The sequence below is a fragment of the Silurus aristotelis genome, assembly GCF_946808225.1.
Source record: "Silurus aristotelis genome assembly, chromosome: 27".
Taxonomy (NCBI): Eukaryota; Metazoa; Chordata; class Actinopteri; order Siluriformes; family Siluridae; genus Silurus; species Silurus aristotelis.
The window spans coordinates 12714437-12786525 of NC_139600.1; the positions used below are offsets into that span (position 1 = coordinate 12714437).

General features: G+C 39.6%; 3 protein-coding genes across 9 annotated transcripts in view; 2 read left to right on the forward strand and 1 right to left on the reverse strand.

Annotated features, from left to right (window-relative positions):
- Positions 1-8089: 8089 nt before the first annotated feature.
- Positions 8090-34105, reverse strand: tp53bp2a (tumor protein p53 binding protein, 2a). 6 transcript variants are annotated; one of them, XM_083532791.1, is made up of 20 exons: positions 33452-33954; positions 25819-25966; positions 24129-24242; positions 22593-22663; positions 22396-22497; positions 22101-22275; positions 21843-22024; positions 21073-21237; positions 19057-19104; positions 17552-17753; positions 16083-16133; positions 15587-15706; positions 15275-15411; positions 14042-14411; positions 13202-13953; positions 11433-11570; positions 11084-11217; positions 10815-10981; positions 10042-10241; positions 8090-9025 (listed from the first exon to the last, which is right to left on the reverse strand). In XM_083532791.1, the coding sequence occupies exons 1-20, from the start codon at positions 33476-33478 to the stop codon at positions 8984-8986; spliced, it is 3345 nt and encodes a 1114-aa protein (XP_083388917.1). In that variant the 5' UTR covers positions 33479-33954; the 3' UTR covers positions 8090-8983. The 6 variants fall into 6 exon arrangements, with proteins under 6 accessions (XP_083388917.1, XP_083388916.1, XP_083388920.1 ...); XM_083532790.1 differs by having other exon boundaries at positions 14042-14414; XM_083532794.1 differs by lacking the exon at positions 16083-16133 and having other exon boundaries at positions 33452-34105.
- A 4051-nt stretch (positions 34106-38156) lies between these two features.
- Positions 38157-60461, forward strand: xpo5 (exportin 5). 2 transcript variants are annotated; one of them, XR_014531975.1, is made up of 33 exons: positions 38157-38430; positions 39151-39272; positions 39358-39430; positions 39684-39821; positions 39956-40138; positions 41603-41629; positions 41715-41900; positions 42442-42518; positions 43447-43543; positions 43626-43709; positions 43784-43909; positions 44000-44090; positions 44766-44894; positions 45361-45476; positions 46092-46247; positions 46407-46448; positions 47795-47884; positions 48048-48247; positions 49136-49235; positions 49484-49665; positions 50768-50868; positions 50957-51053; positions 51951-52086; positions 52483-52581; positions 53664-53710; positions 54462-54565; positions 54644-54703; positions 56308-56405; positions 56986-57093; positions 57190-57327; positions 58315-58479; positions 58609-59621; positions 59852-60461. XR_014531975.1 is itself a non-coding variant. In XM_083532727.1 (33 exons), the coding sequence occupies exons 1-33, from the start codon at positions 38329-38331 to the stop codon at positions 60234-60236; spliced, it is 3561 nt and encodes a 1186-aa protein (XP_083388853.1). In that variant the 5' UTR covers positions 38157-38328; the 3' UTR covers positions 60237-60461. The 2 variants fall into 2 exon arrangements, 1 of the variants encoding a protein (XP_083388853.1); XM_083532727.1 differs by having other exon boundaries at positions 58609-58674; positions 60216-60461.
- Positions 60462-67082: 6621 nt separating this feature from the next.
- efemp1 (EGF containing fibulin extracellular matrix protein 1) overlaps positions 67083-72089 on the forward strand; it is a 59045-nt gene continuing 54038 nt past the window's right edge. The window contains exon 1 of the mRNA XM_083532920.1: positions 67083-67160. The gene's annotated coding sequence lies outside the window, so the exon portion shown is untranslated. The remainder of the gene's footprint in view (positions 67161-72089) is intronic.

Sequence of the window (72089 nt, forward strand, 5' to 3'; positions counted from 1 at the left end):
CAGTGCTGGGAACTTCTTGTTACATTTACAATGACATTTATGGCATGCAGCAGAAGCCCTTGTCCAGAGCGACGTACATAAGCCAGAGTACTTTGAGTCTCAATCAATGAATAAATCTACACTGGTACGCTAGATCACAACTTAAGATAAATCAATTTACAACTCTGTTGAGAGGATTATTATTATTATTGTTATTATTTTATATAATAGCCAGGGACTCTGCAGTTCGGACATCTTGGGGAAGTTCATTTCACCACCTTAGTACCAGAACAGAGAAGAGCCTTAAGGCATACTTACCTCTTACCCTGAGAGAAGGTGGTACCAGTTGAGCAGTGCTAGAAATCGAATCCAAGATTAATTGCGTGCTTGTAAGTTTCTGATCTGATATATTGTTCATGCCTTGGATATTCACTGGTTTTAAAGAAGAGGAAGAAAAGAAGAAGAAAAATATTACCGGACTCCTGGTTATATGTTGTGTCTCTTTAACTCTTGTCACTGTGAAAAACCTCGGGTGCAGTCAGCATTCCAATTCATCCCAAAGGTGTTCAGTAAGGTTGAGGTCAGAGCTCAATAGCAGGAGATCTTGCACTCAAACCAATGTAAAGCAGGTCTTAATGGAGCTGACTTTGTGTATAGAGCGAATTGATGGAACAGGTTTGCGCCTCCTAGTTCAAGTAAAGGGAAAATTCTATGCTTCTACATCCATCAGTTTGGGGAAGAGCCATAAATGTCTGAAAAAGTCAGGTATCCCAATACTTTTGTCCATATAGTGTATCTGGGGGAATTATGTTGTGCAATCATATTCATGATATTCATCATTTTTTCTTTGGCTCCTCTGAGTGGAGGTAGATGAATGGAGAAATTTCCTCCATGTTTATTTGCTCACTTCTACACCAGTGCATTTTTGCCATGGTGCCAAAAAACATGTACAGTGTTCCAATTCATCTTAAAGGTGCTCAATAAAGTTGAGTTCAGAGCTCTATAGCAGGTCATTCTAGATCTTTCACTTCAACCAATGTAAATCTTTTGTTCATGGAGTTTGCTTTTTTACAGGAACAGTCATGCTGCAACAGGTTGAGGTCTCCAAGTACAGGTGAAGGGAAAAATTAATGTTTATTGTGTATATATATTTCTGTGGTTTTGGGAATATGCCTGGAAAAGTCAGGTGTCTCAATAGTTTAGACCAGAAAGTGTACAACGTTTTTTCCCTTAAATAAACTGCTATTGGACTTATTGTAGGCTTGTTGAGGAAAAAGAATGAAATATTATTTGGACATTAAAACATGTTTGAATATTATCACTTTATTATTAAATAACATTCTGTCCACATGATCAAAGTAAAGAATTAGGCAATGTTTTCTGATCGTCCAATGACAGATGCGGCTTAACGGTCAGAACAAAGAAGTCTTTAAACACTAACAGACCTGATTCCTAAATTCTGTATCTTATCCCTCAATCAATAAAGTTCAGGAACCTGTCTGAGGATTAAACCCTGCTCTGAGTGTTGGCCTGACATCAAAAAGTACAAACCGCACCACTGTGGATCTTAATTCTGCAAAGACGATCAGCATTTTCAGCTTCTTTCACTTTTTATTTCATTGAATTCATGTGCTACAGAATTCTTATGTTGCACTCATTATTTTGCTATTGGCTTCCATTTGTTGCACTATTTATACTTTAGATCTTACACGTTATTCATTGTACAGATCTCTTTACTTTGGATTGTATGACAACGCAAACTTAAATGTACTTAAATGGCCTGCTCAGGAATATATAGAAACCTGGACTGATTTATTTATTTATTTATTTATTTATATATTTTATATACAATCAGAGACTCCTCACTAATAACAGTTACTGTCAGACTAAGACAAAAAGCTTGGCATAACATGGTACAACAGACTTAGACTATTTCTATTACCACTTACCCTCACTCAGTAGCATAAAATATTGAAAGAAATGCATTCACTTTTTCCCATTTTTTTTGCTGTGTCCTAAAAGGGAAAAAACAACAGAAACTCTAACTTGACCTGTATAATACTCCAGAATAAAAAGTCCAATCATGACCATTTTATATAAAAGTAAAGAAGAGACATTTCACTGGTCATGTTACCAGGCTTGGTTCTGTTTATGTGTATGGGCAGACTGCATAGCAGACGGATATTTTGAAATTTATCACATGGCTTCGGCACCCAGGTTGGTCATGTTATGATTGTACTAAGTGTGACAGAAGGTGTCACTGCCCTCTTGAGCTTGACTGTGAAACATATTTTTTTCCAGTGTAAATGTAAAGAGCAGCATGCCCTACAGTACCTGTTAAGTTTGGAAATACCTAGTCATTTGATCATTTTGAGAGACATATACATGTCCTGTTTGTTTCTATTTAACAAATTAGGTCATTTAACAGCCTGAAAATGTACTTTGCCCAAACAAATATATAAATGTACAGATTTTGCACTTTATTTTCCATTGAAAAATCTTTGCTTGGCATGAATAACACTAATGTACACACAAAAAAACCCAGACAACTTTGTTTCGCCAAAAACATTCAGCTGAAATACTTTGCTATGCCTCTTGTACAACTTGACAAAGTTGATCTTCACTAGTTGGAGTTTTCATGTGTTAGCTATTTAATCTCAGAGCAGTTCAATAGGATTTAGGTACAGTGACTGGGCAGAATATTAAATGAGAGATTACACTCCAGCTGACTGTTTACTCTCTAAATAACACAGAACTCAGATGTACGCTTCGGGTCATTGTCTTGTTGTATGGTGAAGTCAGTTCCAATGAGCCGCAGTCCAGGTGAAATTGCTTGTTGTTGAAGTATGGAATAGTAGCCATATTGGTTCAGTTTTCCTTTAACCTGGAATAAGTCTTCAATCTTCCCTGCTCCAAAACAACCCCAAGTTTCCACCTCCATGTTTGACTGTGGGGGTGAGGCAGTCTGCTATCATCTCTCCTGTTCTCTGTCTTAAAGACGTTCTTCTGTTTGAACCAAAAATTTCACATTTGGACTTATCTGTCTATAGAATTTCCACTGTCCAATACTTGTGTGTTTTTGCCTTTTACATAGTTTGTCAGTTTTTGAAGTTGGAAACTTTGTCTTTTATGTGTTTTAAGACACATGCATGTTCCTTTCTTAAAATGCAACAAACACTGTAATTGAGAGCCGTATAGGTAGATTTCACACTGTTCACGTAATGTAAAAAAAACAAAAAAAACAAAAAAAAACAAGCAGGACATAGTTAATGTTTGTGTGAGCAAAGTGGCACTGAAAATTGAAAGATTTTCACTAGAAAATGCGTCTGGAGATCGGGGGGTGTGATTTCATTGACATAAAATAAAGTAAAACACTCTTTCTTTGTATTTAAGAAATTGCTAATCTTCGCATACAGTAAAATGTAGAAACATCTTGTTGACAGAAATCAGAGGAGTGACCAGACTGATTCTGTCAGGATTTGGATCCTGTTTTTATCCACTAGAGGCCTCAATGTCCCCCTTTGCTGCTTTCCCTTAATTATAATTAGCATACATTGTTATTACTGCCATCTGTGTCCAACTTCCCTGATAAAAAAAGCATACAATTATGTATACTCAGGGACAAACTTATAGTGAGAAACTGGTAGGGACAAATTCATGAATTTAACAGGAGCATCTTAGAGATGCAGAATGTCTGAAATAAAGATGCTCAGAGACTAAAAACTGCAAAAAACTGCATCTACAATTTGGCAAAAATCTATTTTGGATGCTTATGATCTTCGGGCCTTTAGGTAGCACTTCATTAAAAACAGGCATGATGAGAAACACCTCCAGAAACCATTGTCTGTAAACACAGTCTGTCATGTCATCCACAACCACCCAGCTAGAACCAATCCTGTCTCTCTTTTTAACAAGGTGTTTCCACCCACAGATCTTTAGGTAGCATTTTGCAACCTTCAACCTTCAGTGCACTTATGTAACTATAAAATGTCTGGGTTTTTTGCTCAAATTGCTTAATGGTTTATATGTTCCACTAGAGTTTTGTGAAGATTTGTGCTTATTTTTTATATATAACGCATGCAATTATGCATCTTAATGGAGTTGGCTTTGTGCACAGGGGCAGTGTCATGCTGGAACAGGTTTGGATCTCCTAGTTCTCCTGAGGGGAAACTGTCTTGCTAGCATATCCAAAGACATCTTATACAATTCTGTGTCTTCAACTTTGTGCTAACAGTTTGGGAAAGAACCAAATACGGCTGGCAAAGTCAGGTCCCAATACTTTATTCCACAGGATATTGTGTATAATCAAGAAAGTGATGACTCCTTAGCACTTTCAGTGTACAACAGATTTTTGACTGTAGATACTTTGTAGACATGAATAGATGTGAGTTGAGAGATCTTAAAAACATTTGCAGGACCACTGAACGTTTGGTTTACTCCTAAAAAAACAACTCGTGTCAGTTATTTTATATTGTGGATCGGCAGCAGCGCATGATTGGACATTGGCTAATTAATATTTGTGCACACGGCAACAAGATACAACTTTTGATGTATTGCCTAAGAGTGGGCAACATTTGAATATTTAACAGGACCGCCCTCATTGAGAGGCAACTCCATGTTTCGCTGTCGTCGTTGTTAATAAGCTGTCTGAACGCCTACCCGGCGGTTAGCTAGCTGCAGGAAATAATGCAACATTCCATTAATTTGCTTGCTCAGTCCTCATTAAAGAGAACAGGCATACAGATGGGAGGAAAGCCAGCGAAAAAAGGTCCAGTGTCACATTTTCATTAGTTCCTGAGGGCAGTGATGAGAAATACATCGTGTGCAGTTTATTGAGTCGCGCTGAATTGTTTATGTCCGGTTTCTTATTAACAGTGGTGAAAAACTTCATCAGCACTTTCTTATTTTTGGATTGAAAAATGATTAGGACAAGAAATCAAACCTTTAGTCGAGATTCACTGGAATTGTCTATTCTGATTGGTCAGAAGGGTTTTTAAAATTTGCATAGAACGTTTCTTATGTTTATATTTACATTTACATTAACATTTGTTTTTATATAATACAAGTAATTGATTTGAATTCCTAATTTTTTTGTTACACATTAAGCCACACAACACACACACACACACACACACACACACACACACACACACACACACACACACACACACACACACACACACACATTGTGATGTGCAGTGACAGAAAAAAAAAAAACTGTTTTCACTTGCATATACACTACATAGGCAAAAGTTTGTGGACGATTCGTATGTGATTTCTAAACATCCCATTCTACGTAGGGGTAGAAAAGCCTGGTGTCCCAATACTTTTGTCCTTATACAAAAAAATGTAAAGCAAAAAAATGTAAAATAGTACCACACTGCCGACTTGTGGATCAAACCAGTAATGCATTTCTTTCCCATGAAAAGTGTCGCAAGGCAATGAATTTGGTTTATAGAATGATTATCCACTTACAGACACGTACAGATCAAAAAACCACAATTAAAATTAACTACTGATTGACTGTAATTGATATAAACAGTCTACTACAATAGCTTAGGACTGCAATTGCTTGAACAATTATGCATTTAAAGACTTATCACTGAACACTAAACCTCAACAATAATGCAACTGTAATTAATGGGCATTCAGGGCTACCCAGATGAGGATGAGTTCCCTTTTACATCTGGTTCCTCTGTGTATATATATATAATGAGAAGAACTTTAATATGTTAAGTGTTTTTACCTGAACAAAACATCATAAGATAGATAGATAGATAGCTCTGCTACCTCCAGCTCCATCTCCTGTCTTTTACTTAATACTACTGTCTCTAAACCATACATCATCGCAGGTCTCACCACAGTCCTATAAACTTTCCATTTTACTTTTACAGATACTCTTCTATCACAAATCACTCCTGCTATCACTCTTCTCCACCCTGCCTGCCCTCTTTTCTTCACTTCTCTAACACACTCTCCATTACAATATGGTTAATTTCATTTCATCTTCTCCCGCTTATCCGTATTCGGGTCGCGGGGGCAGCAGTCTAAGCAGATTCCCCAGACACTTCTCCATGTCCAGGGATCGGGCTGTCAAGGCCCCCGCCTTCGACTGCTGCCCAATCCTCTCAGCACTGGTCCCTTACGGTCCCTCCTGCAGGTGGTGAACCCACGGGAAGTACAATATGGTTAATAATATAAAATAATAATACTAAGTTACATGTTTTGTTTAACATTGCACAACATGCTTTTCTGCTCACCATGCTGGTAAAGAGTGGTTGTTGGACTCGACAATAGATTTCAGTCCTCTTTAACGGGCTCTTCCCTCCTGCGATACTGCCGTTTTTTGTTTTCCGCACCATTCCGTGCTAACTTCAGTGACAGCCGTGTGAAAACTCACAGCCATGACTGAAATACTCAAACCAACCCACAACTATGCATATTTTTGTATCGTTCTGGTCTGCATAATGTTATATATTGTGCTGCTGCCACATGACTGGCTGGTGTACAGATTATGCATATGATCAATCAGATGTTAAATAATAATGATCTCTAAATGTGTTCTGCAAGAGCACATCCTTGTCAGAGACATTTATTATAAAGAACGTTTAGCTTTCCTGCCATCTGGTTCATATTTTAGAGCTGTGGTCTGTTACTGCCAGATGGTTGAGTCCGGTTCCCTTCAAGGTTTCTTTCTCAGCCCACCTAAGAGTTTTTCCACCTTATCCAATGTACTGAAAGATAAATATTGCAGGTAGTATAAAACCATTTCAGATATATTTGGTTGCACTTTATGTGGCAGGGACTTGTTTTAATCCTTAGCTCTGTGTTCTTGTAGCTCTATTTTGATTAATGTAGTGCACCAGGGTTCTGAAGAAACGTCATCTCGTACTGCGTCAGCTACTGTATATATGGTTAAAATGACAAGAAAAGCTTCTTGACTTGAATTTATCTGAAATGGTTTTATATTACCTGCAATATTTATCTTTTGGAACACATTTCAATAAGGAAGACCTCACATGTATAAGAAATCTGTATTTCATTTAGTGTCCGCTTCATTTCTTTATTCATTCTTATAGTTTTTTAATTTCTTGCAGTCATCATTTTTTCTGCCCTCCACTCGAAACCCGGCACTCATCCATGCACACGCTGCCGCATACATACAGTATATACTAAACAAGGTGGTATTAAAACTAGTTTGTAACAAGCCAACAGATGGCAGCACAAAGCTGCACACACAATTACAGGGAGCACCGACCTTCATAAGTCAGTATGCCAAGAATATTGTCCTTAAAACGGTGAGTTTCTAGCAGGAAACAACCTAATCTCACCCGCACCCATCCTACTCGGCAGATTTGGCTCCTGCGGACTTCACCCTCCTCCTGAAGATAAAGATCCAGTTTAAATCGCAGAAGGCACCTGACACATTCCAGAAGTGGCAGGAACGCTGGGAGCGCTGTATTACTATGCAATGGGGACTATTTTAAAGGTGATGGTATATAAACGTATATAAATAAAGGACTTTCTTGTAAACAGAACTAGTCTCGAAACTTTTTGATATCACCTTGTATAGTTTATACAGTACGATACTGTAAATTGTGCTGTTTTGCTATATTATGTACTGTAATTTGTTGAATTGTTGACTACCCCAATACTGATCACCATTCTTTAAGACCCCTGGGTAGACTAGACCATGTTTTAGACTTACCATATTTTTAAGTTACAATGAGGGCAGCATAACCTCTGTACTATACATGTACATATTACATACTTTTCCCAACATTTCATTCATTTGTGTATATAACCTGTGTGTATATATATATATATATATATATATATATATATATAGACTGTTTATTTCGACTTGCTAACTTCTAATTACTCTTCAATGCCATAGCCCTAAGAACCATTCCTGTACTTCTGAATGATGTCCACACATCTCTGCACTGTTACTGGCTTTATATTTATTCACTGTACATATGCTTACATCTATCTATCATGCATCCCCATCGTACCTGTAATTTAAACCTATAGATGGCGCACTTTCATATACAAAAAAAACAAAAACAAACACCAAACAAGCTCTTAAGTGATGAGAATTAGAAGGGTGTAGTGTTTAAAGTGTTGTAATTGTTGAAGTTACACATGACATGGAGATGAAAAATTAGGCACAATAAATACAGTTGCTTTGACATATGTAAAATTTTGGAATATATATATATCACTGATATGCAAAAACGTTTGAGACAATTGAAGAAGAAAAATGCTGATCAAGTAACTGAAGAACAATGTGTTCAAAACCTAAAGAGCAAATTCGGATTACATGTTGTACAAAAGAGGATTTTTAACAGAATGGGCAGAATTATTTTGTCACATTTGCTTCAACTTGAGGCCAAAAAAAAAAAGAACCAAAAAAAATACTGACATGCGGTAATAGCACTCCCTCTGAGTTCTTATTAACCAAAGTTGAAGAGCTTCAGTGAACAAACCTGGAGCCCTTGGGAGTGAACTCACGTCTCCATTGATGTGGAGATTTTTTTTCATTAACTACACTATTTAATCACTGTTACACGGAGGAGGACAAAAAATAACTAGGAAGCTTATCCACAGCACTTACACAGTGTATTGATTTGGTAAATGAAAAGGATTCTGAGCCCTGTGTATATGTGTGTGTGTGTGTGTGTGTGTGTGTGTGTGTGTGTGCATGTATGTATATATAAAACTATATTTCAAACAATGTAGTGAAAAAGATTCCACAAGATCTACACACAAAAAAAAGAAAAAAGAAAAAGATGAAAACCACAGAATAGAAAAAGTGCAGTGTCTGCAGTGAGGGGAAAAAAAAATCCTTCATGGTTTTGGTCTCTTCATTCGATTCGGAGTCTTGAACGAGCATCTGTGGTGTGTGTGTGTGTGTGTGTGAGCGTTAATGTGTGTTTGTTAGTACGTTTCCCCACTGATGTCCTACAGATTCATGCAGGTTCCTCCTCCATTCCTGGGCCAATTACGCCAAACTCCTTTGTCGTGGCTTTATTCTTGGATATAGCTGTTGAAGGAAGGGGGGGGGGGGGGTAGAGATACTTTGTTACTGAGGAAACACCTATACAGTGGACATTGTCTCAAAGCAGCTTTACACAGAACAGAACAGGAATAGTGATGCCTCTGACAAGGGCCAAGGTGACAATTGTTTACAGTAAAGAAAAAAGGCTGGGAAAGGTTAGAAAAATAATAAAAACAGGTTAGAAAGCCAGGTTTTAGTTATACAAATATAAAACTAAGAAGAAGTGTCACAGTTCAGCAAAAATATGTTTCGTGGAAATTGGATTGCGTTTTCTCCTGATAATAAAAATGTATGAGTTTTGAATGTCCCATCCGGCATCATGTATAAATAACTTGATCCCAGTGATAAATAAGATGTTTTTATTTTAAGTAGTGAGGTTTCCCTTTATTTCCTGTTTTTCCCTTTTAAGAATGAATCTCATTTACATAATGGTCAAGACATTCAAACTTAAATCCTTAAATTGTTACCCAATTGTGGTTATTTCGCTTTTCTTGGTTCTACATTATATTGTCAGAGACGTTTAAAGTCGACCAATTTTAGGCCAAAGACAGTCTGCAAAACTTATCTGAAATGTACAATGACCATCTCACAGTGCGTCTGCTGCTCCGTCAGACGTCTGCAGAAACTCGGGGGGGGGGATAACAAATGCGACCTTAAATGACGACATGTATGTGGGATTACAATAAGGAAGAAAATCATGGGGCATTAGACGCCTTGCTTCTTTTATTTATGTGTATCTCAAGCTTCTCTTTTCCCTTGCTGTGACCGAGTTCAGGTTACGTTTTTATTCGCTCGTAAATAAATAGATTTCACAAAATGTAGTTAAGTAAAAAGTAACATATTTCCCTTAAAAATGTTACAGAAAGTTACAGTAAAATGGGGGGAAAAAATAGCTTTTTATATCATTGTCGTACAGTCGTGTGTGTTTGATACATGATCTGTAATGATCCTATAAGTTTGCTACGCCGAATAGATTTTGGTGGTTGCTTTTGGAGACTCACCCCGAGTAAGTTCCTGGGAATGTATCCTTCCTTGTCCCCCATGCGTGCCCACCACCACTCGATCTCGTCCTCATCCTCTCTCCTCACCACGGTCATGCAGTCTCCCTCTTTAAACTGCAGCTCGTCGTCTTCGGCGCTCGCGTAGTCCCACAGCGCGTACACCACACCACGGTTCATGATGCCCATTTTCTCCTGCACTCCTGTAGAACCGGATTCAGGCATAACATTATGAATACCTGCCTAATACTGTGTTGGACCCCATTTTGCTGCTAAAACAGTTCAGACCCATTGAGCATTAACAGCATGAACTTCTTGAGCAGTTTGAGCTACTGGAGTTCATCTGTTGGATCGGACCACACGGACCAGCCCTTCGCTCCCCATATGAATCAGCCTCGGCTGCTCATGACCCTTTTCCGGTTCACCACTGTTCCTTCTTTAGAGCACTTTTGAGAGATACTGACCACTGCAGACCAGAAACATCCGACAAGAGTTGCAGTTTTGGAGATGTTCTGACCCGGTCGTCTATACGTCTCACAATTTGTCAAACTCGGGTAAATCCTTACATCCACTTTTCCTGCTACTAACACGTCAACTTTGAGGACAAAATGTTCACTCGCTGCCTAATAAATATATTCACCCACTAACATGTGCCATGATTAAAAGGTTATAAGTGATCTTCACTTTACCGCTCATAATGTTATAAGTCAGTGTGTGTGCGTGTGTGTGTGTGTGTGCATGTGTGTGTGTGTATATATATGCTCTGGCATACACACCATAGAGGAACTGCGAGCACTGGGTGTAGCCCTCCTCCAACTCCTCGCACTTATCCGCGGCCGTCTGGAGGTCGCTGTAGGTGGCAGCAAACACGGCTGCTCCGGACTCCACCAGGAACTTGCACACCTGGACGTTATTACAGGACGCGGCGCAGTGCAGCGGAGTCCTGGTGCAGGGACACAGCATTGATAAAAGATTAGATCTGTTTACTGAATGCATAAATGTACAAGTCCTGCATATTAGAAGAAGTTCTTGCTCCTAAACTCACCAGCCGTCGCTGTCAGCAGCGTTGACGTTGACTCCGAACTGTACGAGGAATTTGACGATCTCTGTGTGACCGGCGCAGACGGCGTTGTGTAGGGCTGTGATCCCTTCGTCATTGGGCAGACTGGGGTCTTCCACCTGCACACCAAAACCCCACAAACCCCCCTCCGGTTTTACTTTTTATTTATATTTATATATATATATATATATATATATATATATATATATATATATATATATATATATATATATATATATATATATATATATATATATATATATAAAAAACTAACTCCGTAATAAACCCGGTGTCATTTAAAATGTATTGAAGCAAGAAAAAGACCGTAACGAACCTCGTAGATGATTCGCTGCACCAGATCGTACTCTCCCTCCAGAGAAGAGTCCAGAAGCAAAGCCAAGGGGTTGAATTTCACCCTCATGCTATGGTCGATGCGTTCCGATCCATCCTTGCGCAAATTTGTCCGCTTGCCCTAAAAAAACAAAAAAAAAAACAGCCGTTTAGCTGATGTTTATCGCACTGGACATTTTGCTGGGAGTACTCGGTTTCTCTGCGAGGATATCCATCAGTGTATAAACCGGTTTGGTTCCTGCATCTCGTGATGACTGATTTCGCTTTAATGAGATTGCACAAGCCGATTATACCTTTTTTTTCCTCCCTACTCGAATAAAGAACTCTTTGAGTAATGAATACAGAAGCACAATAAGAACTGGGCCATTTTTTTTTATTTGCTTCAGATCTTATTTGAACTTAAGCGAGCTTAATTTAAGGAGCTTCTGCAGCAGAACGAAGCTCTTGTGATTTATACGCATGAACAAGGCCGCTTACGCAAATTCGGCACGAGTGCAGCAGATTAAAGGGCAATAAATAGAACGTTCTCTATTTTTGAAAAAAACAGACTCTGTGCTGGGATTACATCTGTAGCCAAGGGCAAGGTTAGTCACCCTTACTTACAGTGAGGCCAAAAGGGGGAAATCAGATTCCATGTGGGGTGTTTTTGCAAAACCTTAATGCCATGCAAGAAGAAGAAAAAACTAATATTTCTCTTACAGCTGAAAATGAAAAAAACAAACTTTTTCCATCTTTTTTACTAATTAAGGAGACGAGTGAACTGATGCTGATGTCAGCTGAAACATAGCAAATCACACCATTAAAGGACACTGGATGACTCATTAACAGGATGTTTGGTTGAAAAAGTCCAATTCCAAGGTCACGTGTACAGCCAGCATTTCACAAAGCTCTCTACATTTAACCTACTGGTCACCTCGGTTGAACTCAGAACTGATACTTATCGATACTGTTATCGATATTTTGGTGCAAAAATATATGATGTGAAATGATGGTCAAACGTTGAAAATGTCAAGATATTTTATTACTGCTGAACTTAAGTACCGCAGTTTACAAACGCCGCTAAGAAACAGAAAAAGGCACATTTTAAAAAGTATAAAATGCCCTCCAAATAAATAAAAATTTAAAATTTAAAAAGAGAGAGAGAGTTCCTCAGCATACCACAGCACAAACATATCTGAATGTAAAGTTTGACCAGATACCAATAACTAACTGTACTTTCTTAAAATGGTTTTAAAATGGATGCTGGATCAAAACAAACTTAACACTTAAAATAACACTGAACTTTATATAAAAAAAAAAAAATAGAAAATTATAAATAAAAAAATTAAAAAAAAAGGTACTGATTTATGAAAACCCTATTTTTATATTTATATTTGTAGTTATACTTTTATTATACTTTTCATACTTAATAAGAATACATTAATATTCTATTTCTATTTACATGTTAGACAGTTGCCAAAAGCATTTCACTACATGTTGTACATTCTGTATGAATGTGTGATGTGTGTGACAAATAAAAGAAAATGTTATTAAAAAAATTAAATAAATATAAATGGCAATTATATTAATAAATATAATTACGTAATAAAAGTATAAATAATAAATTATATAACGCTCTCCGTGCAGCGTGCTGTCTTGCATGTTAAAACAAACAGCCTGTGGCGTCAGTGATTCCCCTCTAGCGGACGAGAAGCCAACTTTATTTTAAAATCAATGCATTCAAAAAGCATTCTGGGACTTGTGTGTACTTACTGGTGGTAGAGGAACCTGTCCCATAACCTCTGGTGGCTTCATGTTTAATGTGTCATCCCCCAGAGCTTCCTGCTCAGCACCGCTTGGATAAGGAGGAGGAGGATAGGGAGGGAACTCCTCTACATAACTTTCAGCAGGCAACGGGAGCTGCTCTTCGACCTCAGGAGGAGGAGGAGGCGGTGGGATTAGGAGAGCGTCTTCGGGGCGAGGAGCAGGGTGAGATGGCGGCGGGGGCGGTATGAAGTCCTCGCCGTCGATTTTCAGGACGTGTATAGGTGGCAGCGGGTCAGTAAGCGGCTGCTTGGGGGATTCGGGTTCTGATGGCTCGGTGTTGACCGGATCGGGTGGTGCGCTCTTTTCTTCTGCAGGTCTGGGAGGACTGACTGTGGTTTCCATGGCAGCCAGTGTGGTTTTCTGGTAGAGAAGTTTCTGCATGTTAGGACCCGCAGGACCTTCAGGTTCGGTGATGGAGCTGCGCTTTTTAAGAGGCCTCGGAGCGTTGCAGAGCTTCTTGCGCAGCGCCTCGAGGTCCATGTCGCTCTGGTTGCGGTAGGGGTTGGAGATGAAGGGCAGCAGCTTGGTGGGGCTGAGCGGGCGCGGGATTCGTTCGGTCTCCTGGTTCTCGGAAGACGGAGCGCCGTTCGTGCCTTGGTCGGTCTCCATTTCGGGGACATTCGGACGCTCCGTGTAGGGGTTGTCCATTTGCGGTGACTGGGATTGCTGGCCTGTGGGGATCACTGGTTTCCCGTACACTAACGAGAAATAAAAAAAAAAGCGTACCCCATGAGTCAAGTTACAAACTAACAATTTGAATACTAACACACGTAAAATTCAACTCACTGCTGACAAAGTTGTAGCGGTTGTGGGACCGGTTCAGCGCTCCCTGAATGCCTTGCTGAATGCCTTTGCTTACTGCTGGCTGCTTTGTGTACATGGAGTAGATGGAGCTGGCTGCCACTGTCTGAGGTTTCTGGATAGAGGGCTCCTTGGGCTCCGGGGTAAAAGGTCGAACAGTGGCAGCCGGTGGGGTTTCCTGTTTGGATGGGAGTGGAAGTGTGTTGCTCTGAGTGGGTGGAAGAGGTGTGCGCTGCTGCTGGCCGCTCAGTTTGCCCTTGCCTGGAAAGGTGCCCGCATTTGGGAAGGGCAGATTGACCTGTCGAGGTTTGCTTGGAACGGGAGGGGGAACTTTAACCGGGTTTTTAGCAGCATTCTGCTTACGAGGGGAAAAAGAAAAAGCTAGGTTAAATATACATGCTATAAATTTTAACAAAAAAAATTAAAGTGTGTATTAGGGGTGTAACACGTATTCATACCGAACCGTGCATGTGTAACAGTTACAATCTTAGGTTCCCTCACAAACATTAAGGCGCAGTGTCACTGTGGCTACTCGCGCCGTACCAGAAATACGATTTGTAGTGCGTCATTTTAAGCGTGCGCAAAACCGCTTCCACTTTCTGTGCTTTTTCCGACAGTCTAACAATATGAAATCTTGTGTTTTATGTCAAACTTTAAGAATTTCTGTCGAAAGGAAGAAAAAACCTGACAATTGCACATATCGAGGGAGTAAATGACTGGAAGGAATTAAGACATTTTTAAAGTATGCTGGAATAAGTACAACAGATCTTTAGAAAATGTTATATTAAATCTAACACACACACACACACACACACACACACACACATCTGTATTACTAAAATGAGGTGTAACAAATGTAAACTATTTCATTACATTTTTCCATTTATTAAATTGTATTTAATCAATTTAACAAAAAAGTGCATTTCAATAATTTGATTTATTATCTTTTATATATACTTTATTTATTAGAAAATATATTTTATAGCAGGCACTTAATTGAAAATTGTTTTTAAAATTCGAAATAGTTAATGTTAATAATGTTGATATTTTAAAATGTCAAAATAATAACAAACTGCGTTAATTAAGTTCGACAAACGATTTTATGTCTCGAAACATAAATTGAAAACCGAAGTACGCACCGAACCGGGTATTTTGGCTACCGTTACACCCCCTCTAGTGTGTACTAAGCTTGTGCTGAAATTTCCACAAATTGCTAACCTGGGCGTCTCTCGCAAGGTCCTCGCTGCTCTGGTTCTTGCGTAGGGAGGCTGTGGACTGTTCACTGGATTCAAACATGGAGATCGGGCGCTTTCGGTCCTGCTGTCCTCTTTTCAACACGTCTGTGTCATCTGGAGCTGCAGGACAGGAGGACACATTTATGATCAGGTCATCGCTGGACTCAGTAGAACATTGTGAACATGTTTATACCACTAAGTAAAGTCTTACGTTATCAGCTGACATTTCAGGGTAAAATTGGCTGGTTGTCAGAATTTTATTCAGTGGTACAGATTAAACACTGCGAATGATCACCTTGCTCTTGAGGCGCTTGGCTTGGCAGTCGTGGTAAAGTGGAGGAAGCATGGCTGGTGGTAGAACCTGTGGGAGATGAGCTCCAATCAGACACTTTAGGTGCCTTTGAGGACGGAAGGCCTGAAAAAACAAAAAAAAAGGTACTCGACTTATTTTTTTTAAATAATAAATTAACGATATTAACCATCACTCAGCACTGCACAGGATTCACGCTCGGTAACAAATTCCCCGATCAGCAAAGCATTTAATTAAAGGCGACCTAGAAGGCGCTTTAATCAATCAGTTGCGATCGTGTGATCGTAGACTAAGCAGTGAGAGTTCAGAAAAGATTAGCATTCCTGAGAAGTCGGGATGTGCTTTCACACGGAAAAAACTAAAGAAATATTTTTCTAGAGCCGTGTGTAAAACCTCATCTTGGGTTTCGTCACACCTGCACACAAACATGCTCGTCTTTGTCACGCAAACAAACAACCAACTCTGCACAACGGCTGTGTACCTTTTCTCTTTGCCCGCAGTTCTTTCAGCGGCTTAAGCAAGAACGTTTCTTCTATTAAAGAAACAAAAAAATGAAAAATGCAAACAATACTAAACATGGCAGTAATACGATCCAATCAGATCACAACAAATAAACCGCAGACACGAACACAAAGCAGCTTACGGGAGACAAAAATCGCCCTGGCGTTATACCAAGTGCTTTGAAATTTCAACAGTCTTCACAAAAGGGTGAAAGAAAACTCCTGCTAATGCGATACAGAACAACTAAGGACCAACATTACAGGGAGGATTAGATGGAAGACCTAAATAAAAAAACTGATGGCTATAAACACGTTTATAGTCAAAGTATTAATAATTTTAACTGGCGATATTAATAGGTTTTCCATTGAGATTTTCACGTGTGTCCTACAAGAAAGCAGCAAACCTACTGCAGTAAAAATACACTCTATGGACCAAAGTTTGGACACGTGAGCAGAAGTGTTTTTTGCATATCCTGTTCCACATTTAGTCCCCATTTGCTGCTATAATAATAATAATAAGCTCCACTCCTCTGGAAGATGCTCCACTGCATTTTTAAGTGTGGAGATTTGTGCTCAATCGGCCACAAGAATATTAGTAAAGTCGGGTATTGATGTAGGTGAAGGTGAGGAGGTCTGGGGTGCAGACAGGAGATTTTTCACTCCAAACCCATGTGTATTATAGTGCTAAAAAACAGGTTTGGGTCTCTACTAATTAAAAGGGGACATTTTTTTTATATACAATTGTGTGCCTAAAACTATGTAGTAACATTGTGGGGGAAAAACCAACAACAAAGAACCCTCCACATATTTCAGTCAGGTCAGGTGTCCTAATACTTTTGCCCATATTGTGGTGCTCTACTGCTGTCTAATGCCTGTATTTGAGAAATTCAAGTTTGCCACCTGCTTTATTGCCCTCCACTCTTTATATATAAATCATTCATTGTAATATGAGGAAGGGGCAGTTACCGCTTTCCTCCAAGTGGCCTCTGTTGCTCTGTAATGCTGCAAGAACAGAAGTTAGGTCTAATCTAACGGATCTCACAGGAAGCACATGTTGGCTTTCACCTGCCCTTTGTTGGGCGATGTTGTGAGGTGTTGGAAAGTAAGAGAGAATCGGGAGGGTAAGAGAATCGATGAGAGAATGTTCACTGCATCACAGCACACTAGTGACTGAAGGGGGCTACCTTCTGAGCTGAGAACCACAGCAAAACCCTGCTGCGGCAGTGTCCCAGGACTCTCATCTCCTGTGGCAAATGCAAACTAAACCTCAAAGTCACAGGAGACCAAACACACACACAAACTTTCCTATTTCTCTGAGTGCCTAATGTTCCTATTGTGCTAGTAAAAAGCAGTGTTGGCATTGCTTATAGAAATCCTCATTTGCTGCCCTTCGGAAGCTAAAGCACACGTAATGCTTTTCATGCCAGCGAGTGAAATGCGCGTGCTGTACCTGTGCCAGGTTTGGCCGGTGCCGACACCGTGCCGGTACTCCTGTCCTGATGTGGCAGTGTGGCTGCGCCCTCGGGGTAGACGGGCTTCACCAGATCCTGTCTGGCTGGACCGCGTGGCATGGTGGACGACTGGATGTACGGCCCCACGGCAGCCACACGAGACTGACCTCCTGATTGAGGGGGCTGTCCATCAGAAGACACCTGAAGGAGAGTGGGGGTTATTATTTAAGTGTCATTTCTATCCTCGCCTTCACAGTATTACTAATTCAAGGCAAAACAAATGAATGCATTCAATAACTTTGAACGCAAAGCAACTATAATAAGGCTGGAAAGAAATGGCAAGAATAAGCAAAAGGGAATAACTGGATGTTATGGATTAAAATACACAGGACTGATTTTCACTTTGCACATCGTAACTCAAAAAATCCTGATATGTCCCTTATAAACAATGCTAGTAATGTGGGTTTACTGTCTTTGGCGCTGTGGGAAAATGGCGATAACGGATTGCAAAGAAATGCTTTAAAAGGAAAAAAAAAATCTAAATAAAACAGATGAATAACCACTTGCCGGTCCCAAAAAACTCACATAGATGCCTGGACATCTGAATGAACTGCCTAGATGCACATTTTACCCTCTGACAAAACAAAATGCGAAGGGGGGAAAAAAACGCAACTGAAAATAAGCAGCACTGGAGGACGTTAAATAAATAAAATAAATGAATCAAATCCAAATAAAACGAAAGCATCCCGTAAATCCAAACAGGGATGACTAGGGTTGCAAAGTAGCGAAAATGTCTGGTAAATTACCTGAAACTTTCCATGGGAACTTGGGAAATATTCTAAGATGGATACTTGATAGGAATTTATGGGAATGAATTCAAATTATTGGGAGGTTTATAAAAACTGTATCATATTCTAACAAATATATCCATTTTGTTTGAATTTTCTTTATATACAGACATTTTTTACTTTAGACATAAGAGACTTCTTTCAAATAAAACAGTAACGTGTCCATATTTGGACCAGTACTGTACTTTGTATGATAACAGAAAACTGGTTGGCAGAAAGTAAAAGAAAGAGCATCACAGCTTGAGTTAGCCTTATAAACTGTCAAAGAAATAGTGCTGATTTACTGACTGGCTACAGTATAAACACATTTGTATTTTCTAGTTAAACTTGACATAGAAATAAATATATTTCCTCAAGTAATATTAAATCTTACTTGAACTGATGTAATCTTCAGACTCAAATGTGCTTTAACATTCCTGTGGACCTTCAGTAAGTGTGCTGTGTGTATGTGATTGATGTAAAAAAAATTCTAAAGAAATTGCAATTAAATCTGGTTGTTTTACCCCAAATTCCCTGTTATTGGTGAACCTACAATCCTTCTATTAATTCCCATGGAAAGTTCCCAGTCATGAAAATTCCCAGAATTTTGCAGCCCTGAGGATGACTGGCATGGATGAAACCGACTAACAAAGTCCCAAATAGTACTGTAGCTTTACCTTGGGTTGGGTATCTTTTGAAGCCTTTTCCTTAACGGGGAAGCCATTCTTAAATGGAAACAAGAACAAAACAACTATCAGCACATTCAAAAGGCGAGTACACTTTTGCCTAGTGGTTAACAGGAAGACGATCCCGTTCCTCACAGCACCGGGAATGCGAGCGAATTTCGTTTTAGTCGGACAGGAATGAGAGTTTAAGGAGGGGGGGTCATACTCAGAAAGATCCCACTGAATCCTGGACCACCACAGGTGCCTGGTAGCGCCACCGCATGTTACTTGGCAGTAATTAAAGACTTAAACATCATCCCTTTGTGTTAGTTTAGTTAATATTCTGCGCAGAGCCGTGCTCGAAACCAAGCTTGGGGGGGGGGGGGATTATTATTTCCTTTTACAACCTTCTTTATATAATCGTACAGAGGAAAGGATTGATAAAGAACTGAATTTTAGTACAAGAGAAAAACATTCATGGGTTCTCCATTTCATGCCCTTTTTTTTCATTCTATAGGATTAAGGGGAGGAAACATTGTATTAGTAAAAATCCTCGTTGCAGGATTTTCCCGTGGTACCACAAACATCACCGAAACACCACAGAGAAGCCCAGACGTTTTGGTAAACACAAACCCAAAGAACATTGAGAAATGAAAATGCAACCACCAGGGGGCGCTTTGTGACGTAACGCATGGTGATAAGAGTATGGAGCTGGAATTTACTCCACTTTTGGGAGTAACATTATTCCTTACATCAGCTAATATACTGGGAGGTACACTCTATGGACAAAAGTTTGTGGACACCTGAGCAGAAGATTGTGCTCCAACATTGTAGTAACAGTTTGGAGAAGAGAAAAAAAAAAACACTTAAGGCTAGAAAAGTCAACTGTCCCAATACTTTTGCTCATATAGTGTATAACAGGAAGGAAAAAAAATATCCAGATATCCAGGTAACCTCTAGAGGAGGAAAAAACAATTATTAATAATGCAAATAAAATTCACGTGTGCGTGTGTGTGTGTGTGTGTGTGTGTGTGTGTGTGTGTGTGTGCAACACAGAGTCATTTCTATTCACAGCAATTAATCCAGCAAGATTTCAGCCTGTTAAATTGGTTCCATTTCAAAAATAAAATCTGTAGCTGCCACAGAGTTTAAGGCTTTTTAAGACCCTTTTAAAAAAACGCACACACAAATACGCTGTTAGCGGCTTAACCGAGCCCTAAATTCATTTTCTTAAAGCAGAGTATCGCTAAACTTGCACTTCCGCATAGCTGAAAAATCGACTCCGACAGAGATCCGCACCAGTAACAGAAAGCTGATTGGCTGTTGCATGTCGGCTTCATTGGTAGTCGTAATACAGCGAATTATATTTGTAGTTGCGAAAGAAAAAAGTACAAGCCCACAAAACAAACAAATAACTTCTGAAGTGCCTCGGGGGCTTTTCAATGAGCGTTAGAGTATGCGTTACATGGATATCCGAAAATTAGGAGCCATTTATAATTATTTAGGACAGAACAGCAAATTTCAGACTTTTTAAAGACCTAAAAAATGTTTAATTTTTGAGACTCAGCAGAAACCCTGCTCACTGGATTACCAGCACAGTCTTTTTACTGAATAAGGTCCTAGGCTGATATCTGACATGTTATGAGATGATGCGGACAATCGGCCACTACAAATCCAGACCTGAATATCACTCAAATCAAATTCCATACATTTGCATACTTTCCAAAATGCGTAGGAACCCTGTGTTTTGATACACCGTTACCGATAAACTGCTTTTATCTCCTAAAAAAAAAAAAAAAAAAACAGATAAGGAAAAAAACGTCAGGAGAGGTTCTCCGAGATCACGACGCATCCTCTCAAATACGAACCCGTTTCGGCACATATTCGGCACAAATACGGCACATTTCGTGATGTTTTAATGCTCTGGAGTCCGTTTACAATCTGCACTGCTGCTTTATGAATCCCGTAAGCCTCACTGATGATCGTTTCCTATACTCGGGGACGTCCCCTGTCTCGTGCAGTACTCACTGGAAGATTCTCTTTCTGCTGCAGCGCCGCTTTTTTCTTCCAAAGACGATCGCGGAGCTCGCTGACACGCTTGTCCATGTTGGCCACCTCCTGGTTCTTCTTGTTCAGGTTCTCCCTCTGCTGCTGCAGTTTCGTGTTCTGCTCCTGGTTCATGTTGTTCCTCAGCTGATTAGGAAAAAAATGGGTGAATTAATAATAAACAAAACAACCGTGCTTAATACTGACAAATACTACAGTTTATCGAACCGTTAACTGAGAACGTAACATGCTGCTCGAAGGCTGAACGAACTTCAATCGAGTCTGTGGTTCTATAGCTTCCTGTGGCTTCAGGAGTTTGGACGCCTGACTTTTCCAGCCGTATTTGGTTCTCACCACAAATGCATCTGTTGTCTTTTGGTGCGGGAGCTTGAATTTTTTTCCTTCATGTGAACTTGTGACCTAAACCTGTTCAAGCATGCCAATGCTTCTGGGCACAAAGCCAGATGGTTTATATGGGTTAGATAGGAAGATCTTCTGCTAGAGCGTTCAACCCTATTGAACATCTACGGGATGAACCTACATCAGCACAAAGTGGCTGAATAAGCTCAAATCTCCACACGCACTAAAATCTAGTGGAACATCTTCTCAGAGGAGTGGAGATTTTAAGAGTAAACGGGGGCTAAATGTGGAATATGATCTCCGAAAGCACAGACAAATCTTATGGTCAGGTGTCCAAAAACTTTTGTATAGTGTATAGTGCGTAATGTGTGTCTGATGTTCAAGTTCTTCACCTGTAGCTCTCTGTAGAGACGGTCGAGCTCCGCCACAGCGCTCTGATTGTCGTGCACAGCGTCCATCTTGCCGTTCTTTAGCATCTCCAGCTGCCTGCTGAGCTCCTCGACTTTGGACACCGCCACCACGAGCTCGCGCTGCTTCTGCTGCAGCAGGTTGTTCATCTGCTCGATCTCTTCCACTGCAAACGTGCAAACAACATTCAGAAAACTACAACTTCAAACCTTCTTTGAGGGACGTCGACCACGAGCGCTCACCCAGTTTTCCGTTGCTGATGCGCTTCTGCTCCACCTGGCCCTTGAGGGCTCGCACTTTCTTCAGCCGAGCCTCCTGTTTATCCACGTTCTCCCTGAGGCGCTGTAACTTTTCCTGCTCTGAAACCTGCTGCTGCTTCATCTGGTCTTGCTGCTTCAGGTAGCGCAGACGCTGCTCCTGTATGCCACGGCAAGACACGATCGCATCGCGAGAACCCTTTTAGGTGCCTCCTTACTGTCAAACCTACAACGTTTTCACAAGCTATAATATGATCCTACATTTCTAAACTTTATCTACCTTCGACGACAGGAGTTGTTGCTGCGCATCGATTTGTTGCTGCTGTCGGGTCGCCATCTCCTGCAGCTCAGCGAGAGTCATGTCCATGCGTGGGGCAGCCACCTGCAAAGCGGCAAATAAACAGTTTCTTTCCTACACCACTGGTTTTGTTCCTCATTGTGCAAGTAGATCAAAAGAAACTCAAGTCATCCACTCACCCCGTTCTCCATCCTTCGATCTGGGGGTCCTTTAACGCCGTTCCTCCGCTGATCCATCCCCCTGGCATTGCCTGGAAAACATTTAGGTAATACATTATATATATATATATATATATATATATATATATATATATATATATATATATGTGAACAAAAGTATTGGGACATCTGACTTTTCCAGAAACTTTTACCACAAACTAGTAGACCCAAAAAACAGGTCCTGCATAACAATGCCCCTGTGCACAAAAAGCACACTCCATGAAGATCTGCTTTGCATGGGTTGGAGTGGAAGATCTCCTGCTGTAGGGCTCCAAGACCTCAATCCTATTCAATAAAGTCAGGATGAATTGGAACGCTTACTGCACCCCAGGCCTCCTCACCCTCACCCTCACCTGCAACCGGACTGACAGCACAAATCTCCAACAAGCACACTCCAAAATCTAGTGGAAAACCTTCCCAGAAGAGTGGAGCTTATTATAACTGCAAATGAGGACTTAATGGTGAATGGGGTGTTCATAAAACATACACGGATCATATAGTCAGGTGTCTCTTAATAATAAAATGCTAGCTTGTTTACTGGGCTGTGAGGATATGAAGGAAAATAAAATTTTCAATTAAAACTGGGGTCACAAGCAGGTTAGAAAAACAGTCGACCCCAAATTAGCACCTGGCCCGGTTAGAACAAAGGATGCTGTATAGTAAAATGACTGGCGATGTGCCACGCATCTAGCATGGCTCTCTGAACATCGAGTCACAGTCACTGCTCATTAAAAAAATATTGGTCATGGGAGCAACGAGTCCAATCACGATCCGGCCACTGTGCAAGTTTGGCATTTAAATAAGGCTTCTTTTACAGCTGACTGGATCGAGGGAACAGAAAAGGATTAGACTGGGATTGGGTGGGGGAGGGGGATGCAAGCAACATAACTTAGCCAAACACAAGAGCTGCAGTTTTGTAGATGTTCTGACCCGGTCGTCTAGACGTCTCACACTTTGTCAAACTCCCTCAAATCCTTATGCTCGCCCATTTTTCCTGCTTCTAACACGTCAACTTTGAGGAAAAAATTTCCTCTTGCTGCCTAATAGATAAATCCACCCACTAACAGGTGCCATGATGAAGAGATAATCCGTGTTCTTCACTTCAGCGCTCATGTAATCCCTGACCGTACAGTTTATTCAGAAGAATAGCACAAATCTCCACAAGCACACTCCAAGATCTAGTGGAACATCTTTCCAGAAGAGTGGAGGTTATAGAACAGCAAATGGGGACTAAAGGTGGATTGGGAGGTGTAAAAAGCCCATTCGAATGGTCAGGTGTCCACAAACTTCTTGTCCATAAAGTGCATTTGATTTCCTTGTTTAAAAAAATTATTCGGCGCAAAGATCAGACTAAAGCACCTCGCAGTAACCTTAAAGAGTCAACTGAGAAACCAATCACGCCGAAGCCACCTCGATTCCGCACCGATGAACCGATCCCGTGAAGCTTTTCCTGATAAACTCGCACGTTCTGCCTCGTCGCTGCTTGACAGTACTCACCTGGCTCGCGGCCCTGGGTTCTTTCGTGCCGCAGGAAGAAGCGGACCTCTGATTTGCGCGAGCCCCAGCGCTGTAGTAGCTCCAGCATCCTCTCGTTCTCGCCCACAGTTCGCTCTGCGCACACACACACACACACACACCCCAGAGTCCGATCAGCTCACGCCAATAACCCCAGCATGCGAGGACAGCAGTGAGGGAGTGCTGACACGCACTGCTGCTGCGCTGAACTGCTGAGGAGACACACTCATGAACATGATCTGACGAGTCACGATGGAGTCTACTCAACTATTAATCCTGAACCTGACAACATCGAACATCTTAAAGACTTTTAGATGACGAATGCGTACTCGTTTCAGCAGTGTGTCAGAGCCGTTTCATTGGCCAGTGTAAATTATAATGTGTTCCACAATGTAGGAACGTTTTTTTTGTGTGTGGACTGATTATCAGATCTGACGATGCATTTCCTGTTTATCTCAGCGCGTGATTTTAACTGGCTGCTGGCCATGATTAGTCGCAAATGTGTGTGCGGTTTAACTGATTTTCCTTAAATGAAAAAAGAAGGATGGATTTGTTTCCCCCTTCTAAGTATCTTTACTTTTTTTTTAGGATATTTTCATTGTGGGAGACTTTTACACTATTTTTCAGGAAAAACCTGCCCTTCTTCACTACCTTGATGCCAAAACTGGATGAAATGAGAAGCTGTGGTCAGAGAGTGTGTGTGTTTGGAGTGAGGGTCCTTTGTGCCTCTATGAGAAGAGAACAATGAACTGCATCAATAATTCAAATCGAGCTCTTATAGATCAGCACATATACGTTTAATACTCCAGTCCATTCGAAAACAAGAATTTCTTCACAGGATTGTGAACGAAAAAAGGCTCATTAAAGCTAAAAAATCAATTCAAACTTGCTGGAAAAGATGCTGGACCCCCACACAGAATAGAAAGATTCACATGTCCACAGTGGATGTTTAGGTACCTGCACAATAACGAGCTCGACAAAACAGCGTCTAATTATCGTTATCCTGAATACGGTAAATACGAAAAAAATAAATTGTGTAGTACATATACACAATTCAAATTTAGACAAAATCCATGACTTTCTCCTCCGCCTGAGGACCGTCAGCACAAACGCTGCAGAACCGCTTCGGCTCGACTGACCGCGATTCCACTTTCCGCTCATCTTCCCACATTAGTCATTAACTCAGAGACGGGTTCATTCAAAGGATGTTATTGTTCAAAGCCCGGATCGCTCGGCTTTCTGCGTAAACGACTGTACAATAACAAACGGCGCATGAAAAAACGGCTCGCTCCAATCCACGCTCCGAAGTGCCTTTCCTGGTACTTGAAAATGCTCGAAGGCCCTAGCCGTGCTTGAAGGTGCGTAACCGTGGCAACGGCCCACAGCCGAAACCTCGTGTCTTCGAGAACTGAATGAGAACACAATGCCCCGTTTCCAGGAAGCCCTGCTCCCATTACTCATTTGAATCGCTCGTTTACATAAATCCGAGGAGCGCTTTGGTTTAGTTTGTTATTCGAACATACATCACATACGCCTTGAAGAATCCGGAGAACTTTGTTCGGATTTCTTTTTAATACAAAATACTTTGGGGAAAAAACAAAAAGAAATCCTTTGATTGAATAAATATGTCATTCTCTTGACCCATAGTTTTCTGAGAACGAAATTCTCCTACCTGATCCTCGCCACATCTCCGTCAAGTGGCAGTCCACCTCGCCTGGCTCCTTGCAGAGCTCCACCACATCCCAGCACACCGTCTCAGGGGTTATGGGCACCTCGGTGAAATGCTGGTCGTTGTTGCTGAGGTATACGGTCAAGAACATCTGCAGAGAGATGGAGACGGCGGGTCAAGCGTACGTACAAATGTATGCGTAAGGGATCATTTTGCGGCTTTTGATGCATGGCGTGGAGGCCAATAACGGCCCGCCGCATTCGGAGGGTGTAAACCCCCGCCCCCTTTAGCTGTGGATGACCTCAATTACACAAGCATCGAGTACGAGCTGGTCGTTGATGTTTGTGCGGCGAAAAGCACTGAATAGAAAAATACCGGTTTATTTTCATTAGTATGGTTATTTAAGGGTCTAGAATCGTGCTGCTCTAAATCATACACAGAGATGAAGATGGAGGAATCGTACCTAGAGATAAAGTAGTCCCACATTCTAACTAAATAAGGTGTAATAAATAGTTATTGGAAAGAAAGAAAGAAAGAAAGAAAGAAAGAAAGAAAGAAAGAAAGAAAGAAAGAAAGAAAGAAAGAAAGAAAGACCTGGTCATTGTGTCTTTGCAATCTCCGCTGCTGAGAGTGATGTCTAGTACTGATATACATTACCTCAAACATCTCCATCCTGCTATACTAATCATACCTGGACGTGTGTTTGAAGAACACTAGGAAGAACATAATGACCACAATTAGATCTGGGATCTTATGGAGTAATGGATGTAGGAACGATGGGCCCCTGAAGTTTTGGATTCCACCTACTGCAGTTCCAGGGACCGTTTAAACAAGCGATTAAGAAGACGATATTCAATAGACGGAATCACTTTGGGAACGGTAAGCGGTCCCTCTTCCGCAAAGTAGAAGTCACTTCGTCGGGCAGTCCTGGGATCGGAAAACCCGAGTTCTTCTCGTCTTGGGCTTCATCTAATGAGCTCCTCTCAAAAACAAACTGTTAATAAAGTCCTGGGCTTTGCTTGGCCAACTCTGGACACAAACGCTACATCCTGTAATTGAGATGCACAGCGACAGATGTTTCTCATGGGATGTTTCGAGGCTTGAACAAAGGAGGGCGAGAGCGAGAGAGAGAGTGAACGTGTAATTACACTGGATGGCTGGAGGCTGTGCTGTTCCAAATCGCTCAGCACTAACCTAATGATCCGAAGACTCCGCACAGGAGAGAAAAAAAAAAAGAAAAAGTGGGCATGGGGACAGATGTGACCTTCGTTCTTCGCCAAAAAACTGATGATTTCTTTTTTTTATGCTCGATATTACCTTGTCGTTAGTTTTACGTTTTGCGTTGTGTTGACTTCTTGGTAAGCACTTTATCCTTTATATAGGATCCTGCTGGACCCAGAGACTGAGGCAGGAACCCTGGAGTATGTTATCATTGTGCTCATTTGCACCCTTTTTGTTTTTAAACAAAGATGAAAGAAAGCAAAAGCCGATCTTAACCGGGGACCGGATATTTGTAGTCGATGGACACCACATACAGAGACTAAAGCATTGGGGTGTAAGCGTTTTCAGGCATTTCGATGTGGATGAGCAACTTTTGGGAAAATACAAAAAAAAAAAAAAAAAAGTGTGGACGCGGAGCCTAAAACTGATCCTGATTGGTGTAGACGCAGCCTAGAAAATGAGTCAAATTGCGACGGGAAAATGCGGTTTTCAAATGTATCCATTTTGGAGAGCGTTTTCAAAAAGCCATGTTTTCATCGACTAAAATCGCGAGAAAGAAGAGAAAAATACGCGTTTCCAAACGAAACTGTATTAGTGTGCTCATGGCCAAGACCGGGATGCGAGAGTGCATCTTTGAAGCAATAGTTAAAAGCCTCAGTATCCCCAGCTGCACTCAATATCCAGTTGTTATCCAGATGAAAGCTAACCACAGCTAAACAAAAGCTTTGTATCGTCTCCCACTACGGGGATTTGACAAACGTGTGCCGTCACACATCTCCCCTTTGTTTCTCCCCAACAAATGCATTTTAAACGATACATTTGGAGGAGGTCCTTCAGCTGCTTTCAGTGTCGCATCAAAAAATGCGTTTAAAAAATATTTACTCCTTCAAAAACACATTAAACAGCTTTCAGTAAATTTCAAAGGGAAAAAAATTCTAAGCAGGACCGTAAAAAGAAGGAACATTATACAAGTACGCGATTCGAGATGGGAACTTGTTTATTCGGCGTCACGTGACGCTACACCGTGTGCTATTTACTCTATGAGGTAATGCATCGTGCGGGTGCCTTGAGCTAATTAGCCCACGAGTGACGCAACAAGCAGAGGTGTGTTTCGGTGTACACACGGTGCTAGGCAACAGCCAGTAAGAATCAGCCTCAGGAGGTTCGAACCTGTTCTTGCAGTCGAACAACGTCCAAGGTGAAAACGAGGTGCGTTACGACTGCAAACTAGCGAACCCCACACTTTCTCATTGACGCTCTTGTCCCTGAATGGACACTTATATCCCTACGGGCACCGTGCCGAAACTTACTAGAAAGCTTATCTGGAAAAGTAAAAAGGAAAAAAAGAAAAAAAAAAATAGAAAAACAAGTTCCGCAGAACTCGGACTCAAGATTTTCAATTTAACAACGTACATTTACACGAGCGGCTCAATTGCCGGAAGATGGGATGTTTGAGTCACGCCCACAGATTAAACAGACGACAAGAGATACCAGGACTCCTAGTGTTCAATGGAAACAGAGGATGAAGCCTCAGGGCAAAAATAATGGCACCCACCCCCCCTCGGAAATGAACATTCATTTCCTATACTCCGTTTGACTGAATGCCGTGGGGACTTTTTTTCCGTTTATGTGTTTAACTCAAACAAAAACAGTCATCGTGAAAACCGGTTTTGATGCAGGGTTTGTTTTATTTTGTTTTCCCCCCTAAAACAGAAGAAATTTCCTAAAATGTAGTCGAGACTTAGCATGCTGAACAAGCAGACGTGATTGTATCTGATTTCCACGTCACACACGTTCTCTTTTTTTTTTTAGCTCTCTGGGTCGATTTCGTTCGTTTATGATCGGATCGGTGCAGAGAGCGGACGAGGCGCGTGAGCCTGGGGTGGTGGCGTGTATATGGTTGAACGTGACGTTTTCGGGTTACGGATGACATGATGGAATATTCAGCTGACTCGTCCAATCGATACTACTTTGATAGACTTTCTGATTCCGGAAAAAGGATCGACGTGGACTCCGAATGCAGCCGGATGTTCCTTGTGGCTGAACTAAGCCAAATCTCCACAAGCGTGGTCAGCGTGGGCACTCTGGAGCTACACAGCTTAATACACCTCCGGCTGTAATGCGGTGTGTTCGGACACCTTTTGATCATAACCGGTATGATCCTCAATTTGTGCTACAGAAGCTCTTCTGCGAGAACGGACCTGCGAGCTTGCCTGGTCATGGCCCCCTCAATAGTTCACCGTTCGTCCTTCCTTGGATCAGTTTCGGTAGGAACAATCCTCTTTTAAAAACGGGACACCCTGCGAGACCTGCAGTTTTTGAGATCCTTAAACTGTCATCTAACGTCACAATTTAGCTCGAGTAAAATCAGCTCAGGTCCTAAAACTTGCCTGTTTTTCCCTGCTTCCAACACATCGACTTCACAAACAACAGACTGTTCTCTTGTTTCCCCTCTTCTGCAAATGGAAATACAATCAATGCCACCTCAATGGACTACACGCAATGGATTGTTGTAAAACTTTGATGCTTCCTCACCTCAAACTGTTCTGTGTCCTACAAACACCTCGCCTTATACACCCTTTATAAAACGACCTAGACCTCTATAAACCCCTATGAGCAAACGCCACTAATACATGAACTCAACCATTCTAACATCTTTTTAATACAATTATACTTTTTAATGACTTCCAAGGTAAGGAAACAATTAAACGACGACAACTTCATGATTTATCGTGATCGGTTCAGTCATCTCACTTAAGCCAAAAGTACCTTTTGTACACCATTTCACCAGGTTTTAGAATTGCTAACGCATCTTCCAATGATAAAGCAGGACTTTAGTAGCACCAGGACTCAGTAACAGTAGAAACGTTCTTAACAGCTATGAGGACAAATAAGTCACAAATTCATAGCAAACGAGATACTACGAATAACACCTACGCAAACACAAGTGTAGAAATAAAACTGCTATCAACCAGAAATCTGGATGTAAATATAACATTACAGAGCTTATACAAGGAACTGGAAACACCTAGTTTTTAAGACATATGAAATGTTCCTTTTATTTAAATGCAACAAACTAAATCAAAGGCAAAAAACATGCAAAAATTGATCAGCGAATGACTGGAAGAAAAAGGACCACGAAGTCAGAAAGAAATTTCCAACTAGTGAAGATCAAGTTTTATATGAGGTATCGCAAAGTATTGTAGCTGAAAGTTTGGAGAAACGAACTGTCTGGTTGCCAAGAAGCTGTTATTCGCGCTAAGGGAGGATTTGTTTAATGAAAATCAAGTGGACAGACATTGTTCAACATTGTTCGGACAGATGGAGTCTGTTGCTTAAAAACAGAAAGAAGATGTATGTGTCTGTCTAAAGCCATAAGATTATTTATTATTTAATGGCAAATTATTTTTTTTTGACTGACCTTAAGTTAACTGACCCAAATTTTCCCTATAATTAAAAAAAATATATAAATAAATCCAAACAAGAAGAGGTACATTGTTTAATTTCTCTTCCCCTTGCTGTTGTGTCCTCTGGTTGCTCAAACTCGTTTTCTTTGAGCTTCAGTATATTCAGCGTCCGTCTAATCACAAGACATCGCCACACCATTTCAATAGGCAAATTATTACCTGAACTCATGACCTTTTGTGGGCCTGTACAGAGGGAAGACGTCTCCCTAAAAAAAAACCAGAGCTTGTCTTATCAGAGTTCAGCAGGAGTGCGCACGCACAATACGTGTGATGAAAACAATGTGTTCGACTGAACCCCGACACATGCTGGTGATGCAGACAAGCACGTGAGATCGGTCAAAACACGTGTTCACAAATGCATTAGGAACGCAGGTAAACAAAGAGCCATCTGGTCTCCTGGGGCAGAGAGAAAACACACTGATGGTTCATGCCTTCTCCATCTGCAGGGACGCACGCCATTCTAGACTTTTACTCTTCACAAATGATCACGTGGGAACGTCAAATATTGTGAAGTAGGAGCACAAGACGAAGTTTTTTTATTGCATTTTTCATATTTCCTTTTGTATCCCCCTGCCTCGCCTTTCGTGTTTTACGATTTACGTATAATAAATAAATAAAACAGCACCTGATATGGACTAAAGTATTGGGACCACTGACTTTTCCAGCCTTCACCAAGCTTTACCACAAATTGGAGGCACACAGATGTATCAACATTTTCCCTTCACTTGTGACCCAAAACCTGTTCCAGCATGCCCCTGTGAACAAATCCAGCTCCATGAAGTTATGGTTTTAATGGGTTGGAGTGGAAAATCTTGATTGGTCCAGAGCTTTAGAGCACTGACCTCAATCATATTGAGCACTATTGGAATGAATTGGAACACTGACTGCACCCCAGGCCTCCTCACCCTGACCTCACCCCTGTGGCTGAATGAGCACAGATCTCCACAACCACACTCCAAAAATCTAGTGTAACATCTTCCCAGCGGAATAGAGGTTATTATAGGTCGCTCCTACACTTTGCTCTTGCACACAAACAAATGGATGATGAATTGGATTCAGGGAAGTCAACACAGTGTCATTCTGATAAAGTATCCAGTGGGTGGGTTTTATTGGAAGTGTGGCCTTACATTTGTCCATCATCTTTCCATTCTCTGAATTACATTCGACATGAGACCAAAACATGTTTTGGTAAACATTTCACAGCAACCATGAGCAAGAAAAGTGAGCCAATCCATTCTTGGAACATGTAACAAGTCTACATGCAAGTCTTCATTTGCATTGTTTGATATTAAATCTTTCCCGAAGAGGAACTACAAGTGTCACTCGGTAAGAGAAGCGTCACTGCAAGAGGAAGTGCTGCATCCCACAGGAAAGGGAAAATATATATGTATATATTTGTTTATAATTGGATGAGCCTCCTGTCAATCATTTTACCACACTCTACAGGTCACCATGGATCCTTGAGGCCTGAGATTCATGAACTAAGAGCTGACTGGGGGATGGGAGCAAACTGGAGAAGAACAATGGAGGACTGAGGGCATTCGTGACCAGATCGAAAAGCTGGAACTAATTAAAAAAAAGGTCACTCATTACTTTGGGTTGCAATTCATAGATGTGCTTATAGAGGATCGTACAGCGCAGCAGCAACAACAAGGGGTCCAAGCACTGGTTCCAGTTTTTACAACACATAAGTTTTTCAATCATTCGAAAATATGAATCTCTTATCAACATGTTTCTTTGCTGCTGCTGTTTTCCTGCTTTTCAATGCTAAGAAGCCTTTAGAGCCAAAGTTTTATTCTAGCTCAGGTTCGGCTCAGATGCTCGGAAGGGACCCGACCCGGCCATCGGGGTTTGCACAAGCACAAGATCACATTAGTATGAACATGGCCTCAGTGTCAGTCCCAGGTGAAGATAAATAAATAAAAAAATCCAAGAAACTAGATTAGGAAGGGAATTTTGCCATAAATCCTGTAGCAAATCACATGTACGGATCAATTCAATTAATTTTTATTAGTAAATCGCTTTTTACAATTGTCTCAAAGCAGCTTTTTTAATCAATGATCTACTCAAAGAATCAATGATCTGCTGTAGCGAAGCTCTAAGAAGGACACTGGAACGTAAAAAGAAATGTAAATGTTCAACAGTATATAATATGATTCATGGTGGAGTGGGAAAGAGTCTAGAATTCATATCTAGCGATGCACTACCTTTCCCCACATCAGTACAGTCACCAACACCTGTGTGCTCATCCATTGACTTGGAAGACGTCCAGTGCATGGTTCCTGTTCCTGTTTTTAGGAGCAAAACTCCAAAAACAATAACCCACTGCGCATTAAAGTTCAGCCGAGCCTTTCAGATACTCCAAGAACTTTTTGACGAAAGCCGATCTCGTTATTGTGAAAATAAATATTTGATAACGAGCTCCGTTACAGTTAGTAAAGCACTCATGCTCTACATACGGAGAGGAAAAGTGTGACCATCCCAGTGTGAGTCATTACGCATCTGTGTACAAGTTTCGGTCAAACAAGTGAATCAAAAAGGCACATTGTGTACAAGCCTTTCATGTTTCAATGATTAGTTTATCACTGATCCCGCCCCCTTTTGATCCCAAAGCCCCGCCCACACCGTGTTTGCCTTTATGATTGACATGCGGCCCATCCAAACAAAAACACCTGCACGATCCGGACCGGAAGTCAGCTTTCCAAAACTGGTTTTCTCAGCAACTTGTGAAAGAAACCATTACATTATTATTAGTATTATTATATTTACATAATGCTAAACATATTTGGCAGGTTATTTATCATTTGAAAAAAATTGCATATTGTACCTTTAAACTAAAAGTATCCGGAAATATAATCACAAGAAAACAATTATATATTATATTAATTATATATATATATATATATATAATTAATATAATAAAGTTATAATATATATTGGTGACTTACCGGCATCATTTTGGCTTCGTATCTCATTCGTATCGACTTTTATTTCCTAGATTTTGACGCCAGTCTGCTGTACAGAGTAGTGAAGGAAATTCACTTGTCCTGAAAATAAATGAATTCTGACTTTGTAGAAAAAAAATATATACGTATAAAAATATATTCTGGGTGAAAAAATAGGTGGTGGAAAAAGTCAGGAATGTCCTTCTCTCTCTCTCGGAGGAGGAGACCTGTTGCAGGGAAGGGGGTCGGGTATCGGCGGGCGGTCGGTAGGTCTCAGGCCTGGATCAGAGTAAAGTTCCGCTCTCACTCCCTGGTTTCTACACCAGTGAGCTCCCGCACGGACAAAGTTTCCCAGCACTTCCTACTACCTCGTCTCCTGTCCAAAAAAAATAACGCTTTCTCCCCCGATAAATATCCCGGGGACGATCCACTTTCCGGCTGTTGGTGTAGTTTCACTGTTTTCGGGACATTCCCCCCCCCCAGCAGTTAAGAAGGAGGAGGAGGAGAAGAAGAAGAAGGAGGAGCGCCAGGTTTCCATATCACGCAGAGGCGGAGCCACGCCCACACTGACGCGCTCATCCCGTTGGAATTTAATCCCCGCCCACTGACGAGGCGATCCGGGGCTGCGCGCTCCAGACCGCATCAGGCACGCAGCGCGTGTGGACTGCGTCACGTGACAAGGGCGGCGCGCGCGCGCACTACTGCGGTATCGTTTCCGTGTTTTAGTAACATATAACATACTGGGACACGTCGTTCATTCTCCATAACATACTGGTACACGTCGTTCTTTCTCTATAACACACTGGGACACGTCGTTCATTCTCCATAACATACTGGGACACGTCATATTTCCTATATAACATACTGGGACACGTCATATTTCCTATATAACATACTGGGACACGTCGTTCATTCTCTATGACATATTGGAGCACGTTGTTCCTTCTCCATAACACACTGGGACACGTCATATTTTCTATATAACATACTGGGACACGTCGTTCATTCTCCATAACATACTGGGACACGTCGTTCATTCTCTATAACATACTGGGACACGTAGTTCTTTCTCCATAACATACTGGGACACGTCATATTTCCTATATAACACTGGGACACGTCGTTCATTCTCCATAACATACTGGGACACGTCGTTTATTCTCCATAACATACTGGTACACGTCGTTCTTTCTCTATAACATACTGGGACACGTCATATTTTCTATATAACATACTGGGACACGTCGTTCATTCTCCATAACATACTGGGACACGTCGTTCATTCTCTATAACATACTGGGACACGTAGTTCTTTCTCCATAACATACTGGGACACGTCATATTTTCTATATAACATACTGGGACACGTCTTTCATTCTCCATAACATACTGGGACACGTCGTTTATTCTCCATAACATACTGGTACACGTCGTTCTTTCTCTATAACATACTGGGACACGTCGTTCATTCTCCATAACATACTGGGACACGTCGTTATTCTCCATAACATACTGGGACACGTCGTTCATTCTTTATGACATACTGGAACACGTTGTTCCTTCTCCATAACACACTGGGACACGTCATATTTTCTATATAACATACTGGAACACGTAGTTCTTTCTCCATAACACACTGGGACACGTCATATTTTCTATATAACATACTGGGACACGTCGTTCATTCTCTATGACATACTGGAACGTGTCGTTCCTTCTCCATAACACACTGGGACACGTCATATTTTCTATATAACATACTGGGACACGTCGTTCATTCTCTATAACATACTGGCACACGTCGTTCTTTCTCCGTAACATACTGGGACATGTCGTTCATTCTCTATAACATACTGGGACACGTAGTTCTTTCTCCATAACATACTGGGACACGTCATATTTCCTATATAACATACTGGGACACGTCGTTCATTCTCCAAAACATACTGGGACACGTCGTTCATTCTCCATAACATACTGGGACACGTCGTTCTTTCTCCGTAACATACTGGGACACGTCGTTCATTCTCCATAACATACTGGGACACGTCGTTCTTTCTCCGTAACATACTGGGACACGTCGTTCATTCTCCATAACATACTGGGACACGTAGTTTTTTTCTCCATAACATACTGGGACACGTCGTTCTTTCTCTATAATATACTGGGACACGTAGTTTTTTCTCCATAACATACTGGGACACGTAGTTTTTTCTCCATAACATACTGGGACACGTCGTTCTTTCTTTATATTTCCTAGATAGATAGATAGATAGATAGATAGATAGATAGATAGATAGATAGATAGATAGATAGATAGATAGATAGATAGATAGATAGATAGATAGATAGATAGATGGACTGCTCTGTATTCCTGCTCTCTCACATGATAATGCTGTGCTCTGACAGGGTCGGAGTTGTTGCTCCTGCAAGCCTTCTATGCTTTGACTTTTGGAGAGTTACGGTATGGGAATGCACAGCTCCAAGATCTGCAGGCTGAAGCTGAATAAATGGGCCAAATGTACTGCTGGATAATTAAAGAGAAACTCACGCTGGGCATGAAGATCATCCCATGGCTTTCAGTCCTTTCACTGTGAGCTTTAGGACCAGCTTTTATACACCATGGCTGGGGTTCACACACTACATCAGTCTGCAGTGCATCATTGCAGAGCGAGAACTATTATTATCCATTCATTCACATAAAGACAATTGAATCTAATAAACTAATTAAATAATTACACAAATATATTATAATGAAAATATTGTATCGAATGTTCATATATTACAATACATGTAAGGGTAAAGTGTAAATTAATAAACCATTAATAATAAAAAAATGTATAAATAATATATAATAAAAATGTTATGAATCAAACAACAAAACAAACGTTAAATATAGAAATAAATATATGTGTATTATACTACATTTAGGGTTTATTTTTTAATAACAAAAAATATTTGTTTAATATCGAAGTAACAGGAGTGTAAGTATATATATATATATATATATATATATATATATATATATATATATATATATATATATATATATATATATATATGTGTGTGTGTGTGTGTGTGTGTGTGTGTGTGTGTGTGTGTGTGAGAGAGAGAGGGAAAATTGCTGTTTTTTAATACACAATTAACATGAATTATATTATCTTAATTTAACATCAAATAAAAATATAAACAATACTATTAATACTAATCATAATACAAATAAGGAGACAAAATATTCAAATAGTTATAAAGATTTAGAGTTTTGATGTTTTTCCAGATCAACATATTATTATAAATAATACGAATTTTTAATATATTTGTAAGTAAAATAAAATTTGTCACAACCAAATATAAAACATTTATGAATGAAGTGTGTGTGTGTGTGTGTGTGTGTGTGTGTGTGTGTGTGTGTGTGTGTGTGTGTGTGTGTGTGTGGAGCACGTGCGCCACCATGCGGTAAACGCTAGAAACTTATTTTTCTATTCCTCAGTCTTCGACAGTAAACAGAGAAAAGTATTGGGACACCAGACTTATACAGCAATATGTTACTAAATATAACTAAAAAAAGTTGGAGGTACACAATATTATAAGACGTCTGTGGATGTGTTAGAATGATTCTTCTCCCTTCACAAAGCCAGCTTCATGAAGACATGCTTTACATGAGTTTACAGTCTTCTTCCTCATTCGGCTTCTCCCATTAGGGGTCGCCACAGCGGATCAGCCGTCTCCATACCCCCCTGTCCTCTACATCTGCCTCTTTCACACCAACTACCTGCATGTCTTCCCTCACCACATCAATAAACCTCCTCTTTGGTCTTCATCTTTTCCTCCTTCCTGGTGGCTCCATCCTCAAAATTCTCCTACCGATATACCCCATGTCCCTCCTCTTCATATGTCCAAACCATCTCAATCGCGCCTCCCTCACCTTGTCTCCAAAACATCCTACATGCTCTGTCACTGTAATAAACTCATTTCTAATCCTGTCCATAGTCATCACTCCCAACGAAAACCTCAACATCTTCAGCTCTGCTACCTCCAGCTCCACCTACTGTCTTTTACTCAATGCCACTGTCTCTAAACCATACAACATCGCAGGTCTCACCACAGTCCTATAAACTTTCCCTTTCACAGATACTCTTCTATCACAAATCACTCCTGCTATCACTCTTCTCCACCCACTCCACCCTGCCTGCACTCTTTTCTTTACACTCTTTATTACTTTACACTGTTGACCCCAGGTACCTGAACTCCTCCACCTTCTCCACCTCTTCTCCCGGCAACCGCACCACTCCACAGCCCTCCCTCTCATTCACACACATGTACTCTGTCTTACTCCTACTGACTTTCATTCCCCTTCTCTCCAGTGTGTACCTCCACCTTTCCAGGCTCTTCTCAACCTGCTCACTACTCTCACCACAATTTACAATATCATCCACAAACATCATAGTCCACGGCGTCTCCTGTCTGACCTCATCCGTCAACCTGTCCATCACCACTGCAAACAGGAAAGGGCTCAGAGCTAATCCTTGTTGCAGTCCAACCTCCACATTAAACACTGGTTTACAGTCAGTGGATGACTTTATTTAAGCCTGAATGAGCAAAAATCTGTTTAAAAAGTGGAGTTTATTATAACTGCAAATAAGAAACTAAATGTGGAATTATCTATCTATCTATCTATCTATCTATCTATCTATCTATCTATCTATCTATCTATCTATCTATCTATCTATCTATCTATAATGGCGGCGCACACAGAGAACTCCATTTCCCATGATTCCGCGGGGGGTCGCCGCAGCTGCATGCACACTGTTGCACGGCAGCTCGGTCAGAGCGCTGGGTTAAAGCGCGTGCAGCTAGGCGGATAAGCGCGGGGATCAGGCATGGCCGAGTCGGTGGGCGCGATGTGCGAGCAGCTCGTCAAGGCTGTGACCGTCATGATGGACGCGGAATCCAATCAGCGGTACCGCCTGGAGGCTCTGAAGGTACCAGAGAAGAGGAGGAGAAGCCATTAGCTCTAATGTTAAAAGCGTCTTGCTATCCGGCGAGCTGAAGGCTTCTGAGCCGCTGTCTGGACAAAGCTAACTAAGATTAATTAGGCACACCTCGTGGAATAAAATGGAATGAAAAAATTATATATACACGTGTTATTTTTTTTATTTTTTATAATAACGGTGTATTACAGCGTTGTACCGTTTCACCGACCTATCGCTCCTCAGCTACGCAGCTAACTGAGCGGATTTATGACTGTACAACACGTTTTGTTAGCTATCTCCAGCTCTGCCTGTGGGCGCGTCCTAAACGGAATATTTCTCCCTCCCCCAGTGCACTATTATACAGACAGAAAGGGCAATACATGCGACCTACCAAGTGCACTTCAATTAAAACTTGTGGCCGTTTGGGTTACGGCCTGGGCTTGCCCGCTCCGCTGTATGGTAGAGGTGGTACGATTTGAGATCTTCCCGATATGATTCCCTCGTGTAAAAATATTACGGTTTCACGGTGTTCATCAATGTTTTAAAACAAACAAAAAAAAAGTCTAATTATTATCTATTATAACATTTTTGTGCCAAACATGTTGGTGAGACGAAAAAAAAAACGTTCTGTTAAAAAAAAAAAAAAAAAAGATTTTTGTGTGTGTTAAATTGTGGAACGATATTCTGGAAGCACTGTTCCATTGCAGGGAATCTCGTTTTGTGTTTCAGTTTTGCGAGGAATTCAAGGAAAAATGTCCTTATTGCATACCATGTGGCCTTCAGCTAGCGGACAAATCGCAGCCGGCGGTGGTGAGACATTTTGGTCTACAAATTCTGGAGCACGTTATCAAGTAAGACTTTAGATCTGCACCGTGGAGCGAAAGATCTGTGTTTAGGTAAATAAGCTGACGTCATGTTCGATTGTTATGTCACCAGGTTTCAGTGGAACAACATGGAACAGCACGAGAAAGTTCATTTGAAAGACTGCGCCATGGAGATGCTGACTAACGTGAGTGATACGGCAACGTCTAAGCAAAACTGTTCAGCTAGTAATAATATTATGGGTATAACCATTATGTTTATTATGGGTTCAAGCAACGCTCTGCTCCAGAGGGGCTGTATCCTCGCTGCCCCTGCTTTGAATAACTTTTCCCAACCGTTGCACAATCTGGCAACCTTGTTGTTGCAACGTCTTTATGAGCCCCGTTCCCCGGTAGACGTGCGGGAGTTTCATATCCGATGTCTTGCGTGTGTTTTCTCAGGGAACATTTCCCATCCTGGAGGAGGAGAGTCACATTAAAGACGCTCTGTCGAGGATTGTTGTGGAGATGATCAAGAGAGAGTGGCCTCAGCAGTGGCCAGATATGCTGAAAGAGATGGAAACGCTCACTACCTTCGGGGTACTCGATAGATTATTTTTTTGAACAGCGGTTCACGATGCTGTTCCTCCAAAAAAATAAAAAATACAACGTCGACGCGTGAACTTTTCCGCTCTTGAACACCGTATGCAAATGTTTTTTTTGTCACATATCAGGACACTCAGACTGAGCTGGTGATGCTGATCCTGCTGCGGCTGGCAGAGGACGTGATCACGTTCCAGACTCTTCCTCAGCAGAGGCGCAGAGACATCCAGCACACGCTGACGCAGAACATGGACGGCATCTTCAGTTTCCTCCTGAACATCCTTCAGCAGCACGTCGACGAGTACAGGAAACTGGTACGGGTTCAGTCTAGCGCTATAGTCCAGCTAAACGGGTCTAGCGGTTCCTGAACTTCTTCCTCCGATCGCCAAAAGAAGCGCACGTCAACAAAGTTTAATCACTTTTTTTTTGTGAGGGTCGACTCAAAACAGTAAACACCATAAACACCACCATCTTCACCACAAAACTGAAAACCCACAACTACTTTTAGATGCATAATATGAGTTTGATGTCCAGAAATTAGTTTATTAATGATGGGTGGCTGGATGGATGGATAGATGGATGGGTGGATAAATAGATGGATGGGTGGATAGATGGATGGATGGGTGGATAAATAGATGGATGGGTGGATAGATGGATGGATGGGTGGATAAATAGATGGATGGGTGGATAAATAGATGGATGGGTGGATAGATAGGTGGATGGATGGGTGGGTGGATGGATGGGTGGATGGATGGATGGATGGATGGATGGATGGATGGATAGATGGATAGATAGGTGGATAAAAGGGTGGATGGATGGATGGATAGATAGATGGGTGGATGAATAGATAGATGGGTGGATGAATCGATTGATGGGTGGATGGATGGATTGATGAATGGATGGATAGATTGATGGATGGATGGATGGATAGATTGATGGGTGGATGGATGAATAGATGGATGAATAGATGGATGGGTGGATAAATAGATGGATGGGTGGATAAATAGATGGATGGATGGATGGATAGATGGATAGATAGGTGGATGGAAGGGTGGATGGATAGATGGATGGATGGATGGATGGATAGATAGATGGGTGGATGGATGGATGAATAGATTGATGGGTGGATGAATAGATAGATGGGTGGATGAATAGATAGATGGGTGGATGGATGGATGAATCGATTGATGGGTGGATGGATGGATTGATGAATGGATGGATAGATTGATGAATGGATAGATGGACGGACGGAAACAAAATTGCCCTCTGCGCCTTCCAACCAGAAGACATCAAAATATTTTATGTAAATAATCTTCTAAACAATTATACAATTCGTAACTTTTTATTCAGCGTGCATCTCCTGGTGCTTATAGTATTCACACAGCTAGCTGGACGACACAAAGGGTCTGAAATAACACTACACACTGTTCACCTGTAGGGGTCGCTATTACAACATTATGCAACTCCAATATAATTTCCAAGTTACTTCTACACAAAATATTTAATAAACACTTTAACTTTCCATAAAGTAAATAATTGAAATATTCAGACTGAGGTTTTTTTGAACGCATGCTGTTGCAACAGCCGTATTTAGAACCAGAATATCGATGCAGTTTGTGTCTGTAAGAATACAATGGCGGCTGATAGCAGGGTGTAACACATGCCCAGAATTTATTTCACCTTCTAACTTGTCTGCTACATTTAGTAGAAATGAGACTGCACTCTAGTTTGTCCATTTATTCTTCCTCAACTTTTGAATCATTTTTTTTTCCCCTCAGAAAATTAATCCAGGACAGGAGTTAAAGGTAAACCCCAGACTCTCTCATCACTCATTCATCAATTACAGAGGAACAATTCCGTTTGGAATGAAACGATTTGCACTTTTATCAGGCCAAAGCTCACTGTCGAGTCAGCGTGACCACCCTGAACACTCTGGCCGGCTACATCGACTGGGTCGCACTGGTTCACATCACAAACAACGGCTGTCATTTACTGGAGATCCTCTGCCTTCTTCTGAGTGAACCAGAGCTTCGGCTGGAGGCTGCTGAGTGTTTGCTTATTGCAGTCAGCAGGAAAGTGAGTGGCTCCATAGTCTCCTGAGACAAGATCAGAAACACCTCACCTGTATAGTGTAAAGTTTTTTTTCCATAGTAAAATTCGAAATGACCACCTGAGGCAAAGCATGAAAACGTTGTAGCGCACACAAAGGGAATCAATGGCGGATTCATTTATTATTAATATTATGATGAATCATTTATTTAATAAAACACCTTGCAGACCATGAAAGTCAATAAAATGTAAATAAATGAGTCATTTGGGGACGTTAAGGGCTCTGGGTTACGGATCAGAAGTTTGGGGAGTTCAAGCCCTGGTAAAGCCCAGCTGCCACCCTCCAGTAATTAGAGAATGAGTGCGAGAGAGAGAGTGCGAGAGAGAGAGTGCGAGAGAGAGAGAGAGAGAGAGATCTGATTTATTTAAAACAGGAGAAACCAGGAACTAGCATTCAGCCAATCAGAATAGAGTATTTATTCACTCCATGTTGTGATGTATGTTAACTGTTTGTTGTCGTTTTATAATTTTATGAATTTGTTTTGGGGTTTTTTGTTTTGTTTTCCAGGGGAAACTGGAAGACAGGAAGCCCTTCATGGTGCTCTTTAAAGACGTGGCCATGCACTACATTCTTTCGGCCGCCCAGTAAGTCCTCATTTACGACATTAAAATCCATGTCAACTAGGGGGCGTAACTACGGTACACAAAACTCACTGTTCCTCGGTTTTTAAGTCAAGAAATGCAAAACATAAAATTGCTTCTTTTTGATTTATTTATTTTTTATTAACAGATTATTATTATTATTAATATTTGTGAACATCAGCAGTTTACATATTTAAACCAGTGTTCAATAAAATGCCTGCTTGATTCAAATAAAAAAAGTTATATCTAAAAATAAAACAGAAGAAATTAAATGAATGCAATTCTTTTCTTTTCTTTATTAAATAATTAAAATAAATGGATTTAAATGAAATAAATAGATTAAAATGAAGTCGTTAACGTTAGTCAGACCCCATTTGTGTAATGCAGATTATAGTGTACAAACACTGGTCTCGGTGTTAAGAAGTGAGTGTATTTTGTATTATTATTTATTTTTATTTTTTTACATTTAATATAAAATTTATGATCTACTTAACTGTTCTACTTATTTCAGTAAACTTATTTATTATATATACTTATTTCCTGCAATCCTTCATTCATTCACTCCCTCGATATGTGAAAGTTTCAGGATTTTTAAGGAAAAAGTCTTGAATCCGGACACAAAACGCAAAAGAATCCATATCGCTAAACCTTTGTAAAAAAATGATGATAGGAAGTGGCAGCCGTTTCGCACGTGCCCGGTCTAAATAGTTTTTCCTGCGTCTAAACAACCGTGAGGTCCGCCACTTAACACGTCTGTGAGGGAACTCGGATTATAACTATGTTCCGCGTGTACTGTTTCACCCCTAATAACCACCACAGGTTGGAGCACATTATAGAGCCGTTCCACATGAAAGACATCAGCATGGGGATTGTCTTCAACATGCTGCAATTTATTGATTTTATCAATGTACCGTTATCGTTCTCTCCGCAGGTCAGCGGAAGTGGGGCTCAGCGAGACGAGATACACTTTCCTGAAGAGGTTATGTCAAGTGCTCTGTGCTCTTGGCAGTCAGCTCTGTGCCTTGGTGGTAAGCATGTCCTTAATATGACCTCGCATGGTTACCATATGTATGTATAGAATTTACATGGGAACTGATGATCATGCCGTAGGGTTCGCCTGCAGAAGTAGAGGTTCCAGCCAACCTGAGTAAATACTTGGAAGCATTCCTCGCCTTCACTACTCACCCCAGTCAGGTAAAAACCACACCGCGCCTCCACACGCTTTCGAGCCGAACCGAATCGTGGATCTAATTGTGCTGTGCGAACAGTTCCTCAGATCTTGCACTCAGACCACCTGGGGAAACATGTTCAGACACGAGGTTTTATCGAAGGAGCCCGTTATTACACAGATGACGGGTAAATATTTAAATGCGACCATGACCAACCTCGTGAAGGTGAGTGGAAACCGAAAATCAATCCTCCAGCTCTTCATTTCCAAAAAGTCTTCTGTGGCGTAACGATTCATGTTTTTGTCCGCTTCGCAGACGGGATTCCCGTCGAAGAACGACAGCCCGACTTGCGATTACGCCCGGGTGGACTTCGACAGCGACGAGGACTTCAACGCTTTCTTTCACTGTAAGAGGATTTCTCGCAGGGTTCCTACGCATTTTCGAAAAGTATGAAAAAGTAGGCAATTAGTGGGGGGGGGTGTTGGTGCAGTAGGGACACACACAGTATTCAGATATATTTTAAAAATTATTTAAGTATTTAAGACTGGTGTATATATGTAGTAGCTCTGGATTTTACAAAAATTTTAATTGTTTAAATTGTTTTCAGCCGTTTTCCCAAAGTCCCTCGTCCTCACTGTAACGTCTGGAAATACTCGCGTCCCTGTCCGGCTTCGACAAGCGCCTTTTCCACCTGCTGTTTATTTACTTTCCGGGTTTCTGAAACGTTGCGGCGACGAAAAGCGAATAAAATAGATATAAATATATCTACACCCAATAACTAGCTGTGAGGTTGTTACCCTGTGAGGCAGAAGTTTCCATGACAGTTAACACATGGAAAACATCAGAGATTTTGATTCTGACACACTTTCGGAGATTGTACTGTACTGCGTAATGCTTGATCATCATTCCAGATGTTAAATATGGTCTTAAAAATCTTTAGGGAAGTCTGTATATTTGAGTCTGGAAAAGTCTAGAGTTTTGCAATGAAAAATGTGTAGGAACCCTGTTTTCAGCTGTAGATAATGATCTACAGATTAAATGGTGCTCTTTTTAATGAAGGAAACGATCTTTTCTCTGACAGCTTTCCGGGCCCAGCAGGGTGACGTTATTCGTCATTCCTGTAAGATCGCGCCCCTTGAAGCCTTCCAGATTGCTGCCGAATGGTTAAAGTATCAGATCAACTCGCCCTCTAACAGCGGAAACGCTCTGTGTGAGTTTCAAACCCTGCTGGGGGGGTAATTGTTGCAATTTATTGCAGATTTTGAGTCCAGCATGTGACTTATATGTTGGTATTTATTTATTTATTAATGTATTCATCATAATCAGTTTTATAATAGATTTCAGAGAAGTAAAGACAAGAAGGTCTCCATAAGTTGCATAATGATTGATTAGGCATGGTATAGGCAAAGCATGGTCTGTCGTAAGTCAGATTAGAATCCGTTATTAGCTCAAGCGATTTTTTTTTTTTTTACTTCAATGAATTAGAATGTTCTTTTAAAGATGATTCAAATGTTGCTTAAATTGACGTATCGAGATTTTTCGTAAAAATTTCGCCACTCAGGTGCATTGTCGTTGCATCTACGGCAGAATAATTGAGACCATGTTGTCCGACCACACGATGCTTCGCCTGAGGACATATACAGAGGAACTAATCCATGATCTGGTCTTGTACAAAGCTAAACTAGGTGAAGGGACGTGCTCGACGTTTTCGCCCACCGCTGTGCAGTGGGAGGCCATGACCTTTTTCACAGAGAGTGTGATGGGCCAGCTTTTCAAAGTCCTGGAGAAAGAGGTAACACTTTTTCATCTCCAATTAATTGACACACCATCATGCACATTTCTAATCACTTTAATTGTAGCTTGTGTTATGGAATAATTAGGGGTCCAAGCATCATTGATGTATTTTTTTCTCCCCAGGGGGAAGTAGGTTTTATAGTCATAATTGTTTTGGAACCATGTGTCCAAAGTTTCAAATCTTTGGGTTTCCTGGGTCCAGGAAAGTTCAGGACAGTTGATGGATTTTTAAAAGAAAATTCAGAATAAGTCTCTCAAAAGATGTAGGTTAATTATATCCCACTGCCACCTAACGGTCGCCTACTTTCACACAATATTTGGACAAAAGTTTGTGGACACCTGATCATAAGTTTGGTCCTTTTTTGAGCATCCAATTCCACCTGCTGTTTTTACAAGAGTGGCCTCTAGGGGGCGAATCACGGACGCCATGTGCTGTTTGTATACTTTTTTTTTATCCCGTATCCATTTTAAAATCTTATCAGTCTGGACACCGATAGCTAGGTTGGATCATACTTGCTGATAATCGGTTAATCAAAGGATTATCATGAATGAAACTACAAATCACTATTGAATCCCTTTTAATGTCATGATTCCTGCTTACCCAACCTCCTAGAAGTTGCCTGTCGATCAAGGCATGGAGCTGCTACAAGCCGTAGTGAGCTACGAGACGCGAGATCCCGTCGTTTTGTCCTGCGTACTCACCAACCTGTCCACCTTCTTCCCCTTTGTCTTGCATCGCCCAGAACTTCTACCACAAGTGTTCTTTAAGGTAAGACCATTCCTTGTGCTTCAGTGCTCTCAAAAGCACTTCACCCATTTATACTGATGCCCAAAGTATATTTCTTCCTATTATTTAAAAAAAGATTTGTCCAGATTGCATTACAAATAAACCACACTTTAATCTTTTTTTCTTCTTTATTAATTAAAGCTGTTTCCTGCCATCACATTCGAAGTGGTAGAAGAAAGCAAGGTAAGAGTTTTGTTTGACCTACTGGCCAGTATCCAATTCATTTAACAGTATTTACATGATTTCCTGATTCTGACTGTATACTACTGACTGTCTGTCTGTATACCATGACACACTATTTTTATGCTGATTATCACAGTGTACTTAGTGTGTACAGTGTATATTACTAAATTTAAAGAAGCCCTGTAAAGTAGAGGATGACCAATTCAGCGATTTTGCCGATTGACACCAATGGAGAATTTCCATGGGAAATAACAGGAATATATGGGAATGAATAGGAATGAATTGGGAATTTTCCAAATTGCAGGTTCGCCAATACCAGGGAACTTAAATGCAGTTGGAAAAAAAAAAATCTTGCAGGTTGATTTTCTTTAAAAGAACCAGATTTAATGCAGTTTCAGTAGAATTTTTACCTGCACCTTTATCAATCACATGCACACAGCACACTTACTGCGGGGCCACTGAGGCCACGCCCCCTACCTGCACTGTGCTTTCCTCCATAACATAACACACACATCAGTTCATGTATCCAGCACACAAAATAATGTCAAAAATTGTCCATCGTGGCAAGTATTCACGTAAATTACATAAATATTATATACATTTGTTTAAAACGTCCTTGTGCTGTGTGTAAGCTATTGTACATATACTAACAATTAAATGTCAAAAGTAATTTTCTTTTAAATCTGTATTAATATGCATGCATGTCTACTTATGACTAAACAAAACGTTTAGTCATAAACCAAAATTTCAAATACATTCCCATAAATTCTTGTAAATTCCTGAAATATTTCCAAAATTCCCCCAGGTGTTTCTGGAAAGTTACCGCAAATTTTGCCACCCTAGTTGCTGGAACTATCGGCAAAAATCCATGCCGAGGCGAGAAGCATTTCGAATGCATGTCTTTTTTCCTCATTCTTTTATGAATATATATATATATATATATATATATGTGTGTGTGTGTGTGTGTATGTATGTATGTGTGTATATATGTGTGTGTGTGTGTGTATGTGTGTATATATATATATATATATATATATATATATATATATATATAAAATGTGTGTGTGTGTGTGTGTATATATATATATATATATATATATATATATATGTGTGTGTGTATGTGTGTGTATGTGTATATATATATATTATGTGTGTGTGTATGTGTATATATATATATATATATATATATATATATATATATATATATATATATATATATATATAAAATGTGTGTGTTAGTGTGTGTATATATATGTGTGTGTGTGTGTATATAAAGTCAAGAAATAAATATATAAAAAGGGGTCCGAATGTGTGATGCATACACTTAACGACATGCTGAATTTCAGGCTCCTCGAACCCGAGCGGTGAAGAACGTCAGAAGACACGCCTGCTCCTCCATCATCAAGATGTGTCGAGATTATCCAGAGTTTATCCTGGTGTGTATCATGGACGTGTAGCCAAACTGGATCATTTTTCTAATAATACAAGCTTTATATTTTTTCATTATATCCCTCTTTTAAAAAGAGTGAGAATATTTTGGGAGATCAATGCGACGAGAAATAAAACGCTACGACTTAACAGCGTATTTGTTCTATATAGCCATCCTTTGACCTGCTCTACACTCGCGTGAAGGAGCTGTTCATCAACGAGCTGCTGCTGACCCAGATGGAGAAGTGTGCACTCATGGAGGCACTGGTGCTGATCAGCAACCAGTTTAAAGACTACAGCAAGCAGAAGGCCTTCTTAGTGGAGCTCATGGGCGCCGTGACGGCACGCTGGCTCTCGGAGGAGATGCGCAGGTACAATATAGAAATACATTGGTTTGCATACACTATATTGGAAAAAAATGTATGGGGACACGTGGACGTGTGGTATGGTATGTGCTTTCTGAGCATCGCATTCCACAGTTAGTCCTTATTTGCTCTTATATATTCCTCCACTCTCCTGGGAAGATGTTCCACTAGATTTTGGAGGGTGCTTATGGATATTAGTGTTCATCAGCTACAAGGGTGTTAGTAAAGACAGGTACTGATCGAGGTAAGGAGGCCTGGGGTGCAGTCAAGAGTTCACATTTATCCCAGTAGGGTTAAGATCAGAGCTTTACAGCAGGAGATCTTCCACTCTAACCCATATAAAGCAGACCGTTTTGTGTACAGGGGCGTTGCCCTGCTGGAACAGGTTTTGTTTTCCAAGTTCGAGTGAATGCAGAATTACTACATCGCATCTAAAGACATCCTGTACAATTGAATACCTTCAGCTTTATGGTAACAGTTTGCAGAAGAACCACATATGGCAGGAAATGTCAGGTGTCCCAATACTTTTGGCAATGTTGATTTTTAGCTTTTTCACAATTTCAAGTTGCAACCTAATTATGCAGAATGCATTAAAGGTTCCTCATTGTCATGACTCTCTGGAGCAGAGGTGTGGTTGTGAAGCCCCAAAAAATCCATTATTTCGAACATCATGGCACAACCTCTACTGTTGGAGGCTGTCCACCACAACTTACCAAATATTAAAGGATGCAAAACATAGTGATTTAACCTTATTCTTGAATTTATTTGTTTCTTTATCTATGACATAATAAAAAAATTGTTTCCAGGACATGAATTTTTATTTATTAATATTTAGTGTTAAGTTTATTATTATTATTATTATTTTTTTTTTTTTTTATTGACTCTTCGGCGCAGCGTATTATCAGATCCAGCCAGCTTCATTACGTTTATTGGCGCCGATCAGGTCAACCCTCAACCCGGCACTGAGGATCAGATGGGAATCAACAGGTCAAGGGTAAATACATTGCCTCAGTATTATATTCTGAGTAATACTTTTTTGAGATTATATGATTCCTAAATTAACGTAGAAAACTGTATTGTGAGGTAATTTGATGTGTATCTTTTTTATTATTGTAATTGGTTTATACTGTAGCTTTATATTTGTGGTTCCTGTATTGTCTTGAGGTAATTAATATTTTTTACTAACCATTACACTTTGGATTTCCATTCCAAAGGGACTAACTGAAGGTTTTTCATGTGCAGATTAGTTTTTGTGTGTATACCATCCTGGGCGTGGTGAAGCGAGCACACTGTCCTACGGATGTCGAGGAAGCCAAAGCCGGGGGTTTTGTAGTGGGCTACACTCCAGCTGGAGCACCGATCTACAGAAACCCTGCCTCAGAGCCCCTCCTGGCTCTGCTTCCAAATCTGCTCACCCTCATCAGGTACGACATCATCTGCTGTTTAGAAATTGATGATTATCTTGATTTGTAGGTGTCTGCTTGATTTTAACACCATATGGGCAAAAGCTAACTAGCAGCTGTCAATTATTTTAGTAAACGAGTATTGTACCGATTATTCCGTCAATTAATCGAGTATTCAGATAAGATGTATTTGAAGTATAAGAAGTTTTCTTTATTAAAAGGCAACACTAATTATATAAAAGAGAAAGTCTCTTAAAATGAACAGGTAATTTTTTTTTCCATGTGTATTTTTTATTTTATTTACATTTTTATTGCTGAAACTGCAATCTGTAAAAACTAAACCCATTAAGTACATTTAATTTCCATATTATATCCAAATACAAATATATAAATAAGAATATATACGTCAATCAACAGTAAACGCACTATATAATGTTTTCTTTGTTTCAGTTTAAAATAACAAGCTTTAGAAACTAAACTAAATTCTTGTTTGTGATTGGCCCGAATCAAGATACCGATGCGCTTGTCCTTATACATTGTTGTTCGATGTTTATGTAACTACAACAGTGTATCTCTGGTAGAGGTTGACCAATTTATCGGTTTCACGGTTAATCAAAATATATAGCGATAGTTTTTCCGGGTTGCACAATACAGTACGAGAGCAGCCTCTAGAGGTGAATCATTAATGCCATGTCACATGCTGTTTATTTGAGGAGTCTTAAACAATTGTCATTTGTTTTAAATTATTTTGAGTTTTTTTTTTTTTTTTTTTCAGTTTAAATGCATGTTTATTTTATTTAATGTTTATTAATACAAGTCATATTTATATTTAGTAGCACATTTTCATGATTCAGTGCTTTGTTAGATTTTTTGTTTTGTTTTTAAATGAAGTATCCTTTTAAAAAACATTCTGTTGATTAATCGGTTATCAGCGAGTACGATCCAACCAAGCCATGGGTATCTGAAAATATAACTTTTGGTCAAATTAAGTTCAAATCTATCAGTCAACTCTGTAGGCATTCGAACGGTTACTATTCCATGGTCAAATCGCCTGAAATCATTGATACGAGTGCCATTTATAGCATAAAGTTAACTCCAGTGACTTACCGAATTCTCCTTTCAGGACCCACAACAGCTTATTTCTACCAGAGAATCTAGCTCGACTCAGCGAGACCTTCAGCCGAGTCTATGATGTCATGGATGTGGAGAAGAATCTTATTTTAGGTACATGGGTGCTGCCCAAGTTATATTGTCTATTTATAGATGTCGTTTAAAATATAATTTCATAAAGGTTTTTGCCATTTTCACAAAGGAATCACTCAGCCGCTGCTGGACATGTACGACTCTCCAGTGTATAGAAGCTCACTAGAGCGGTTACAAGGCTTCTTCTGCACCCTCTACGACAACTGGTGAGAAAATCTGAACATGCATCCTCACACTAATAGTTTTTTTTATTTCAAAAGTGCCTTCTGTGCTGTTTTGGGGGGTGTGTGTGTGTGTGTGTGTGTGTGTGTGTGTGTGTGTGTGTGTAAAAAAGAAAGCATGTGCATGTGAGACAATGAAAGTTCTGTATTGTTTAAAGATTTACAATCACAGTCTTAATATAATCCAAATGAGGATGAGGTTCCCTTTTGAGTCTGGCTCCTCTCAAGGTTTCTTCCTCATAACATGGAGTTTTTCCTTGCCTTTAACGGTTAAATACTGTAAATCTGCTTTGAGACAATGTCTGTTGTGAAAAGCGCTATGGAAATAAACTTGATTTAAAAGAAAGTATGAGGTAGAGATGAAACGAGTAACTGAGATGTGAGATGGAGAGAGATAGAGCTAGAAAGTGTGATGAGAGAGATGGAGAGTTGAAGCTAGAAAGTTTAAGGTGGAGAGAAAGAAATAAAGTGAGATGGAAAGCAATAAAGTGTTAGATGGATAGAGAGAGTGAGATGGAACATGAGTGTGAGAGAGAGTGAGATGGAAAGTGAGTGTGAGAGAATAAGTGGAAGAAAAAGTGTGAGATGGATAGAGAAAGAGCGAGATGAGGAGAACGTGAGAGAAAGTATGTGAGAGTGAGTGAGTAAGTGAGTAAGGAAGGAAGGAAGGAATGGTTGAAAGGTTAAAAATAATGCATCGGTTGAGGCGTTTATGTAAAGCCGCTGTGGAAGATTCCCTCAGTAGAAATTCAGAGGAGAAAGTGAACAGGGGAATGTTTTTAAATCCAGTCACGACATCTCTTTATTATCCTCAGTCTCACTCTTCTTCTCCTCTCTCTCTCTCTCTCTCTCTCTCTCTCTCTCTCTCTCTCTCTCTCTCAGTTACCATGTGCTCGGTCACGCTGGCCCGGCCCTGCTGCAGGACTTTTATACCATAGAGGGTCTGGCCGAACAGTTGGCCGGCTCGGCCTTCCTCCACCTGGAGCACGTTCCTGACCATAGACTTCGCCCTATGCTTCATATCCTTTAAGACCTCAAATTTCATTTCAACATCGATGTTCTGCACCTTCATCTTTAAACACAGTAACTTTACTAGCAGTCAACATTGTAGGATGAGGAGGGGATGCAGTCAGCGTTCACGATCATCCCAAAGGTTTCATGTTTAGATTTAAATCTGTTAGTAAAATTTTTTTATTTAAGATTCAATAAAAGGGAAACATTTAAGGCTTTAAAATTTTAAAAGTGCACCTTATTTATTAACAATCTTCTGCTGTGAAGCTTTTAGGAATTTATCCTACAGTTAAAGAGTCTTTATGAACCGACTTATGTTTTAGTGATTGAATTGATGTTTCAGTGATTATAATGCTGCTATAACACTCACTCTGGGGTTTCGCCTTAACGGAATCCGTGATCACGGGTGTTCATGAAACCGCTGGTCACGTCCTGTCCTCCCGAATATTACGAGACGCTTCTCTGTCCACTGCTCCGCCTTCTGTTGTCTCATCTGCTGCAGGTAAAACTTCGAATCAAATTAGATTTTTTACACACACATTTATGCAGAGTACCAAATGTAGTGTAGTGCTTGTAATGACTGTCCAACATGTAAAAACAAATTTAAAAGTAAAAGTTTAACTATAAATAAGTCAAATTTTTTTTACATTCTATATATACAGTGCAACCTCGATACTCGCGGAGTTGCATTCTATGACACAGTCACAAGGTTTTGATGGTTATTTTTTTTAAAGGGAATTGTATATGTACTGTAGTGTAAACTCAACAAAAATTGTGAATTACTTGTCAAATGTTTTATTTACTACTTTAAATGAATAATACAATAATAGAATAGTTTTTCGAACATTTAAATGTAATTTATTAGTGCAAGTTTGGAAATGTTACTCCAAACTTTCGAGCCACTCGCGGCTTCTCGCCAACTATCATATATTCATATATATATATATATATATATATATATATATATATATATATATATATATATATATATATATATATATATATTTCTTACAAAAATGTAAAAAAAAATTTAATCTAAATTGTAAATTTTAAGACTTAAGTCTTCAATTCGCTGTTTTAGGTCTTAAAATGGTTTAAACCAGTCTTATGTCCATGTAACGCATTCTAAATAATAATCCACTGTATTACGACAACAAATGTGATCAACACTCAACAGCCAATCAGCTTTTATGTTGCTGGTGCGTATGTTTGTCAGATTTTACCACAGACGTAAAACAGATTAGATTTTTTAGCTACAGGGCAAGTGCAAGTTTGCCCATACTTGATTTTGACTAAATTCAGGGCTCGATTAAGGCCAGTCACTAACAGCGTATTTGTGTGTGCGTTTTTGATGATGTCCGATAGAATTAAATTCTTAATGGTCTTAAAAAGTCGTAAATTTGATTTAGTAAAACCTGCAGAAACCCTGCTTCCTTAATTCCTTCTTTTTTTTTTCTCTCTGATGGACTGCAAAAGTAAAACATGAAGAGAATATTATAGTTGATGACTCAAAAGAATTGGACATTGATACAAAAAAAATTAGCAATCCTGTTAAAAATCCAATGTTTGTGTTGCCCTTTACAGAGACTGAACCTCCGCTGGCAGATCATCAACCAGAGGACGAGCGTATGGTGAGCGACTGCGTTCCTTGATATCCGTCTTGAAGATCCGCTACGCATTTTTATCATCGATAGATAAAAAAAAATCTAAATGAAATATAAATCAGGAACTACTGACGGTTGTCATGTTGTCGTTCCTTTATTAAGACCCCTGAAAGCCCTATTATTGATTATACCAATGTATATTCGGCATTTTTAATGTATATACACAATATGGACAAAAGTATTACATTTTCCCTTCATATGAACTTATGAGACCCAAAACTTGCAGAAAGGCAGCTCTATGAAGATATAGTTTACATGGGTTGGAGTGGAAGATCTTGAGTGGCCTGCTATAGAGCTTCGACCTTAACATTTTTGGGATGAATTGGATCTCTGACTGCACACCAGTCCTCCTCACCTACACTGATATCTGACGCTACTAATTGGTTAAATGAGTGCAAATCTTTACAAGCACACTCCAAAATCTGGTGAAATGTCTTCCCAGAATAGTGGAGGATATTTTAACTGCTGCTGCTTCTTTTTTCGGCTGCTCCGTTAGGGGTCGCCACAGTGGATCATCCGTCTCCAAACTACTGTTCTCTACATCTGCCTTCTTTAAACCCAGGAGGTTATTATAACAGCTAATAGGCACTAAATATGGAATGGGATGTTTAGAAAGTACATACCCATTGTATAGTCAGGTGTCCACAAACCTTTTTTCTATATAGTGTATGCGTCGGTCATTAAGGGATAATTTTTTTTTTTTTTTTCTTTTTCCCAGTGGTCCGGATGACGACGAGGCTTATGAGGAGAATCAGGTGTCTCAGGAAATGCTGGAAGATCGGTTAGTGCGCTTGGTCACGCGAGAGGTCATGGATCTCCTCAGTAAGTTCCTTGTTTGTTTGTTTGTTTGTTTGTTTAAATACACAACACCACACCTGAACTGAATTCTTGTTTCGACAGGTGTCTCGTGCATATCGAGAAAGCTGCCGGAATCAGGAGCAAACCGAGAAGATGCTGATGGTGAGATCATCCAAAATTCCTCATCTAATGCATTAAGACATGTAATGTGTTGACTTGATTTCCACTTAAACAGGAAGTCAGGGCGGGGCCTAACCAGTCGCTCCTCCTCCTTTTTTCCCTAACGAATAGTGTTCAGCTATCCTCACAGACCCCGCTAAGTCATAATTTGACAGTTAGTACTGTGGGCTATTGTAGTCGTGTTGGAGGCAGGAGTCTTCGATTGGACAAAAAAGCCGATGTGATGCTGACGTGTAGAACGATGCCATCAAAACTGTTGATTTGTATCAGTGGTAAAGTAAGAATATAGATTTTGAATACATATCTATTTTAAATTAAAATTTTCCCCTTGTTTTGGAGCACGCCAGTGTATGGACAAAAGTATTGGGACACCTGACTTTTCCAGCCATATGTGGTTTTTCCTCAAACTGTTACCACAGTTTAAAGACACAATTGTATATGGTGTCTTTGGATGTGGCAGCATGAAATTTTCCCTTCGCTTGAACTAGGAGACCCAAACCTGTTCCAGCATGACAATACCCCTGTGCACAAAGCTCCATTATGAGATGCTTTGCATGAAATGGAATGTAAGATCTTGAGGAACCTGCTATAGAGCTCCTGGTTGGATTGGAACGCTCACTGCACCCCAGGCCTCTTCACCTCACCTACATCAGTACCTTTGGCCAATAAACCTGATTCTGATTCTACCTGACTTTACTAAAACCCTTGTAGCTGAATAAACACAAATCTCCACAAACACACTCCAGAATCTAGTGGAACATCTTCCCAGAGGAATAAAGGTTATTATTAGTTAACCTGAAGCCGAATTATATGTAAAAGTAGTGTTACCTTATAAAGAATGGAAGTATCTGCCTCTAATCTACATTGTAGGTCTACAGTGGTGTTCCATTCTTGAACCTAATTGGTCAGAAGTGTTTTTTTTTTTTTGTTTGTTTGTATACTTGTAAGGCCCCATTACCACAAGATTACATGCATATGTTACTGCAACAAAGCAGTAATGTAAGAAAGATAAAGCGTGAGGTTTTTCTAGCAGTAAACTCAGTTAAATGGTCATCTTATAAATATAATAAGCCTTTTCTATAAAAAGCCTTTTCCGATTGATCCACTTTAGAGAGCGTTTTCAAAAATCTACATTTCCGTCGACTAAAAAAAAAAAAAACGTCTGTGCGGACAGAAGCATTTTCAAAAGTAAAACCCATGGAAAACATCAGAAATAGTAACGTATGTCTTAGTTGGAATTTAAAATCATTATTTGAGATGTTGAATAAGGTTTAATAAATCTGTACGGAAGCTTGTATATTTGAGTCTGGAAAAGACTGGAGTTTTGAAATCTGATCGATCCATTTTTTTCTGCGTTAAAAGAAAGGTTTCTTTGTAAATGCTGCTGTATTCCAGCCATTAGTATTCACTAGCTGTGTTATTTTATCATATTGAGCTGACGGTTTTTTGGATTTTTAGATTTAGCTAGTAAGCATAGCATCAAGTTCGCTGATTTTATCCATGAGAAGTGCAGCTGTAGACCTGTGTAAATCAGGGCAAGAGAAGAAAATGCAACAAAAAAAAGTGTCTCTTTTTCTCTTAAAAAGGGGATGAGGAAATGATGGCAACCGATTCCACGCCGCTGAACACATCACATACTTCAGATGAGCTCACAGAACTGGGCAAGTGTCTCCTTAAACATGAGGTAAATTTAATCTCTATTATTTTGAAGTTTTGGGTTCTTAACTAATTTAAATTATTTAATTTCTCTGTACAAGTAAGCAGTATTTATGCATTGGGCTCTGAGAGTGTAAGAGAAACGTAGAAAACGTATACGATCAAATAAAATTTATTCTAAGAGGCAATCAAGTTCAAGTTATATTTGTCGCATGTACAGATGTCAGTGACTGTTTGTGCAAAATACAGCAAATAGGAAATATTAAACAATATGTAAAGAGGAGAAAAAAAAGTAATAATGAGGCGTTTGAAAGTTATAATTATTTACAAGTGGGTGCAGAAGTGTCTGTGTTTACATATTTACATATATGACATTAGCATGAGGTATTGTTTTATATAAATTTGGAAGATAACTAATAGAATGATATATTGGGGTGCAAAATAGTTAATATAACTAAGTTAATATAGTTAATATAAGTAAAAATAATTAGATATAAGATTCTCAGAACTTTTAATACTATTGCACTTTACTTCCACACTACGTATTTCATATGTCAGAATTATAATTTTTTTTTATATTATAACATTATCATTCGACCCATCTTCAGGACGTCTACATGAATCTGCTGGCGATCTCATTTAACTCTCTGTCATGGAGAGACACCAGTAACTGTCAGCGAGCTGCTACGCTGATCTGCTGGACGTTGCTCAGACAGGTACCAAATACGACTGCCAGCTCCTCATCATAACTCCAAGACCCGAGGAGGAAGTTTTTGATTTTATTTGTTGTTGTCGTCGTCATTTTTCCACAGGTTGTAGGTTCAAATTTGCTCCCGGATGCCGTGACGTGGCTGTACACCAGAGTGCTGAGCGGCCTGCAGATGCACGGCCAACACGAGGGCTGCAACGCCGCACTAACGCAGCTCGCCCTGCTCATCTACGATGCTCTGGTACTTTCTGTTTTCATATCAGTCCAGGGTTTCTGTGAGGTTTAAAAGTCAAGTTAATTTCTATAACGCTTTTCACAACAGACATCGTCTCAAAGCAGCTTTACAGAATTTAAGAGTTAAGGTGAGCGATGTGTATTTATCCCTGATTAGCAGCCGTGACAACTGTGGCAAAGAAAAACTCCTTTAGATGTTATGAGGAAGAAACCTTGAGAGGAACCAGACTCAAAAGGGGAACCCATCCTCATTTAGGTGACATCAAGAGTGTGATTATAGTCTTTAAACAATACAGAACACTGGAGAGTGGGAACTAACATGAGCACTGGAGTGTGTGATTGAGTAATGATCTTTCTACAGTCTTTTACAGTCATTTGTGGTTATAAAACTAGGAGCTACTAAGCAATTTATAAAATAGCTCAACATTTGAGATCATCACAGATGATGTGATGCAAAACCAGCTTCTCCATGCCTTTAAACACTAGGACGTCCTATAAAATGCACTCTATGGACAAACATGCCATATGTGGTTCTATTCCCCCAACAGTTGCCACAGATTTAGAGAGACACAATTGTGTAGGACGTCTTTGGATGCAATAGAATAACATTTTCCCTTCAATTGAGCAAAGAGTCACAAACCTGTTCCAGCACGACAATGCCTCTGTGCACAAAGCCAGCTCTGTGAAGATATGCTCTGCGTGTGTGGGAGTGGAAGATCTCCTGCTTTAGAACTCTGACCTCAACCCTATTAAACATCTTTGGGATGAATTGGTAAGCTGACCGCACCCTACGTCAGTACCCCGAGTTAAATGAACACAGATCTACACAAGCACACTCAAAAAATCTCAGAACATCTCTTCTGAGAAGAGAGGAGATTAATTTAATGGCAAACGTGAACAGTTCAAGAACGCATAAAATCTTATGCTCAGGTGTCCACAAACCTTTGTTTATATAGTGTATAAGATGGATGCTTTTTTCCCCTCTCTACCACAGCGGCCTCAATACGCAGAGCTGCGTTCCATCATGAACCAGATCCCCAACATCCAGCCTGACCTGCTCGATCAGTTTGATCAAAAAACCATCAACCCCGCATTGCAGAAAATCGGCGAAAAAAAGAGAAAAGACCAGTTTAAGAAGCTCATCGCAGGAGCTGTGGGGGTAAGACTAACACTGGCCACAAGGGGGGGCAAATTCCTTTTTTTTTTTTCTTTTTTTCTTTTTTGTACTGTACATAATCAAGACACAGACTTCTTTCTTATCTTTTTAATGTTTCTTCCACTCGAACAGAAACCTCTCGGGCAGCAGTTTAAGAAGGAGGTCCACATCCGGAACCTTCCCTCTCTCTTTAAGAAGGTGAAACCTAACAAAGACGTGGTGGCAAACAGCGAGAACACCGGATTGGTCGCTCTCTTTTCACCTGAACACGACGATCATTAGGGATATATATATTTTTTTTTTACCTTAATTGAACACATTATTATATCCTGCCCTACAAGCTGGGTGATATAACTTTTTTTTTTTTTTTTCTCCATAAATTGGATTATGAATTGTTTGATGTTGAACCACATAGGAATTAAAGGGATGTTTAAAGAGAAGCAAGGGAAAAAGTTCAAGAGCGACATTCCATCCTATTCATTCACCAGAACTTTTTTTTCCAGTGAAACACTAACGGCAGCGAGTTGTTATTGTACAGGAGGCAGTATGTAAAATGTGTCGTGTTTCTATTTGGATGTTTTTAATAAATGTAGATTTAAAGGTCCATCAGTGCAAATTTTAAATGTTTTACTTTACCCTTTGATCTGAGGTTTATAAGATCACACTGTACCTCTCTTTTATACACCCATCAGGAATAACAGTGAAGAACACCAATTATCTCTTCATCATGGCACCTGTTAGTGGGTGGGATTTAAAGTATTAGGCAGCAAGGGAACATTTTACCTTCAAAGTTGATGTGTGTGGATTGTCTTTGGATGTGGAAGCATGGCATTTTCCCTTCACTTCAAAGAGGAGATCTAAACCGGCATTACAATGTGCACAAATCCAGCTCCATGAAAATTTGTATTCATGGATTTGACTGGAAGCTCTTGAGTGGCCTGCTCTGACCTCAACCCTAACATCTTTGAGATGAATTGCATCCCAGGCCTTCTCACCTTACCATGAGTCAGTACCCGTCTCTGTGCACGAATGAGCAAAATCTTCACAAACACACTCCAAAATCTAGCGGAACATCTTCCCAGAAGAGTGGATGGAATCATAAGAGCAAATTGGGACTAAATGTGGAATACAGTAACAAAGCTAATGTTCACATCAAACAATTAGGTGCATACGTAATCATACAGAATACGACATGCGGGGAAATGCTTATGAACACCCCGTTACATACAAATGGAATAACAAGTCTTATTTTTTTCTAAATTAAAGTCGCAGAATAAATAGAATATGGATGTAGAACAAAGAGAAATAAATTGTCATTTCAATAGAAATAATAGTAGTTTTATATATGTAGCAGAATTTGCACCTGTGGAGGCAGATGGTGTCCAATTGAATATATGTTGAAGTGCAAAAGTTTGTGGACACGTGATGTTGAGATTCATGGGGTTTTTGAACACCCACATTCCACCCTACTTTTGGAGTGGTCAGAGCTCAATAGCAGACCACTCAAGATCTTCCTCTTCAATCCATGTAAAGCATATCTTCATAGAGCTGGCTTTGTGAACAGGGGCATTGTCAAGCTGGGACACGTTTAAGTCTCCTAGTTTGATTGAAGGGAACATTAACTGCTACCACATTCACAGACGTCCTATACAATTGTGTGCGTCCAGCTTTGTGGGGAAGAACCACATATGGCTGAAAAAGTCAGGTGTCCTGATGCTTTTTTTTTTCTTTCTATTTAGGTGCAGGATGTTGCTATGTGAGTCCAAGCTCTAGTTTCTTGTTCCTGGTCCTTGGTATTTCCCTGTTTGAAAGCCTAAATTGCTTGCGGCAAGAATTTCCTTCTCGTTGGACAAATTGATCAGAACATATTGCCAAGCAACCAAACCAAACCCACAAACATGCAGCAGCTGATTCTGACCGCAATCATTTTATCGAACGATGAAGGTCATTGACTCAAAAACTAATAAAGATAATTCTTATATTTATCATTGCTAGTCTGTCTACTTACTTTTGAGCCTCTGAAAATGGAGGTAACTTTCAGTTAAACTCCTCGAGTTCAAGTTTAAAAATCCAATTGCTCCACTTAAACGTCTATGGAAAATAATGGAACTTGTGTTGCTGTCCAAATACTTATGGCCGGTGCCCGTGCTTATATCTGTGCTCGAGCTCACAGGGGTCCTCAAAGTAAACACTGTCTGTCTGGCTGAAAACAATAATAGACAGATAAATGCAAAATAGTGAGGAAAAAGAATGAGAGAAAGAAAGAGGTAAATCTGGAAAGGAAATAATAAGGAAGAAATGCATGATGGAAAAGAAAGAGAGGAAGGATGAAAGAAAGTTAGAAAAGTAGGAATGGAAATAATGAAAGAGAAGAAAAGCAAGGGGAAAAGAAACAAAAAAAAGGGAGTGGAAATGCATGACAGGAAAGAAAAATTTAAGAAGAAATGCATGAGCGGGAGGAAAGAAAGGCAGAGAAGAAATGCACAACAGGAAAAAAAGAAAAAAGGAAGAGCCAAAAAACAGGGCATGGGGAAAAAGAATCAAAGAGAAGGAAAGCAGTTTAGGAAAAAGAAAGGAAAGAAGAAAAGGGAAACAGAATAGATAAATCAAATTAAATCTAAGGGCAATTAAATGAAGCTTAATTAAACACCAGCACTGATTAGGGGTTTCTGAATTTAAGTATTGCTGTTCTGTTACTTTCTCTCAGTAACTCATTGAGAACTTGTTGGGAATTGGACCTGGTGTTTTGGACATATCTCTGTGCGCTAGTTGAAAATTAGCCTGTGCGCAGGAGTCCAACACTAGCATGTTAAACAAACACGTCCACATGCTGAGATTAGCTGCGATTAGACCACGGCATCATCAGAGACATTTCACCTGCTTGCTTTCACACCAGGACTGAAGGAAACCTTCAGGAAATAAAGTGTTCCGTTTTTAATGTGTTTTACGCTAATGCTCAGTTGTTCCAACGTTCAACAAAGAAATTGCAAAGAATTTACCCGCAATGTTATACACAAACGCAGGTGTATTACTATAGGGAAAGAAAAAAAGGTCTTTGTTTTGATGGATATTTGAAGGCGTTACATTTAAGAGACAATGTATTGATTTTGACTTGTTACAGAAATAACCCAAAATTCTACCAAGGAATTAGGGAAAAAAAAATATGTAATGCGTTTCTGGTTTTCTTCCTGCTTATGAGAACATTGATTATTTTTGTACATTTTTTTTTTTTTTTTTTTTTACCTAGCCATTTATGTTTTTTAAGAGAATTGTGCATGTTCCTTTGGTTTGTTTTCTTTGGCAAGAAGACTCACTTTTGACCAAACAAATATAAACATTTTCAGATGTTATACTTCATATATCATTAAAAAAATCCTCCCTCAGCATAAATAACAGCTTTACACACTTTTGGCATCCTGACAGTTTGTTTCTCCAAACATTCAGCTGAAACACAGGTAAAACTCTCCAAAGATGATCTTCACTAGTTGGAGGTTTCTTTCTGGCCTTGTGATCCAGTTTATCACAGAGCAGTTCAATATGATTTGGATGTGGTGACGGGGTAGGATATGGGCTTTGGACGTACGCTTCGGCTTATCTTCTTGCTGTATGTTGAAGTCTCTTATGATGAGCCGCAGTCAAGATAGAATTGTATGGTGTTGAAGTATGGAATAGTGGCCATGAATAAATCTCCAACCTTCCCTTAACCAAAACAAGCCCAACCTCCATGTTTGACTATGGGTGTGAAACAGTCTGCTAACATATTCTCTCCTGTTCTCCATCTTAGTGAAGTTCTTCTGTTATAGACAAAAAAGGTCAAATTTGTCCACAGAACATTCTTCCACTTATTCACTGTCCAATTCTTGGTTGTTTTTGCTTTTTTCTTTGAGTGCCTTGCATAAAAACAAAAGAAGCATGTATTTGTCTTAAAAATCATAAAAGACGAGGTGCTTTTTTAAGTAATTTTGACAGGCGCTGTATACTAGCGTCCAACTGACATAAAGGTAAGAGAAGTGAAATAACCGCTCCGTAGAACTATAGAAAAGCCTCTCAGAATTTGAATGCCATAGGCTTAAAATGCAGTTAAGTGTATGTCAAAAAACTTTGGCTGATTACACCTATAGATCTGTCATGGCTATCTACCTGCTAACTGGTGACTGTCAATGTTGTATGCTAATTTTGAGTATGTAGATGTTAGCAAGACAGCCCTTGTTTGTGATTTGGACATAGCACAGCCTACGGCTTATTTTATGATAATGATGGTTCTTCGAGACAATCTTGACTGATATTCAAGCCTGTATATCTGCCTCCATAGCCTACTGCCAAAAATTTAGCCAGATTCTTGCTAGTAAATGATAAATCAGTTAATACAGCAAAATTTGCTAGTTATTTACAAATATAATTAGTACATTTAAAACCGGCTGGTGTTTTTTAGCAAATTGTAAAGTATCTTAGAGGGCTTTTTCCCTTGCAAGCCCTTTCTCGGTCTGCTTCATGCTGTCTACATTGCTACTTTTTCACAATTTTCAAAAGCTGTATTGATGCTGAGGTGAATAATGACCAATAGCATTTCTGGAACCCAATCACGGTCGACTCTATAGACCACACAGCAGGATTTGAATGCAGTAGAAAAAAAAAAACAAGGCCAAATCCATCTCCAAACAGACCAAGCGCTAACAAATCTCCCAATTACCAGTATTGAAAGTAGCCCTAGGTGAACATCTGTCCCTGCCGAATAAAAAAAAAAACAAAAAAACTGCCCCCTCAGGAAAAATGCCCCAACCTACACCATTGCTTGTACACATCTGTGTGGGTGCACTGTCAAGGATGTACCAATAGTACAGCAGTCCAGTGTCTGACTAAAACACCTTTTGGGAATTTTACCTGGTGTTTCGGATATATCGCTGTGTGCTAGTTAAAAATTAGCCAGTGCGCAGTAATTAGATGCTGGAATAACACTGCTGCTATAGACAAGTATGTTATCCAAACAAGTTTGCATGGAGGTTAGCTGAGATTAGCGATCATCAAGGACATTTTGCCTGCTACATTGTACAGCGGGACTGAGGGGAAACACGTGAAATAAAGCCGTGATGGGCTTTAGCTCTTGATAATGCTCATTTCTTTCTGGCTTTGGATTATGCAGCTTAATCTAAATGTTCACGAATGACAATAATATTCCCAGTGCAATAATAATTATAAACATAATAATAATTAGTTACATGTGCAAAAACTTTGATTGTAGACTAACTTTCTGCCATCTTTTCTTTTTTTTTTTTTTTTTTTTACTGCTGCTACAAATTCCATTTCATGCTGCTACACATTTCATTTCTCTTAATATATATATATATATATATATATATATATATATATATATATATATATATATATATATATATATATATATACACCTTAATATGTGTGTTTATGTTTTTACTTTTACTTTAAGCTTTACTTAGATTATGTTTTAAACTGAGAGCAACTGCAACCAAACTATTTCCCTATGGGATCAATAGTGTTCTGATTCTGAATATTCTGTTCAATGCAATAGACTTTAATTTAAATATAAAATTAATTGAGATGCTCAGAATCATACAATACGAGACACCAATCAGGGTCGAGCGTACGCTCTGTTTTAAACTTGTTTTGATTTTCGCTTTATTTTTCCAAATAAATGCAAGTTGATTAAGCAAAATGCTGTCTTGTGATACTGATAAATGATACTAGGAACATTATAGTTGTAAGAAATCATAGTCCTTTGATACTTTGGATACATTTAAAGGCAAATATTTTTGTATTTTTACTCAAGTGAACGTTAAAGGTAGCACTTTTACTGGAGTCATATTTTACAGAGTGTAATTCTGCTTTAACTTAACTACAGGATTTGTCTACTTTCGCCAGTGTACATTATTTGGTGGTAAAAGGATTTATTTCAAATAATACCAGATGAGGTGTTGACACCAATGACTCAGGTGTTAGAAAGTTCATGATTGTTTATTCGTAGAGAAAGAAACCTGTCAGAAATTCTCCAAACTGCAAATGATTTTGTGCTGAAGTTCCAGTGCCTCATCTACTGACCATCGTCCTTGTCCTTCAGATCTTTCACTCTACAGTATGTGTCAAGAACTTTATCAAAACCAGACACAGTAAGCCGTTTATTTTTTATCGTCCATACTGGACATTTTGAGGAAAAAAATTTGTTTTGCCTTATTAAAATAATTTTCAATGTCATACTTTCCACCACCCACTGCACCCAGGCTGTATTACTAATCAGGGCAACAGATGGCTGGATGCTCGGTGTCTGTCTTTGTCCTGTGCTTTAGCGGGGTGCAGTCAGGTGTCCTAATGGCTCTGCTCAAGGCCCAAAATTTATCCGTGCCACAACCCACATGGTCTTCTGCTTGTCTTACCCCCTGCCCCCACTTACTCTATACATGCCTGATAACCTCCCTTGTTCGCTGTCCGAGCTCTGCCTTTTTCCCACCTGGTGCCGTTTACCAATGCAAGGACATGGCTAAGCCTGTACAAGGTTAAATTGGTTGTCTGTCTGTGTGTCCAAAAATGCGAATACATTTCTATCATTTTGTATGATTGATACGAATGTTTTAGCCTACATTCACAATACAGCTTTTTTTTTTTTTCTTTCTTCACAGATCAGATCTGTTTACCTTGATGGTCCATATCTATAGTAAACTTTTAATGAGAATGCACTTGTACCCCCCCAGAAATGGCCAACATGCACAGCAGTAGGATTCTCCTATTTTCTTCCAATTTTGCTTGAATCCGTATCACTCTTTTAGCAAATATAGTGAATAACAGATATCCGATGAACGTCATATACCAGATCTATGAACACGTACCAAATGGGTCGAATTCGATTTCCAAGCAATCCTGAAAAGCATGTTACGATTGGATTATTCAGAAATTCAGATTAGTGGACATATCCATGTGTACAATCATTTGCCAAAAGTTTGGGGATACCTGGTCTTAAGTATGGTATGTACATCGCATTCCACATTTAGTCCCAATTTTCTCTTATAATTCCCTTCACTGTTCTGGGAAGATGTTCCTCTAGATTGTGGAGTGTGTTTGTGGACATTTGTCTTTGGCAGCCACAAGGGTGTTAGTAAAGACATGTACTAATGTAGGCAAGGAGAACTGGGGTGCGGCCATCAATTCAAATCATCCCGAAGGTGTTCAATAGCGATGAGATCAGAGCTCTATAGCAGGCCACTCAAAATCTTACTCTTCAAACCATGTAAAGCAGGTCTACAAGGGACTCACTTTGTGCACAGAAGCAGTGCCATGCTAAAACAGATTTGGGTTTCCAAGTTCAAATGAATGAAAAACTTTATTATACCAGGTCCAGAGATGTCCTCTGGATCCGGTGGATGGGTTCCCTTTTGAGTCTGGTTCCTCTCAAGGTTTCTTCCTCATAACATCTTTCTTGTCACAGTCGCCATGGCTGCGCATCAGGGATACATACACATCGTTCACCTTTTAATACCCCTCCTCTCCACCTTAACTGTTCAATTCTGTAAAGCTGCTTTGGGACAATGTCTGTTGTGAAAAGCGCAATAAAAAAAAACTTGACTTGACTACAATTTTGTGCCTCCAGCTTAGTGGTAACAGTTTGGAGAAGAACCACATATGGCAGGAAATATAGTGTAAATGGTATAAAATTTATACACGTCTAGACAATTACAACAATTTTGTCATGACATGAAACTGTTAGACACACCCCCATTCCCTTTCCCATCATCCTATTTGCTTGGCTTTGCTTTAAAAGCAACAATCTGTGAGGTTCACTGGATATCTGTTCTGTTTAAATATTAAGCACTAAGTCTGGATTTCGTTTGTATACAATTTCGGCTCTTATTACAATTGTTTTGGTAAGAATATAAAATTACAGTTTCTTAGCAAAGATAACGAGAGAGAGAGAAAGAGAGAGAGAGAGAGATCAATGCTCACAATGACAGCATGCTGATTTATACACACCCCCGAGTTCGAAAGATTGAAAGGACTGCAGGTAGAGAGGAAAATGCAGCTGGTAATCCTTCTCTCTCTCTCTCTCTCTCTCTCTCTCTCTCTCTCTCTCTCTCTCTGTTCATAGTTGTGACTTTAAGGCCTGTGAGACATAAACAGGGAAGACAGTGAATAGACCACTAACACACACACACACACACACACACACACACACACACACACACACACACTAGGAGCCTGGCAGCAGAGACACTCCAACATATGTCTGTCTCCAGCAGATTAAGGGCATTGTATTAATATTAACATGGTGTAGTGAGGAGAAGTGGGCGGAGTGTGTGTGTGTGTGTGTGTGTGCGCTCACATGGAAAGGGTAAGGGACATGGCTGGAGCATTAACCAGGCAGTTTTTCTTCTGCTTTTTTTTTTAATACCCCTCCTCTCCACCCTGTCCAAAGGGGGGCGTTTCAGTCTCCTTCTATCTGTTTTAGACCGGACAGCAGAAAACAACAGGACACACATCCTCTCTCTCTCTCTCTCTCTCTCTCTCTCTCTCTCTCTCTCTCTCTCTCTCTCTCTCTCTCTCTCTCTCTCACATACACACACACGCACACACACACACACACACACACACACACACACACACACACACACACACACACATACACATACACACCCAGATTTCTCCAGGAAAGATGCTCCAACCAGGTACTTCACTCTTCTCTTTTTCTTTCCTTCTATCTTCCTTTACTTTAGCGGGACGGGTCTCTGAGTTTATAGCTGTGTTTACACTCCCGTTCTGTTTACCAGGACCAGGACAGATGCTAGAGTGATATACAGTTATATATAGAGCACCATCCAGATGGGTGATATGTGGCGTGAGGTTTTAAACCGTCAGAGATTATAAATCCTGATATTTTATCTGTCCTGTATTCATGGGAGAGCCGAAAGACTGATCTATGCCTGGCCTGGTACTCAGGTCTCGGTCAGTTTGTGAATGTTATTACTGATTGTTCAGTATTAATATTCCTTTGCTTTACGCTGTCTATCAGAGCTGCTTATGTACGTGCTCATTCAGCTTGATTCGCTTGTGAAATATTCATTTTATCGCATTGAATACTTTCCACCATGACTCACCTTTGAACTGATGCATCATCCGTTATAAAGTGTATCACCGATTCTTCTGGTTCTGATTCTTCTGGTTGAGATTCTCCAAGATCTTCGCTCGTAGAACTGAAATCCAGGCAAACTCGTTGGGCAAATGAAAGGAGTGTATAATTTCAGTAATTTTATATATATATATATATATATATATATATATATATATATATATATATATATATATATATATATATATACTAGAGAATTTTAGGATTTGTCATTATGAATGCATCAAACTCAATTGAATAATGAGTCCAATCTGGCTGTGTTTTATTGCATTCAAGTGTTTCATTTGACATTTTCAGTCGTTTGGTGATTTTCAACAAATTTTTATCATCCTCCCGAAAGCATCATTCACACAAATCCTGTGTAACTTGGTGTATTAGTACTATTGTATAGTTCAATATTTCAGTAATAGTTTCACATCATACGGTATATTACATAGAAAAAAAAATATCACCTAAAATAATTTACACCTAAAATCAGGGCATAATATTTCTATATATTATGCTCTTAAACTTAACATGAGTACTGTTACTTTTTGGGACATCACTTTAAAACAAATGCAAGCACACTATACATGAAAAAAATGTATCATATATGGAAAAAAGTTTGTGGACACTCTTTTGGGAAGATGTTTCACTCAATTTTCTAGTGTGCTTTTGGAGATTTGTGCTCGTTCACCCAGTTAGTAGGGTGAGGTGCCAGCCAGATGTAGGTGAGGTGAGGAGGTCTGGGGTGCAGTCAACATTCACATTCTTTCCAAAGGTGTTCAATAGGGTTGAGGTCAGAGCTCGAAAGCAGGAGATCTTCCCCTCCAAACCATGTACAGCATATCTTTATAGAGTTGGCTTTGTGTATTGTCATGTTAGAACAAGTTTGGGTCTTCTAAATTTTCTAATAATTGCCTGATGGAATCATCAAAACGGTGTAATTAACACATTGCTGTGGATTATTTTGCTTCATTCCACAGTATTTTGACTGCAATTTAAAATTGCCATTAATTTGAGATATACACACCAATACCACTCAATATATACTCAATATACTCAATAACACGCCACATAAACCCATGAGTCATCAGTCAAAGTCTACGTGCCTCCAGAAGGTGCATCAGCTTATTGACCGCCATCAGGACATCAGGGTCCTTAGTTGGTAAATTACAATTCACTCTCACCGAAGGCCAAAAACGACAAGAAGATAATGACTTTTGCCTTTAGTGCACATTTTTAAAAAAGTTTTTGTGTGGCAATTACCAATGTTGAAAGTTTTATACAATTGAATTGAAAATCAAATTTGACACTTTCGGAAGGTTTTTAATTCTTCTATCTATCTATCTATCTATCTATCTATCTATCTATCTATCTATCTATCTATCTATCTATCTATCTATCTATCTGTCTGTCTGTCTGTCTGTCTGTCTGTCTGTCTGTCTGTCTGTCTGTCTGTCTGTCTGTCTGTACTATGTAAAAGTAGAGGGAGGAGAGGGTAGTTGTAGTAGTTTTAGAAGTATTGCTATTATTATTAATATTACTACTATTATTATTCATAAATTTATTATGAAAAATATAATTATGGAACATTATAAGCAACAAAATATATATTGTTTCTTATAACACTGTTTATAATATTTTCAAACAGAGGTCAGGATCAGTGTTTTGTAAAGTGAAATTCTAAAAATTGTTTGAGAAAAAAAAGTATATTAACCCCAAGCAAAGATTTCATACCTGGACAATGTTCTGAAAAATATATTTCTAAACCCTTTTAGCTATGAAAAGAGTCAGGATCTAGAGAAAGTATATATATCGATACCATATTTATTTTGTATATAACGTTGCTTTTTACACTGCTATTGTTCAGAGTTGAAAAGCCCAATGTGAGAAAATACCGAATAATGAAATGATGTTGTGATGACACTTCTAAAGGTTAAAAAGACAGCCGAAATGAAGAATTTGATTATCTGAAATATCACCTGGAATGATTTCCTTAAGAGTAATACCTCCATTTCACACAGCCGAGCTGAAACATCGGGTCGTAGTGTAGGCCGGGCCTCTGTCTTCACGCTCGGGCTGCTGGTGTGGTGTGTGTCAGCAGAGTCGGGATGCTGTGAGCGGCAGTAAGGAGAAAGACTTTGTCAGGGCCTTAGTGAAGACAAACAGCAGACAGCGAGAAAAATGGACAGGGAAAGAAAGGGTAAGCGCTGTGGCATGGTACAGGGGTGTGTAATGGCACTGTGAGAAATGTAAATGTTGCTCGCTCAGCTATTACACAGACAGAAACCATCAATCAGCAAAGGGTCATCCTGTCCCCTTCTACCTCTCCCTTTCTCTCTCTCTCTCTCTCTCTCTCTCTCTCTCTCTCTCTCTCTCTCTCTCTCTCTCTCTATCTATCTATATAGAGAGTTTGTTTGTCAAGGAATACAAACAAGCTTTCAGACAACTTGGTATATCTCCATATTGTATCTAACAATGCATTTCGAAAAAAGAAAAACAAAAAAAAAATTTAAGTAAATGTTATTTAATTAATTGATATTAATATCAAAAATAAAAATCTGATTTGGCAGAAAGTGTTGATTCATTTTCCAGAAAAGTTGTACTGTTTGTACCTCAAATAAGAGATTTATATACATTTATTCTTTGAACACATTATCATTTTTATAGTAACATCTTATGTGCAGATGCCTGGATTAGCCACGTGATTGACGGCTAATAATAAACGCCTCACAAATGTATTGTTATTTAACAAAGAAAACATGCAAACTTAAATTCTTGGCAAATTATGAATATGAGAAATGGAACTTCTTGAAGTCAATGATTTTATTTTTTTTTATAGTCTAATTTCTAGTCAACACTTTCACAGCTTCAAATATTTACTCTTAAATACTAAAATAAATATATTATCATCTTTTTAATCTGCCTTTTTTTTTGTTTTTTTTTTTGTTTTTTTTGGCATTTCTGCTTATGCAATTTCCTAAACTGCTCCAGTCTGATAAACCAGAATCTCTTGCTGTACATATAAAACAATCCACGGTTTGGTGCACAGGTGAGGATGCCTGAGGTGCACTCAGTGTTCACATTCTTCCCAAAGGTGTTCAATAGGGTTGAGGTCAGTGCTCTATAGCAGGTCACTCAATAACTTCCACTCCAACCAGTGCATCCAAAGACATCCTTTAGAATTGAATGCCTCCAATTTGGTGGTATCAGTTTGGGGAAGAAGCACATTGTACTTGAAGGTCAGGTGTCCAATGCGTTTATCAATATAGTTTATATTCTTGTAATACATCAGTTGTCTAATGGTTTTGTTAATGTAAATTCCATAATTGTAAAAAGAAAAAGTCAGCATGTTCTACTGAATATATCTAGTAATTATATGTTTAATTCTGCAACTACGTTCTGAACTTGCCAGTTGAAATGTTCAGCTAAAGTTCAGCTGGTTTGATTAAGACCATATGCCTCACTATCTAAGCTTGCAGTCTCACTGCATTACTTAATTGGATGAGCTTGAACTCAATGAATGTTTTTTTCAGTTGCTTTGAAGCGTTTTCCCGAATCATCCATGATATTTGCAAATCAGTAAGTGCATTTCTCAAAACAATGTGTACAAAGAGCACAACACATTGGATTTCTTGCAAAAGCCTGTACTTTTCTCAAAATCCTCAGTTCATCGCTTAAAAGTTAGTATTTGTGTTAATGAACATCTCATTGCCCTCAGAATGACATGTTCACTCGTGTTGTCAGTATGACAGCACACAGTTTCAGTATTTCTTGATATAAACTACGGTTTGATCAAAAAATCACAAAGTTGAATTTCTTTTGTGTGGCATCTGTGAATTTCAACAGCACAAAATGTATTTATTTGATTGCATATTTGATTTATATTGATTGCAAGAGACTTGTAATTCTTAGTGTAAGTCTGTGTTTCGTTTTGTCGCCAATTCAAGGTTCACGAGATTCACCTTCGACCTGATTTAGAGAACTATTTGAGGATTGGTTAATCTGATGCTGTACACTCGCCTTCATTAGTGACATTCAAGATTCATCTGCACAATTCATCAATTCACATTTACAAAAAAGTTTAAGATTGACATTATACTGGTTTTCAGGTGAAACCAGTATAATATATTTTGATCAACATGAACATAAACAACTGATAATGAAGGAAACAGCAGACATTTGAAACAACTGATAAAATAAATGTACCAAAGCATTCGCAATTTGTTCAAAGCGAGAAATTTTATGATGTGCACAAAAGACTACATGATGTGAAGGTTGAACAGGAAGTTTTGCGAATTTCATTTCTGATCTGAGAAACGCTCCAAAGCAACTGAGAAAAACGATACATTCAGAATGTTATAAAATATTCTCATTACAATATCCTATCATATCATAGCAATAACTCGCTATACACTGGGACTGGCATGGATCATCAAACACAAGAAAAAGGTCAGAGATCTCAGAACCGGCCTTTCATTTACTG

Coding starts and splice junctions, on each gene's coding strand:
- xpo5 (XM_083532727.1), top strand. CDS start 38,329: ATGGCCGAGTCGGTGGGCGCGATGTGCGAGCAGCTCGTCAAGGCTGTG. Junction 46,248..46,406: donor TACCACAAGTGTTCTTTAAG/GTAAGACCATTC, acceptor TATTAATTAAAG/CTGTTTCCTGCCATCACATT. Junction 48,248..49,135: donor CTCTCGGAGGAGATGCGCAG/GTACAATATAGA, acceptor TCTTCGGCGCAG/CGTATTATCAGATCCAGCCA.
- tp53bp2a (XM_083532790.1), bottom strand. CDS start 33,478: ATGAGATACGAAGCCAAAATGATGCCG. Junction 15,707..16,082: donor ACTGCGGGCAAAGAGAAAAG/GTACACAGCCGT, acceptor TTGTTTTTTCAG/GCCTTCCGTCCTCAAAGGCA. Junction 9,026..10,041: donor TTCCCAGGAACTTACTCGGG/GTGAGTCTCCAA, acceptor TTCCTTCAACAG/CTATATCCAAGAATAAAGCC.